General features: G+C 43.1%; 4 protein-coding genes and 2 long non-coding RNA genes across 6 annotated transcripts in view; 5 read left to right on the forward strand and 1 right to left on the reverse strand.

Annotated features, from left to right (window-relative positions):
* The first annotated feature begins 2,401 nt into the window (after positions 1-2,401).
* LOC146520902 (uncharacterized) lies at positions 2,402-4,787 on the forward strand. The gene is made up of 3 exons (XR_014873242.1): positions 2,402-3,554; positions 3,590-3,641; positions 4,098-4,787. It is a non-coding gene; the product is annotated as an uncharacterized LOC146520902 (long non-coding RNA).
* An 8,162-nt stretch (positions 4,788-12,949) lies between these two features.
* On the forward strand, positions 12,950-14,904 carry LOC146520903 (H-2 class II histocompatibility antigen, A-R alpha chain-like). Its single transcript, XM_085154539.1, has 4 exons — positions 12,950-13,086; positions 13,165-13,413; positions 13,866-14,147; positions 14,329-14,904. Exons 1-4 carry the CDS (start codon positions 13,029-13,031, stop codon positions 14,457-14,459), a joined length of 720 nt encoding a protein of 239 aa, XP_085010665.1. The 5' UTR covers positions 12,950-13,028; the 3' UTR covers positions 14,460-14,904.
* A 1,996-nt stretch (positions 14,905-16,900) lies between these two features.
* On the forward strand, positions 16,901-20,865 carry LOC146520904 (H-2 class II histocompatibility antigen, E-S beta chain-like). The gene is made up of 6 exons (XM_085154530.1): positions 16,901-17,035; positions 17,318-17,590; positions 19,499-19,712; positions 19,840-19,907; positions 19,986-20,105; positions 20,496-20,865. The coding sequence occupies exons 1-6, from the start codon at positions 16,981-16,983 to the stop codon at positions 20,519-20,521; spliced, it is 756 nt and encodes a 251-aa protein (XP_085010656.1). The 5' UTR covers positions 16,901-16,980; the 3' UTR covers positions 20,522-20,865.
* Positions 20,866-23,629: 2,764 nt separating this feature from the next.
* Positions 23,630-33,231, reverse strand: LOC146520905 (uncharacterized). The gene is made up of 2 exons (XR_014873251.1): positions 31,375-33,231; positions 23,630-29,755 (listed from the first exon to the last, which is right to left on the reverse strand). It is a non-coding gene; the product is annotated as an uncharacterized LOC146520905 (long non-coding RNA).
* Positions 33,232-60,291: 27,060 nt separating this feature from the next.
* LOC146520906 (HLA class II histocompatibility antigen, DR alpha chain-like) lies at positions 60,292-62,245 on the forward strand. The gene is made up of 4 exons (XM_085154540.1): positions 60,292-60,425; positions 60,504-60,749; positions 61,199-61,480; positions 61,672-62,245. Exons 1-4 carry the CDS (start codon positions 60,368-60,370, stop codon positions 61,800-61,802), a joined length of 717 nt encoding a protein of 238 aa, XP_085010666.1. The 5' UTR covers positions 60,292-60,367; the 3' UTR covers positions 61,803-62,245.
* Positions 62,246-64,119: 1,874 nt separating this feature from the next.
* Positions 64,120-71,566, forward strand: part of LOC146520907 (H-2 class II histocompatibility antigen, E-S beta chain-like) — a 10,309-nt gene continuing 2,862 nt past the window's right edge. Inside the window, exons 1-2 of the mRNA XM_085154531.1 lie at positions 64,120-64,257; positions 64,423-64,695. Of these exons, the coding sequence (XP_085010657.1) occupies positions 64,203-64,257; positions 64,423-64,695 (328 nt within the window). The 5' untranslated portion in view covers positions 64,120-64,202. The remainder of the gene's footprint in view (positions 64,258-64,422; positions 64,696-71,566) is intronic.

A 71,566-nucleotide genomic window follows, 5' to 3' on the forward strand; every position in this document is an offset into this window, starting at 1 on the left:
ATGATATAATATCATAACTTATAAGATACTCCTTCAGTTGCTCACTTACAAGATTTTCACAAGCACAGATGATTTTAATATAGGGCTGGAACTGTTTAGGTCACTGGATCACATCTTATAAATAACAGCAGCAAATTGTCCGGACCAGCAGATTAGACAAAAGGAAACAATTTTAGAGCTTCATGTACCTGTGAATCTAAACTAAAACCGAAAGATGAACTTGAAACATCACAGAACTTATGGGCATGTTGTCATCAGGGATATTAAGAGAAAAATAGTAGGTATGCTATAAAGTGAGCAGGAGTGTTTTAACAAAGGTAGTGGACTCAGCACCTGGATTAGGTTGTACATTGCCAGAAATTAAAAGCAACAACACAACTAAACACCAACACTTGTAAGAATCATGTCGGAAATAAGTCATGCTTCCTAAAAATGTTGTCACTAAATGAACATAACTGTTTTGTAAAACCATTACACTAGAAAAAGTAGTGATTAAGACTGGGTTAGACTGATGAACCTTTACAAAATCCAAAGCATATGAACCGTTATGGTTACTCTACAAGATGATGTCACATTGTGATCCCTCTCAGTTTGGCCGTTGTTCAGGGCGGTGCAGAGTTTGAGAAGCTGACACGCTGTCATGCTGTCAAACTCATACTGACTGTGAACTGTTGGGTGGAGGAAGCTGGTTTAGCTGTAGGACAGGTGGTGGGCTATGACAGCCTGAAATCTGCCTCCCGTATGAACGGTGGGATTGTATTCTTTCTTGATATTGTGTCTAAGGTTAATTATTTGGTGGAAAGAGGTGTCGTTATTCATGACACCTTTGTGCCCGTTCTCCCGTTGGTCAGCCCTGCTAAAAAGGTTACCATCTCAAATGCACCTCCTTTTATTAAAAATGAAGCCAAGGAGGTATGGCCACCTCGTTTCTCCCATAAAGATAAAAGGTTTCTTTGGGGTGCAAATCTGCTCCTCAAACATGTTGTGTGTCACAGGAGGCAGGTTTTTATGATCCTCAAAGACACCGCTGGCGAGCTGAACCTGTCTTTCAAGATAGAGGGTTTCAACTGCACGTCTGAGAGCATGAAATGTTTTGGTTGTGGTGGAGAAGGGCATTTAATTTGATCCTGTCCAGAAAGCCTAAGAAACACGCAGCCAGCAGATGTGTCACGGGTTGCCAGGGCACGCCGTGTGAGGATGATTTAGGACCCAGGAAGCGGCAGCTCTGGTGCAAGTGAGTTTAATAAACAAAAATAGATACAAACAGAAATGGCGAGGGTGAACATGAAACTAAGAAATCCTAAACTGGGCAAAACTAACAAAACAACCCAGAAACGAAGATGCAGGGAGGCACAGAAAACTAAATGGGAAGCCGGACGGCGAGAAGCAGACGAACCCACGACAAGGACGAGGGAACACACACTATAAATACACACACCAGTAATCAGGGGATGGGAAACAGGAGGGAAACACACCTGGGAGACATAAGAGCTGACGAGGCCAGGGAAACGTAAACAGAACACACTGACATCAGACAGAGCCCTTCAAAGTAAAACAGGAAACACATACACGTAATGACACAGACTCAGAGAAGCGGACTAAACACAGAGACCTACTACACTAAAGGGGATACACAAGCAGGGAAGACACCAAACAGAGGGAACACAACTAAACCCTGGGAAACCCAAAACAACAGTCATAATACAAAACACTATCAAAAGTAAAAGTACACAACCAAAAGCATGACAAGATGATGTAGTTGGAGGGCAGGCGCCAGCCACCTGGTGGGGAATTGTTGTTCGCCAATGCGAAGCCTGCTGAGGCCACAGGCAGCCCTGCTGCCGAGGCACTAGCCTTTACTGTAATAAGTCTGATAGAAATGACCATTTGAGGTGCGCTGACAGCATGTAAACAGATCTGACTAATGACCAGCCTGCAGGTGTTTTAGACATAAGTCAGAAAGATGAAACAACTCTTGAGTCTGTGTGTGAGGATCTTTGTGAGGATGACAATAATAATGAGTCTGATGAGGATTTGTTGAAATTGTCGCAGAAGAGGAGGAGCTTTGAACCTGCCCACTGTAGTACAAAAATGTTAAAATTCTGGTTCCTGAGCCAGGAACACCAGAATCTGTACTCTCCTGCTGACATCAAGAGGTTCTTACAGAAAACCAAAGGCCTCAGGATGGTGAAAGTGGAGGACTATTCTCCAGACCTGGAGCTGTTTGTTGAATCGTCACGGGTCTCGACCCTATAATCTGATGTGTTGACAGACCAAGAGATTATCTTTTAAAGAAACTGATTTTGAAAGGGAGAGCTCAAGCATTTACTGGTGATGATGATGATGATGATGTTTAGGAACACACTCTATATGTCCCTGGGGGGGGGGGGGGGGGGGGGGGATAATCGAGGGCTGTTTACTGAAAGTTAAAGTCAAATATGAAAATGTGAATTTGTTTTTCTCAGTGTATATGCTCCGACTAAAGGAGTGGACAGAATGTCCTGTGTGATACTGTTAAGGATGTTAGTGATGGTGAGTGTTTGTTCTTATGTGGGGATTTCCCATTGTTGATACCACTCTTTAATGTCCGATACCGATATCATAAATTTGGATATCTGCTGATACCAATATGAATCTGATATAGCGTATTTTGTAATCAATAAAAAAGTTTTTTATAAATATCTTGCTGCATTTTGTATGAGTTCATACTCAAGTTTTAAAAAACAAGAGACTGAAGCTATTCTGTTATACCTGTATGCAAAAATACACTGCAGCCAAAACATTTTATAGTTCAGCAACACTGATCAATCTAATAAACTTAAACCTGCACCATCCTCCCTATTCTGGTATTTTAAAGAGTACTTACCTACCTAACTAATAGGGTTGCCAACTCCCAGCAAAAACATTAGGGAACCACCCCCGCCTTAATCAATGTAAACTTTAATTTAATGACAGTGTAAAACAAATGCACAGAAATCAATTATTTTTCAAGAATAATTAAATAGATTCAACATCTTTCTTCAACAGAATTGCAGACTGCACAGATGGTATCTTCCCAAAGGAAAAAGTACTACAGCTTACTAGGGTATATTAGACTTAACAGTTACTATATACAATAATGGACTTCTACACATTTAATCAGATGACCACTTTTGTTGTAAGATTCAGATAATTATTTATTCAAAGTTTTTAAATTACATATAAAAGAAAAGTATTTGTGCCCCTCTCCCTGTTAATGCCTGTCCCTGTTTCTCCCTGTCTTTTGTATCTCTGTTCCCACCTTTGGCTGAACATACCTGCAGAAATCAACCACCTGTCCCAGATGATCTGATCAGGAACCCACCACATAGGGTGGTGCCTGAGGCTCATTCTTTGTTAAACTTTGCAGTTAGTTCTTAAGCTTGGGTGTATGTCTTACCTTTTTCTCATGCAAGTAATCCCATTGTTCTTTTCCTCGGATACAGACCTCTGGATTTTTCCATGCTCTGGAGTGTTTGGAGAGACTGCCTGAGTTGAGTGAAGAGAATTGTATTGTTTGGACCCCTGCAGCACCTGTTTTCCCCATCACTACCTGTGCTAGGGGAAGCAGATGGAGGCCAATTGCAGCCAACAGTCAAAAACTGATTTTCAAAGGGACCAAAGTACAAGCATTTGTATGAAGTATGTTTCAATAAGGCAGTTTAAATATGATGTATGAGATACAGGCAGGGGCCCAGGGTTAGGCTGAATCCTAGACAAGGATAAAAGTGTCATTATTAGAACATTTTCTGGTAAACAAATACAAGAACTAGTGTTATAGCCAACAACACGAGTAGAGCTTAAGTGTCATGGTCTCTGCGTCTCCTCGGTGGATGGTTTCAGGCTACATGTTGTTTTTAGTTTGTGTTTCTCTCTCTCTCTCCTGTCTGCCTTGGCCCACGCACCTGCGGTGAATCCACCTGATCACCTGGACTCCTGGGATATTTAAGCTGAGGACTCAGAAGGCTTCTTTGCTGGATCGTTGAGTTACTCTCGTCAGTACAGCCCCGATAAACCCCGTTTGTCGTGTGATTACTCTGTTTAAGCTCACCGCAGTTCTCTTGTGCTCAGGTTCTCAGACTCGTCCGTAACCCCGATCTGTTTCCCTGGTGGCGTGGAGTGGAGTAGAGTGAGAGTGAGTGACAAAACAAACGTGTGGGATACAATACGAGAGGAGCGAGTGAGCGGAGCGTGTTTTGGACTTTCTCCCCTTTCCCCCCCGGACCGTTGCATACCCCCTGCCCTGTACACTGTACATACTTTCACGAGGTGTTTTGTAAATAAATTGACGACTGCTATTCCAGTTGCGCTGGTCTGCGCCTGAGTCCATTTCCGCCTGCGTGACATTAAGTTATCACAGAGAGAATGTGAACAATAAAACCTAAAAACAAAGATTCAGATTTAATCTGTTGGGGCAATCTGTGTGTTGATGGGTTCATGACCTTAAGTGGTGTGCAGTGTCTGTGCTGCATTCAGTTGTAATGCAGGGTCATCCTGGATGATTTTCCAGGAGGCTCATTATAACCCCATGACAGGGCATATGGGATGTGACATACCTCTGGAGCAATTAATGCCCTGATTTTATTGGCTGGGCATTCAGGCAGGATATGCACCAATGGTGCATGTGCATGTCCTGGGGGGGCTGAAACCTGCTAGCAAGGGCTCTCTGGTCAGTGTTTTTCATCTTTACCTGGCTAGTGGTCAAGGTATCCTTGGCTAAAGAGCAAGCTGATTTAAGGCAATTTCTCATTTTGGCAACATACTCATGTCCACACCTCATGTCCAAACACAGGTTCAGCAGGACTAAACCCAAATGATTCTTGCACTGCTTCATGCACAGCAAACTACAGAAATGGGATGCCTTCATTCCAGTTCCTGCCTGTATCCAGACAGTTTTTGTGGAGGATGGACTTTAACGTTTGGTGAAATCTTTCAAGTGCTCACTGACTTTCAGGGACTTGGCAACTTTATAAACATGACAGGTAGGACAGTATAGTGCTACATCAGATTTGAGTCCTGGCCAGAAAAGGTGCTTGAGGACTTTTTTAAATAAGTTTTTTTTTATGCCAAGTGCCCTGACAGTGGATGATCATCTGTTAAAGCTGCCAACAAAATGCCACCAAAGAAGGTCACAGTCTGAGGACTGGATAGAGGAGATTAAGAAATCTCTAAATGTTATGTCAGGAGAGCTTTCTAATATCTCCAAACAACAGAAGTTGCTATTGGATACGATGGGACAGATTAAAGAACTGCAGAAACTAAATGAATCAGAATCAGAATCAGAATCAGAATTTATTTGTCACATACAGGTTGCCCTGCAGTAAAATGAGACACCCCCCCCCCCCCCCTCCGACCTTACACATATAACACAGACATTACATTGGGGGTTACAAGTCGGAGATCGGCAGTTACGGAAAAAAACACTGAAATGTGCACACAATGGGAAGGTACAAGAGGAAAAAAAGAGACCCCTACTCATGCTGTGCTTCCATGGTAGGACAGCACGAGAACAGGAAACAAAAAAACTCCCTGCACAAAAAAAAGCACATGAATGTTCACAGCACAACATTATGAAGACGTAACAAGCCACGGGGTTGGGTAGGGGGTGAGGAGTTATCCCAGGCGACACAGCAGACATCCTGCCACTGCGCCGACTCGCCAGCGCGGGCCCAGACCCGCCTCGTGTTCCCAGGAGGTAACAAGCATCGAAGGCGTTGGAAAGGGAAGGGGAGATGAGTGAGTGCTTATCAGTGTAAGTGTGTGTGTGTGCGTGTCCATAGTTCAGCTGAGACAGTGTCCTTCGCCCTATCAGGCTAAGTAAACAGTCCTCCAGCCAATCCAGGTGGCCTTGCATGGGATGGGGAGAATAGTCATCACACAGTCGTTATCAGGGAGTGTTTGTCCGGCTTCAGCCTTGGGCCTGTGCAGCTGGCGCCGTGGTGGTGTCTGCATTTTGATCCCGAATTTGTTGATTTGTTGAGAATTTTCAAAGCTGATCTTTTAACACTCGGACACTGGTCTCTCGATCTCCCGTTGGAGAGCCGCGAGCCTCCCCACGATGGTATCAAACTTCTGATCCGTGGTGTTGTCATTATTTTGATTCTGAGACCCCACAACTGCAGTGATCCGTTCTGTGATGTGATCCAGCTTTCGCTCAAGGTTGTCATTTTGAGCAGGGCCCTCTCTGATGTATCCCACCATACGCTCAATGGTGTTGTTTTGAGCCTTCACAGAAGCCGTAAGCGTCTCCAAGGTGTTAACCATGCTGCGTTCGTTGTGGGAGGGGTCGCGACTCGTCCCGTCGCTTCGATTCCAGCGGGCAGCCTTGTGGGGGTTTGAACAGCCGGTTCCGCTCTCTCAATTCTCCGATAAGTCAGGGCCATGCCAGCTCCGATCAGCAAGAACCCTGTTATCATGGTTCCGAATAGGTAGATATCTTCAGCGTCCTCGATCGACAGTCCCGCCAGGCACACGAGCCTCCATTTCTGCCACCCGTCCATCGTGTATCCGGCAGGGAAAGTCCCTCCAGGGCACTCGGGCTCTCCCGAGCCCAGACTTCTCGTTGAGAAGAGGGTGTCAATAGCATTCAGAGACCAGTTGATCAAATCCATAATTCTCTTTTAGGTTTTAGAGAACGACAGTGAGAGACTGTTCCAGGGAAAAGAATAATGCACATGAGACAGACAAGGACACAGAGGCTAAGCAGGGAAGATAAGGGTAAGGAGGAGAGGAGAAAAATGCGACCGCCTCCGCTGAGAGCCAAACGAGAAATGAAGAAAAGGACAAAAAATAGCCTTACTTGAGTCCCGAGTGGCAGATCTAGAGCAGTACATCCGTATGAATGAGTTGATAGTAAGTGGATTGGAGACAAAAGAGAGATTGTATGCCAGAGCTGTAGTAGCAGAGGAAGGCAGTGAGCCTATAGAAGTTGACATTGACAAATTTTCTTTTTTTTCAGCTGCAAGGGAATAACTATTAATAGAAAAAACATTGAGACTTGCCATTCTCTGCCTTGAAAAAATAACAGTGGAAACCATCTATAATAATACACTTTGTGAATAGAAACTCAAAAATGGAGCTACTAAGACAGGCTAAGAAGCTGAGAGGAACCTGTGTCTACATAAACAAGGATCTGACAAAGAAAAATGCTGACATAGCACAACAAGCACGAATACTAAGACAAAACAAGATTCAGTCAACATGGACTGCAAACTGCAAGGTCTACATCAAACTCTGCCTTAAGGAAGATCTCAGAAACAGACTCCATGAGGGTGGCATGAGGGCCTGACGTCCACAGGTGGGGGTTGTGCTTACAGCCCAACACCGTGCAGGACGTTTAGCATTTGCCAGAGAACACCAAGATTGGTAACTTCACCACTGGCGCCCTGTGCTCCTCACAGATGAAAGTAGGTTCACACTGAGCACATGTGACAGACGTGACAGACGTGACAGAGTCTGGAGACGCCGTGGAGAACCTTCTGCTGCCTGCAACATCCTCCAGCATGATGGTTTAGCAGTGGGTCAGTAATGGTGTGGGGTGGCATTTCTTTGGGGGGCTGCACAGCCCTCCATGTGCTCGGCAGAGGTAGCCTGACTGCCATTAGGAATGAGATGAGATCCTCAGACCCCTTGTGAGACCACTGCTGGTGCGGGTGGCCCCGGGTCCCTCCTAATGCAAGACAACGCTAGACCTCATGTAGCTGGAGTGTGTCAGCAGTTCCTGCTAGACGAAGGCATTGATGCTGTGGACTGGCGTGCCCGTTCCCCAGACCTGAATCCAATTGAGCACATCTGGGACATCATGTCTCGCTCCATCTACCAACTGCACCACAGACTGTCCAGGAGTTGGTGCTTTAGTCCTGGTCTGGGAGGAGATCCCTCAGGAGACCATCCACCACCTCGTCAGGAGCATGCCCAGGTGTTGTAGGGAGATGGGCACGTGGAGGCCACACACACTACTGAGCCTCATTTTGATGTGTTTTAAGGACACGACATCAACGTTGGATCAGCCTGTTGTGTGTTTTTTCCACGTTAGTTTTGAGTGTTACTCCAAATCCAGACCTACATGGATTGATAAATTTAATTTCCATTGATAATTGTTGTGTGATTTTGTTGTCAGCACATTCAACTATGTAAAGAACAAAATATTTAATAAGAATATTTCATCCATTCAGATCTGGGATGTGTTATTGTTGTATTCCCTTTATTTCTTTGAGCAGTAATATAAAAACATATGGACAGTACCAAATGATATCATGAATAATGGATCTAAAGGATTGGAATAACCAAATAACTTCCAAATAAAAAATACAATGATCAGTGACATAAAACAAATTATCTATGATGAAAATTACAGGCCTCTCGTATCTTTTAAGTGGGAGAACAATTGGTGGCTGACTACATACTTTTTTGCCCATGTAAGCAGAACATCACTGACACTGAATCCAGCAGAGTGATGATGGTGGGACAGTTCAGAGGCATGCAGTGAGACAGCTAACTAACATGTAGGTATATCAATGGCCCCGCCCCTCCCTGAGCCTGGTTCAGGTGGAGGTTTCTTCCTTTTTAAAGGGAGTTCTTCTTTCCCCCTGTCACTGCTTCACAATAAGAAAATAAAGTAAGAATAGAAGTAGATTTGTTTCTAATGCAGGACTTCTGTTTGTAGTATTGTTGTACTGCAGTGAAGGATCAGAGTCCTTCTGCTGTTCAGCTTTACCTGGTAACTGATGACTCAGCTGCTTCTGATTGGCTGCTTGCTGCAATAATCAGCTCTAAATTTTATTTATGTATTTTTCAGACTGTGTGTGGACAGGTGATTATTATTAATGTGACTCAAACCTGCAGACTCCACTCAGACTGTCAGACTGGTTAAACTGGTTAAACTGGTTTGGGACATTCCAGCCTTAAACTCTGACTCTGACTGAGTGTGGATCCAGCAGGGGGCGTCTGAGTCTGTGTGCCTCTGTTGCTGTTCACATACAGTCTTCTGCCTGTAGTAACAGCTGACACAGCAGCAGCTGCTTTTCTGATTGGCTGCTGGCTGAACAGGAAGTGAAAGCCCAGAGAGAGCGGGGACTTTCTGACGCTGTGTCCCATTTCACAGTATGCACGCTTGAAGTACGCATTTTAAGTGCGGTTACGTCACCGCCACGCGACGACGGCTGTCCCAATTCGAAGTGTACTTGAAATGCATACTCCAAATGCGCCGTCGATTTCCCCAAATATCAAGCGTGGTCCGGTGCACGCTTCGTGGTCCCATATATCCCACAATTCATAGCGCGGCGGTGGGTGTGGATAATTTTGCCGCAAAATACGGCAGAAGGGAGCGGCCGAAAAGTGAACTGTCAAAAGTAAGTACTGAATATGACGTCACTTATTCATGTGCGAATGTTTAATAACGAAGAACATTAAAACATTGCTGTTGGCCACATGTAGGCAAAGTTGTGTGACACTAGTGATGTTTGTACTTTCAGCATTAACTTGGTTTTAAAGCCTCTACTTGTAAACATACATATAGTCGACCTTAATCTTACAGAGAATCTGATGATTTTATGGATAATTAAAGTCAGTCATATATCCACAAACACAACAAGCTGAAAGTCAGTGATATATATATATATATATATATATAATCTGACAATACTATAATATTGGCCATATTATATTTACATTACCATAGTGAGATGACTTTAGTCTCATGAACAACATTAACTAATTATTGTTTACTAGCTAATCTTAAATGACTGTTCAGTACAGAAATGAAGCCCTTGAATCATGTTTTACAGTCCTGTGGTTTCAGCCTCAGATACTCAACTAATCAAAGTGATGTCATGACAAAAATGATTGACCAACAAAACAGTTTTCTCCTTCATTTCTGTCAAACAAAGCTGTATGTAACGCGGTTAGTATCATGGTTGCTAGGCAACCTGAACAGCGCGACGAAGCATATACCGTCCCATTTCACAAGCCTCTCACTTCCGCACTTCCCGTACTTATAGTACGCACCGTCCGTAGTACGCGTAGTGTGCGTACTTCAAGCGTGCATACTGTGAAATGGGACACAGCCTCAGAGTTCAGGTGACCGATGGTAAACCTCAGAGACGCTGCTGCTGTTTACGTCATGTGACTCAGTTCTCAAACACAGACGCCTAAAAGTCTGAGCTTCATGAAGCTCGCTGTTGTGCAGCCAGTCTGACCTCCGAACCTTCAACAACTGTTGAACTCTTGGTCCTCACAATCAGTGACCAAAAAAAAAAGCAAAAAACTTCAACCAGAACTGAACCCAGAATCCAACACGTGTGATAGTCTCAGACTTTAATCATAGAGACACAAATAGTTAAATACTGTGACATCTCTGAACCTGCAGAGTCTGTAACTGGATCAAACAGAAGAGGATATAAAGCTGCTGCAGGACCTCTGGAAACAAGAAAAACTTGAAACAAGGACCTGAAAAGAGAGTCGTCAGTGGAAAGAGGCTAAAGTTGGCTCCATTTTCACTTCTCCATCCACCCAAACATCCATAAATTCACCGTTTTGCTGTCTGATTAAAAGCCTTTTATGATCATTAGTCACAATAAAACCATGACGTTTTACATTGAAAGTGATCAGAAAGAAACATCCAGCCTCTGATGATTCATCTTTATCTACAGTTTGCACTTTGTGTTGTTTCTTGTTTGAAGGCAGGATCCAAACATCGAGCTTCATATAATTCATACTTCCATCTTTACTGGCTGCTGCTGTTTGCTCATTAATCATTGATTATGTACAAATGTGCTTGAAATAAATGATTGATTAATTGTAAATGTTGTCAGTCCTGTGTGAAGCCTCATGAAGGTGCAGCATGTTTCCTGACCCATTTCTTTATAAGGTTACATGTGTGGGTTTAGTTTGTATTTAGTTATTAGTTAAACTTATTTGAACACAAATGGAGGAACAATAACACATAAATACAGCTGTTTAATTCATATCAGTGTTTATCACACATGATTGATATGAAGACGTAGAGATGAGACACAAACATTAACAGGCACTAGTACAAATATATTATTTAACTATTATGTTCATACAGCACCAGGTTCACTCAGCTTTGATAGAAACGTCCTTCAAAGAGCTGCTTGTTGCTGCTCTACAGAGTATTTCAACACAAGCATGTGTACTTGTACGTGAGTGAAGTATGTGTGGACTTTTCCTACTTGTTTTAAGAGGAATATTTATAAATCTAGAGTTCACATTTATGTGTTTACAGTTGATATGATTTTGATTCATCTTCGAGCAGTTAAAGTGAACCTGAATTACTTCACTGATAAACTAAGAACATCATATAAAGTGAAAATAAACGTGTGTCACAGGCTCAGCTGGTTGGACTGAACGACTGCTGTCTGTAGCTGCAGCACTGACCCTGCAGCAGTGGGTCCCTCAGTCTGTCCTCACTCTGGACACTTGCAGTCGTCACACATGGAAATCAAATGTGTGATAAGCTGCAGGATTCAAACACAAGTGTAACTTATAAACACATGTTCATCCTTTTATTCCACAATCAGAGAGAAAGAAACAGAGAGAGAGTGCAGGACAGACAGGTGACAGTCTCAGGTGTACACACTGCTACAAACAGGAGGATTTAGTGTTTGTGTTATTACGAGTGCTGAACAAGAAGAGTTCCCAGATGGTACAGTGGACACATGTGTGACTGCTGTGATTAAAGCATCTTTCTTTCAGCTTAACGAGTGAACCGTCAGCTCGTTCAAACACACGTTAAAGTCCGTTTGGCTCGACACCACCGAACAGAGGCAGCAATATAACAGAGCTAACATTAACAGTGCAGTGAATCCTGCTTGTGCCGTGATATTCAGGACTGCAAACCGTGCAGCATCACTGACTTTCAGCTTGTTGTGTTTGTGGATATATGACTGACTTTAATTATCCACAAAATCATCACATTCTCTGTAGGATTAAAGTCGACTATTGTATTATTATATTTTAAAGGCTTCAAAACCAAGTAAAAGCTGAACGTACAAACATCACTAATGTCACATAACTTTGCCGACATGTGGCCAACAGTAATGTTTTAATGTTATTAAAGTTCACCACTGCGCTATGAATTGTGGGATATATGGGACCACGAAGCGTGCACCGGACCACGCTTGATATTTGGGGAAATCGACGGCGCGTTTGGAGTACACTTCGGATTGGGACAGCCATCGTCGCGTCGCTGTGACGTAATAGGTCTCAAAATGCATACTCGAAGCATGCGGTCGCTAAATTGGGACACAGCCAATGCTTTCAGATGGAATGACTCACCTGTCACACCTGCACAGGTGAGCTGTGTGACAGCAAAGAGCTGATTGGCTGATAAACAGCAGAGGAAACAGGAAACACTCTAAACTCAGCTCTAACTCAGCTGCTCCTCTGACAGCAGGTTAACTACTGAACCATCTGATCAATAATCACTCTCTGAAAGCTGATCAGGTTATTGTAGAGGTGTCAAACATAAGGCCCGGGGCCAGAATCGGCCCAGTAAAGACTCTGATGGACCTGCTGGATGGATCTACAACATATGATGGAGGCGTAAAGTTTTTGTGTTTCCTGCTGACAAACACAGCTGTGACTCTCACTGTCACAGTAACACACATGAACTCAGGTGTGTTTTAAACTGGAAACTATTTAAATAAGAAATAAAGTCATATTTCACAGTGTTTTTAAACAAACTGAATCATTTTATTAAAATAAAGTTGGTTTTATTTTGAAAATCCTCAAAATGGAAACTGATCAGGCTGAACTTTATTTTGAAGAGTCTATAAATATTGATTATTGATCGTGCTGTCTGTGTCAGACCGTGTTCTCCTCCAGCTGCTGTCTGCCTGGACACTGATGACATCATGAGCTGTGAGCTCTGTGATTGGCTGCTGTGTGTTAGAGCTCAGCTGCACTTTCAGTCACTCAGAGACTCTCACACACTGTGAGGTTCACACACACAGACACACACTCAGAGTTTAACTGTCAGAGAGCTGCTGATGAAGATGAAGGAGCTGCTCCTCTTCCTCTCCTGTGTCCTCTGTGTCTCTGCTGACCGTGAGTTTGTCTCTATAAACAGCAGGTTATTGATCAGGTTATTGATCAGGTCACTGATCAGTGTTTGATGTGTTTCAGCTCTGCACAGTGACATTGCTATCACTGGCTGTTCAGACTCTGATGGAGAGTTCATGTATGGACTGGATGGTGAAGAGAAATGGTACGCAGACTTCAACAAACATACAGGAGTGGACGCTCCGCCAGACTTCATAGGAAGTTTTAATTACCAGGAAGGAGCTTATGAAGGCGCTGTGGCTGATCAACAAACCTGCAGACAGAACCTGAAGATTGTTCGTGTGGGGATGAAGGACTTCCCTCCCAAACACAGTAAATACAAACATGTAACACCTGTCTCACCTCGCCTGTGTTTACCTGCACGCTCTGTAGAGTAACACACTGATGACATCATCAGCACTGATTTACTTTGTCCAATCAAACACAGCCAGCTTCAATCTGATTATATATATGAAATCATTCCACCTTAAACACGTTCAGACTGATCGTGTGTACAGAAACACTGACATGTTTATATTTGTGTTTATATTAAAGATGACAGTTTATTTTGTTTTTCCTCCTTTTAGTTCCTCTAAAGCTGAACTGAGTCTGTCTGTAGTTTAACTTCATGATTCTGACCTCACACTAGTTTCTCTCACACAGACAGTGATGACATCATCTGAGTGAACACCTGAACTTTTTATTGATGTTTATTATCATCATGATCACCTGCTGATGGGAACCAGCTGAAGCTCTGATCCTCTGCCTGATGTGTTTGTGCACAGTTGCTCCTTCAGCTGTGATGATCTACACCAGAGATGAGGTGGAGTTTGGAGAGGAGAACACTCTGATCTGTCACGTGACTGGTTTCTATCCTGCTCCTGTCAACGTCTCCTGGACCAAGAACGAGCAGAAGGTCACAGGATCCAGCATCAACGTTCCCTATCTAAACAAAGATGGTTCCTTCAGACAGACGTCCAGACTGGACTTCACCCCACAGCTGGGAGACATCTACAGATGTGCAGTGGAACATCTGTCCCTGACTGAACCGCTGACCAAGATCTATGGTGAGAAAACTTTATTTAAATGTCTCTGTGTGTTTCTGTCTCCAGAGGTGAAGTCTGAGCCCAGTGTTCATCAGAACAGCTGGATCTGATCTGAGCTGACAGTTTGAGACAGATGTGTGTGTTTCCTGTTTGTCTCCAGATGTGGAAGTTCATGTTTCACTCTCTGTGCTTGTGTCTCCAGATGTGCAGGCGTCTGCTCGCTCTGATCCAGGTGTTGGACCCTCTGTGTTCTGTGGAGTGGGTCTGACTCTCGGTCTGGTCGGTGTGGCTGTTGGAACCTTCTTCCTCATCAAAGGAAACGAGTGCAGCTGATTGGCTCACAGTGATGATGTCATCAGTGTTATATAATGAGCTCATAATCAGTGTGACTGTCGTGTATGTAAGTGTGCAGAGTTCACCTGTAATGAACATCTGATTCCTGTCTGCTTCCTGTTTACCTGCTTTAAGTTAATCACCTGTATGAGCTGTTCTGTCTGTGATCATGTGTGTCAATAAAGTTTACCTATGAATTCAAACTAAAGCTACTTTCAGCCGCTCTCCTCCCACAGCTCCACATGTTTGATCCATCAGATGTTACCTGGACTCTGTTCCTGCCACAAAAAAGAAGATAAAAGTCAAATTAATGTTGCTGAAATCAGTTTTATCTGAACTCAGGTGATCTCAGTGTGTTCATAAACTGCTGTAATGACTCAATGTTTATCAAACTGTGTTTCAGATTGTTGTGTATCAATAAAAACATCTGAGTGATAAATACAAATCTGTGAATGGGTTATTTGTGTGTTGTTACAAATGTTCATGGATGCATTTCACTCTCTGTGGTTTGAGTCAGTGCAGAGCTGAGTCAGGAGTGTCTCAGTCATTGGTCACTGATGACGTTTCTGAAGTTCAGGTTTTGAGGAAGATTTCAGGTCAAACATACAGTTCAATGAAAAAATCCCTGTGTGTTTGTTTTTAAAATTAAAGATATCTGATTTTATCTTAATGCCACACAAAGATATAAAACTACATTTCTGATTATGTGTATGCTGATACAAACAGGTGAGAGAAAAATCAATTAATAGATTATAGGAGTGAATCAAACATGTTTAATACTTCTGTTGTAACGTGTTAATATATCATTTTTAAATTGATCCTGAATGCTGTTAAAATCTCAACATAATTCAAATTCAATTCAGTTTTCTTTATATACCAGTGATCCCAACATTAGTCACCTGGAGGAGTTTTATATTGTAAGGTGAAGATGCTACAGTAACACAGCACAATAATCATTTTATATGAGCTGATGTTTATCTGCTGCAGTCTGACTGTTAATGACTTTACGTTTGAATCCAAATTTGTCTGCTTTAGTATTTAAATGGAAAATTCTAATTATTATTTAACTTAATCACAGTAAAATGAGATTCAGCTGCTCTGAACATTGAAATGTGAACATATATCTCTACATCACACTTCACATTAATTTAAATTTAATAATCGAAATTTTAATCATATATGTAATAATTTAAATATGAATGTTGCAAAAACTTATTTTTACTCAATGATCGTCTCTCATATGGACTATTGTTTGACGTCCTGGTCACTTGCTTGTCCAACAACACTTAAAACTATTGAAAACATTTATAAAAGAAGTTTAAAACTACTTGACAAAAAAACGATTTCCCACCACCACCGTCATGTGTTAAAAAAACATAAATTACTGAACTTCAATAACTTAGTGAAACTTAAAAGAGTGTGTTTAATATATAAAGTCTTACACTCCCTTGCTCCACCACCTCTAAAGCAGTTCATTAGGCATAAAGAAAGCTCAGACAGGACCACTCGAGCTACAATCCGAGGAGACTTGTTTATACCCCACAGACGGACAGCATTTGGGCAGAACGTCCTCTCTGTTAAGGGCCATCTGTGGAACAGTCTTCCTCCATTAGAGATGCTCGACATTAAATTTGTTTAAGGCAAAGGTTAAAAACTGGTTATGGACAAATCAAGTGTGTGATCATGTATGAGTTGTATAGTTTTAATGTTTTATTTGGGAACAGAATGGTGTGTATGTGTGAGTTTGGTGATGGAGTTTTTATTATGAATGAATTATGAATTTTTATGAATTATTATGTCTATTTTTTATGCTTAAGGACAACAGATGGAAATTAGCCCTTGGCTATAATCTGGTATGTTTACATTCATGTAATTTTTTTTTTACATTTATGTTCATTAACATGCACTGTCAAAAATAAATTAATTAAAATAAATTAAAAAGAAGCCTGTTTTCATTTTTGAGACAATTCCATCGCATCCATAAGGCCTGTGTTGTCCACACAGAAGAACATCAGCCAGCTGTATGGAAATGTTTCACAATAAAAGGATTTCTGTCCTTTTAAAGACAAACAGGAAGTGATAATATACCAGTGTGAGGCAGTTCAAGTCATCAAAAGTGCTCTAAAGATGCTGGATTGTTTTATTCATTATTAAACAGGAGGAAGAAGAGAGACGTGTAAAGATGACAGTTTATAATATTAAAGGTTCTGGTTAATATTACAGCAGTGCTGATGTCAGCGGCCAGTTCAAACTGTTTGGTGCAGATAAATATTAAAGATGAATAATTTCTCCATCTCAACAGCTCTGACTGTGGGATATAAATGAAAACAGAAGATTCTGAGTGCTCTCTGTTTTTAAAGCTTTAATGGACTTTAACAAACACATACAGTGTTGAACAGTGTGAGCTGGTGTCACAGAGTTCTTCCTGGTAACAGATGACGCTGTGGTCATGTGACCTGTCCTCTGTTTTTAGAGCAGCTCTCAGTCAGACTGAGTCAGTTTGTCAGGAGAACTCAGGAACATGGCTTCATCCTTCCTCTGCCTCAGCCTCCTCTTCATCAGCCTCAGCACAGCAGGTACCATCGATATACTCATCACCGATCAATACACTCATCAATACACTCATCAATACACTGCACAGATACACTGATCACCAATCAATGTACTGATCACTCATCAATACACTCCTTAATATACTGCAGAGATACACTGATTACCAATCAATGTACTGATCACTGGTCAATATACTCATCACTGATCAGTATAGTGATCAATACAGACAAATCCACTCATCAGCACACATACACTCTCTCACTGATCAATACAGTGATCAGTCCTGATGTTCTGTTTGTTCTCAGATGGATTCATGAATTATGCGGTGACTCGCTGTGACTTTAACTCCACTGAGCTGAAGGACATCACGTACATCGACTCTTACTATTACAACATGATGGAGGTCGTCAGGTTTGACAGCAATGTGGGAGAGTTTGTTGGATACACTGACTTTGGAGTGAAGCAGGCAAAGTACTTTAACAGTCTACCAGGATACCTGGCTTCAGAGAGAGCTCAGAAGGAGACGTACTGCCATAACAACATTGGTGTTGACTACCAGGTTGCTCTGTCTAAATCAGGTGAGTGTGCTGGTCTGTGTGACATCATCAGGTGTTCATGTTGACCTCACTCTGAATCATTTATGATGGACTCACAGCTGCAGGTCAGACTGATGATCAATAACTGTAATAAATCACTGACTGTGAACACTAACCTCAGTCTGTGGCGCTCCCTGCTGGTGAAACAGGCAAACTGCAGCTGTTCATCATACACACTGATGATATTAAAGTATTTATTTAACCTGTTCGAGCTGAAATATCGATCACATTAATTTTATTAATATTTCCACATAAATCTTTCTAACAGCATGAAGCAGGCTGACAGGTTATTGAACACTTTTTACTTCTTTATTTATTTAAAGCAGATAAATCTTATAAACACTGATGTTTGTTTAAAGTTGGATATTCACACTAATGTGTGTCTGCAGTTTGTTTCTTTGTTGTTTGTTGGTTTCTATAACAGCTTCACACCTGCACACATTTACAGCTCAGATCTATGAGTCAGTGTAACAGTGGAGCCATTAAATATGAGGAAACAATTATAAAGTTATCATCATAACACACACATATAAATGTGACTACTGTTATTTAATCTGTGTGTGTGAAGTGTCTCACTCTTTGCAGCATCTCTGCAGTAAAGTGAGCTAAAGTGCTGAAACAGCAGATCAGACAGAGCTGATGAATTCATGAATCAGCTGCTGTGCTGACAGGCTGACCTGACTGATGGGTTTAAATGTATTCAGAGTGTAAACACACACAACCTGTGAGCTGTGTAACATGAGCTTAATAATTCATGTGTTCCAGTGTGACAGAAGTTCATGTTATGGACTGAAATCAGCTGACAGCAGCAGCAGCTCAGAGAAACATGAGAACCAGCTCAGACTTCCTGTGGAGGGGAAGCTGTCTGATAGTGCGAAGTCATCCTGTGTGTTCTGCTTTGGGGCTATAGATGGTTAGAAGTGCACCTAAACACAACATGAATGTTGAACCACACGAGCAGGCTGTTTACAGGAGGAATTTCCTCTCTGGAGTGAGATGGTGCGACCTCAGAGAAAAAAATTTGTGAGAAGTTTCTTCCATCAGGCTGAAGCTCTTATCTGACCCATCTGTGTGTGACTGGTTAGAAATATGATCTAATAAACAGGCAAAGCGCCCCCTGCAGGGCCTAGATGGTACAGTCTGATCACAGTGACCCTTGGCCTCACTCACCACCATGATCACCATCTCCTCCACCGTTGTTGTTCAGCCTACAGCTGAGCCTACAGTTGTTTATGCCTACACCCAAGCGCATTGAAACAGCAACCAGTGTAAAACATTCATTAATCAGCTGCTGCGAGTCTTTAGCTGTAAAAAACAAACAACACAAACATACTGTGAAAAGAAACAAGTGTATCAAACAAAAATAAATCATTTGTACTTCATAATTTCTGCTCAAGAATTAAACAGCTGGATGAGCATAAATTCAAACTGGGACCATCTGTGGATTCAGTCCTTTAGTTTGATGTTGATATTAAACTGAGTGAAAGCAGGCTGGGTTCATCTATGTGTGGGTGAGTTAAGGTGTTAGTTTATCATCTAGTCTCTATACGTCAGATTTTACTTTCAAACCACAGCAGCTGATCTGCAGGAGGAACATTTCACCGATGGTTCAAACTGGTTTCACTCTGAGCCAGCACTTTGCTGGATATTAGTAAAAACTGATCCAGGTTCAAGTCTGGTAGATTTCCAGCACATACAGCTCTGCACGTCTTACTTTATAATAATGATGTTTACAGCTGCTGGTGTTTCTCCTCACAGCTGATTCATGATCTGATGTCAGACTGGTTATATGTAACTCTACTGTTGACAGTATATTTATTAATACTCATGTATACAATCATCCCTGATGATATGACGTTAACAATAACAGAAACTCATAATATCATCTAGTTAAGCCGTACGTCAAACTTCACTCCACAACGCCCCCTTCCAGTCACCATCCTGCCATGTTGGTCTGCAGCGTCTATGACTTCTACCCCAAATACATCAAAGTGAGCTGGCTGAGAGATGGACAGGAAGTCAGCTCTGATGTCACTTCCACTGAGGAGATGGAGGATGGTGATTGGTACTACCAGACCCACTCCCACCTGGAGTACACACCCAGGTGAGCATCATGATCAGGTCCAGGAGCGTCATTTCTAATAATGAAACCAGAACAAATGTTAATATGAGGTCTGCAAGTTTAAATGTTTAAAGTCCAAATCTGAGAGTCACCGATGTTTGTGTTGAAGGTCTGGGGAGAAGATCTCCTGTAAGGTGGAGCACGCCAGCCTGGAGAAACCTCTGATCACTGACTGGGGTAAATACCTGTCTGTATCTACACACCTGTACACACCTGTACATACCTACCTGTCTGACTCTCACCTGTGTGACTCAGATCCCTCCTCGTCCATGCCTGAGTCAGAGAGGAACAAGCTTGCCATCGGAGCCTCAGGACTGATCCTGGGTCTGATCTTATCTCTGGCTGGATTCATCTACTACAGGAGGAAGGCCCGAGGTCAGAACTCCCACTCACAGACCAGTTCATACCTGAAACCAGTTTAGAACCAGACTTAATTTAAAACCACATTACATGAGTCTAAAACTGGTTTGGATCTGGTTTACATCAGTATTTTTTTATATTTTGATTTTTTAAAATTCATATTCAGGCTGTTTTTAAACCAGTTTCACACAGTTGTAGACCAGTACAGTTTATTTCAGACCACATTAGAGTCAGGCTGCATTCAAACCCAGTTTGTTTTAAAGCATTTTTTTAGAGAACTCTCAGACCTGGTCCAAGCCCTGAAACATTAAACTGAATCACTGTTACTGAGCAGTTTGAAACCAGTGTCCATGAAGTGTTTTCAGAGTGTGTTGCTGACTGTGTCCTCGTCTCTTCTTCTTTCAGGTCGTATCCTGGTTCCCACTAACTGAGCCGGGATCCTGGTCCTGGTTCTGTCTGATGTTATAAAAGCTGCTGCTTCCTGTGTTCAGACTGATGATGATGATGATGATGATGATCTCTGTCTGGACTCTGAACCTGATCCAGGATCATCTCACAGCTGTTGGTGATTGTTGTGGTTTCACTGGGATGGTCCTGGATCAGGTCTAATGTAAACTCTGCTGTTTGATGCTTTACTTCTGCTGTTTAATCCATGTGATGTAATCCCTGTAATCTATGTGTCTGAATGATTTGGGTGTTTCTGCTGTTCAGATTACCATAGATCACACATTTTTACTGGAGGGCATTGTTCCAGAATAAATGACTCTCAGCTGTGTGTTTGTTTACCTGCATCCTGTTAATGTCAACCTGAGGATTTGATCGAGCTCCACTGTCCTGCAGGAAGGCTCAAGATCATATAGAGAGTTTTTGGAGGTGACTGATATGAAAAATATACAAGCAGTATATAAATCACATGCTGTGACAGTATATATGTCACAGCATATATACAATTTCAATTTCCTGAGAAAATGGGGTCTGAATGCAAAAACCAGCAGAACAATAAAGATTTAGCAGAAACATTGAAGAAGCTGAACAAGCTGAAGTTCCCTCAGAACTACTTGTTGTTGTGCAGAAACTTTACAAAAGCAAGAAAGAACAGCCAGCAGGTACACAAAATAAGGTAATAATGACACGACTAACAGTGTTTACAAATATGGACACACACATTTAAATCAATAACAGTTTAAGTGTCGATGTTCTAGAAGGAGTCGTCTGAGCGCGCTCATTAAATCACGTGATGAGAGCGTGACAGAAGCTGCTAGTGTGCACACGCGTGTCTGCACGTGAGACAGTCAGGAGCTTCCACCATTGTTCACCAGCAGCTCACAGTACTGACATCCAGAGCCACCATGAACTGTGTCCAGCAGGTGCCCAATGGAGACACACCTGTGGGGCTCTTCAGTCCCACAGAGCCTCCATTTGGAAACAACACCTGTCCTACACAAACATGGCAAACAGAGGTGCTGGTGGAGTTGCTGTTTGTGTGAAAAGTGACATTAAAGTACCTCCATAATGTAACTGAGTTTGTGGCTTTAAAAGTTGAAGCTCAGGTGACTGATTTCAGTCGTATACAGACCTCCAGATCATTCCTGAAAAACCTGGTAAGCCTGTCAGACTCATTAGAGGTCATGGATCATGGACCACATCATAGTGTGATTTTAATGAGAATGTTTTATCCAGGTGTTACGACCTGCCTAGGGCCCAGGTCATATCATGATTGAGCATTCAAGACATCATGTGTATGTCTGTGTCCTGTTGACCTGCTGAAACCACATGATCACCATAGTTTTTCTTTTTGGATGAAAGTTTGCAGGGCTAAATATGAGTTTATGCTGTGGGGACAGACAAAAGTAGAGGACAGATCCGAGGTCCACATCATCGGTGTGACATGCAGAACCAGCTGCAGGTACTCCTGGAAACCTGACAGAGCGTCTATAGCGAGATGAGGAACTGGAGAAGGACGAGGTCACCGTTAACAAGAAAATCAAAGGGAAACAAATCAGATAGAAAAATATCTGTGTCAATAATTTAAAGAAAACTATTTATGGTTCCTTTATTTTGTTCAGGCTGTTCAGACAAATATGCAAAATGATATTTTATAAATTATAAAGAATGAGGTTCATTGTTTTTTATGCTTATTCATATTTTAATGGCACCTTATTATGAGCAGTACAGTATTTAACAGTTATAGTTTTAAGTGCTGTACATTAAAGATTCTAATAAAGAGTTGGAAATGCATGAAACAGTCTGCAGCTTTGATACGACACACTTTTCATCTGCTGTTTAAGCATAAAAATGATCTAAAGCAACAGAACGTTCCTCCACAAGGACAACAAGTGCCCATCTGTCTGGTCAACACCATTAGTGTTTGGTTTTTTGGGAGGAGGAGGAGATTAAAAATGTTGTTAAAAAGAAGAATAACACAACTAAAAATAAAGATCAAAGCTTAACGTTGTATTTGTAGGTATTGAAGGGGGTGGGCCCATCAACTCTGTACCTTTAAAGAACCCAATAAATTCCTCTCATTATTCATTTGAACATTGCTGCTGTTTTAATGTTCAGATAATGATGTGAGGGCAAAATGGTGAAGTCCAGATTTCTGGATGGACTTGATATCAATGAAACCAGGCGTGAACATTTTATTAAGAGGTTTATCCAACAACACTGAATTACAGGATTAAAGCAGAGATAAATCACAGGATATCAGTTTGTTTACAACCATGAATGTCACCTGACACACTGAAACAACAAAACGTTTAACACTGAGGTGTTTGAAACATGCATTCAGTGATTTGTAAAACAAAAAGTCTTTAATGTGGAACTATTGAACCTAAACGTACATTTGTTACGATCCAGCTCAAAAGCCTCAACATAAATATAGAGACTGAAATAAGTTAGTGGTACCATCTATTTCAGCTAAGACAAAGACTGTTTACCAATTTAGTTTCTGCAGCCTTAACAGTCCTCAAGGGCCGCGAAGACCACTAAGACCGGAAGTGCGAGGCTTGTAGGCTCGTGAAATGGGACGGTCTAGCCTCCGTCGCGCTGCCCAGGTTGCCTAGCAACCATGATACTAACAGATGGAAACGTTTCATACAACTTTGTTTGACAGAAATGAAGGAGAACATATTTTGTTCATTTGTTTCTATGAGCTTTGTGTGATTTAATAAGTATCTGAGGCTGAAACCACAGGACTGTAAAACATGATTGTTGGGCTTCATTTCTGTACTGAACAGTCATTTAATTATCTTAACCATTATCAGTTATTACAGCAGTGAACATGAACTCTGTGTCAAACACTGAGCTTCAGTAAAGATTCAAGTTGCAGTTATTTATATTTCCTGTCACCTTAAATCTTCACTCAAAGACAAGTATCTGTGACAGTGTATATACAGATGTATTATATATAAGAGACAAATATTGTTCGTTTAATATGTTGGCATCATTACTAAATTTGGCTCAATGCTTACATACATGTGTAAAAAGCAAATGTACGAGCTGTGATAACTGTGTCTGATAGAATGAAGAGTAGACTGATATATGAAATATTCCTTTATTGGGTGAGAAAATCAGACCATGTCATAACTGCTTTAAGTCACACAGAATAGATATCAGAGCCTTAAACAGGCTGACTTCTGCTAAATGGGTCAAACTGGGCAGAAAGTCTACAAACACATAACATCCTTATAGAATATGATGTAACACTATAGATCAACTTACCTCAGAATATATAAAGCATATAAACAATTACAGCGATATGATGCAACAAACACAGCAGTGCTACTGATCCATTTTAATCCAAATTTATTTGCATTTGTTTAATCCAAACAAGGAAAATAAGAATCAAAATCCGATTCACAAACACTTGCAATCGCCCCCAGCATAAGCTCACCGCAGCTCCCACCCAACCCAAACTCTCCGGCTTCTCCCGAACTCACACAGTTAAACCCCATACGATAACTTGTTAGGGAGTCCCCCCCCCCACAAACCTTGTGTGCGGTAACAGGGCAAACCCTTAAAAAACCCTTAGTCTTTTTTCTTCAAACGATCCCTCTTTCTCTAGTTCAGCGCACAGCCTTAAATGTCCGTCCCTCTTACTCGCGCCCTCTCACATCCAGCGCACAGCCTAAATGTTTCCCGTGTTACTCGTTCTGTCTCAACTCCCGAATGCTGCTTACCTCTTTGAAATTTTGCGCCTGAGACCAACTCCGCCTCCGAGGCGTGCCTAACTTCCCCTGCTGCCAATCACATATCAAATTGGCGGCTCCCGCAATACCCGGGTTAGCCAATCGGCTACAGGGCCAATTTTTATGATCTGAGGTTAAGACCTGCTAGGTCAGGGGTGTCAAACTCAAATACACAGTGGGCCAAAATTCAAAACTGGAACAAAGTCGCGGGCTAACATTAATATTTATTGAAATATATTTATTCCTCCAGATATAAGAATGAATCTTTCCTTATGGACTCAAAGAAGTTTTGCTGAAAAACTGAATATGGAACAAGCAAAGCTTAACACTAAACAATATATATATTAGCTGTATAATACCAGTAGGCCAGCTCTGATAGTAATTTGGTATGGCTCCGCGAGTTTGACACCTATGGTCTAGAGCAGGGGTCGGCAACCTGCGGCTCCGGAGCTGCATGCAGCTCTTTAGTCCTTATACTGCGGCTCCGGGTGGTTTGGGAAAAATTTTTTTTAAAGTATTTAGTTGAAGTGTATTTTATTTATGTTAGTTCTTTTTTTAACTTGTAGTTCTAAATTGGAAGATTATTGTGATATTGAAATATAAAAATAAAATTATATTATATTATTTTTTCACCGCTCAAAATAAGCGTCACACTTGCGGAAGCCGGTGTAGCCGCCGAAACGCCGTGCATTTATCGAGACTTTCAACCCCAGGTAGGCCAGTTATGGATGTTTGGATCCACATTATGTCAGCAGCTCCACCGTGAACTATGTTAAAAACGAACACGCTTACGCCTGACAGACGACAGCTTACAGTCCTGCATAAAGATGAAGTGACTTTGTACAGCCCCGACCTGCAGACGCTGTGCGCAGAGGTTCAGGAGCAGAAGTCTTATTGTAAACGTATCACGGCAGGCCGACGATGTTTCCATGAACACGCTTTTCACACACGGTTGCTGTGCGCACACAGCCGGCTGTAGCTTTGCAGCTCACAGAACGACACACCAACACAACAGCAGAGAGAGCACAGACGTTAAGGCGGCGAGGCGTGATTGCGGGTGCCGGTCAGGTGCGTCGCCTCCCCTGCAGTGCAGCCCACGCCCCGCCACACACATTAACCAGGTAAAATACATATTTAGACAGAATTTTGCAAATATCTATTTTTCATTTTTCAGCAGCATAGTGCTTTTTTTCCAGTTATTTTTTAAAAGTCAGGTCAAGGCTCCAAAAGCCCAAAGGTGATATAACAGTTTTTGTTTGCTGGATCATTTTAGTTCAGCTGGGTGTCTTTGCTTTTGTTATATCTCTTTAAGAGTTCAAAACGTGTTAATTACATAAATAACATGTAATTTTCTCTGTAGCACTTCATGGAGTTCATAAGCAACACACCTTAGTTGTTCACACAAAGGTAAAAAACAATATATACAGTGTTATCTTCATTTTAGATGTCAAAGTATTTGTGGCTCCCAGAGTTTTCTTCTGCGTGGAAATCGGGTCCAAATGGCTCTTTGGGGGTTAAAGGTTGCAGACCCCCGCCCTAGATAATAAGTATCTTCAATATTCATGCAGATTCTGCTGGAAGACCCGCCTCTGCTAACAATAGGTTTTGAAATAGTAGCGTTGTGTTGTCTGAATTTACTTCATTCTGGGCCATTTTTATGGAACGATGATAACTAGTGTTATAGCTGTGTAATAAATCTTGTAACACTTCGACATATCTACGTGTATTTGCAGCTGTGAAGTATCTATACATTTTACTTTTAAGAGTTATATTAAACCTTTCGCAGACTGAGGCTTTTACATTGCTCCCTTTAGCAAAATGATTTATACCATGCTTTTTCATTACAGATTGAAAACTGGAATTAAAAAATTCCTTACCACTATCTGTTTGTAGCTTTTCAGGAATTTGGCTATCTTTTAAGACAGAGTCAAAAGCCTTGGTGACTTGAACGCCTGTTTTGTTTTTCAAGACTCATGCATAAGCTTTTTTAGAGAAAACATCAATAACAGTAAGTAAATATTTATTGCCATCGTTATGCTCGGATAACGCCTGCATATCGCACAGGTCTGCTTGGAACTGATTAAGAGGTCTCGGGACAAACACACGATTTCTCCGAAAGCGCAGGCACGCAGCTCTGTGCAAGATGTAAGCGTCCTGCTCTGACAGGAACTCTCGAGCTGTTCGCATGTTAATCTTTGTACCAGTTTCATCCTGCACGCTTTTAATCCATTTTTGCACACTGCCAAAACCGGGCTCTAGAGTGCGACCAATTTGGTTGCAAATGTGACCAAATTTTTCAATTGTGCGACTAAAAAAAAAAAAAAAATCTCTGCAACTCTCCGTGTGGTCAACAACAGACACATTATGCCCCTATCGTGGACTAAACCAATCAGATATAGTCAGGGGCGGACCTCTCTGATTGGCCGTGGTCCAGTTGAAAGTGCAGGTGGAAGAGAGAGGTGAGTAGTCTGAATAAGGCGATATCGATTCATTAACGGATTCCACACAAAGACGTAAACACAGACCCGACGCATCAGAATCAGCTTTGTCTTTCTCGGCTTTCTCACCTGACGGCCCGTAGACGGACACGCTGTCGGAGCTCAGCGATTCTGATGCGTCCGCTCTGTGTTTGCGTCTTTTTGCGCTGATTCTGAGCTGCAGGTTTTGTCTCTCCAACCAAAATTCGCCGAGCCAGCAGCAAAAGAAGCAGCAAACTACGCTTCACATGTAATCAACGTCGTCATGAATTCCCTCTGACGTTTGCTGTTTTGCTTCCACCACGATAAAATCACACTTCCTGCACAGCTCTCTCTCTCTCTCTCTCTCTGTGTACTTCAGGAACAGTTTCCCTTCTCAAATCTGTTTTCTGCATTATTCATTCACTTATTACCCACCAGTCTACCGTTGTTTACAGCGCTGTCTTTTTCTTTTTTCACTTAAATGACCTCCGACAAGAAAACCTCATTTCTGCTGTTCAATACTGAAGAAATTAAAACTTTTTAAAATTATGCAAAATTGCAGAACATTTTAAGGTTATCTGCTATAAAAAGCCAGACCAGGAAAATCTCCTTCATGTTTTTCTGTTTTATTCTCAGTTACTTTCACACAAAGTCTGCTGTGATGTTCACAATTCCGATGAAGTCTCACATGTATCAGTGAGTAAATGATCAGAATTATAATATTTCTGACTGTCTGAGGCTAAATTGAATCATATCAGGACTTTGAAAACCAGAATCGAATGGATGATAGAAATCAGTGATGATACCCAGCCCTAGTGAGCAGCCTAGGCCTGACAGAAGTGGATGTAGCTGCAGGTAATAAATGCCCGAGTGTCCCCACTGCCTTTAAGCAGCAGACAGCAGCAAACAGGTCGTCAGAGGAGCCGAGATGATGATTAAGTTTAACATTTTCTACAATATTGACAAAGCACTTTAAGCACAAGTTTGTTAGTTAATAATTTACAAATGAATATTGTCTGTATGGACTCCCCCCAAAGAAAGTGCACATGTAAAACTGTGGTGTTAAGCGATGCGGTTGAAAAGTGAGCGCCTAACTTTTGTGCCGGTACGCCTAAATTTTTAAAGTTAGGCGTACCGGTGCGCCCATGTCAAAAAGTTAGTCTAGAGCCCTGCATGATGCACCTGTGATTGGTTGAAGTGGTTCAGTGCCACCAAAGTGGAGGGTGGTGGTCGTCCTCCACCTGCTGACTGACCTGGGTGGGGTTCTTACATAGATGCTGTGTCTTTGCTGGACAGCATACGTCTGGTGCTTCCAGATTTACTCATCCCAGGATGTGCTGGTGATCAGGTTGAGAGTACTGGGGAGAGAAAAGAGAGGAGAGGGATATTTAAGGTGGCCTAGCTGATAGAAAATTATATAGTTTCAATCTGTCTATACTTCTTCTTGAATCTACAAGTGTTTGTATTGAATGTCGTGATTGAATTACATGAACACGGTAGGAAGCAACTTTGTTACGTTAAGCCTCAGAAAGACAACCTGTTAGTGTAAATCGATATTTCAGATTTCTATAACAGCTCCTGTAACATTTTGGGGAATTTCATTTGACAAGTCCCAGAATTAATCTTTACAGCTTAATAGATTCAGTTCATCCAGTCAGAAAATATCATTGGAAAAGTCATCAGCTGACTCCAACTGCCCAGATCTGGACCAACTGTGCGCTGAAGAGAAATCCCCCAATGGAAAACAAGCCTGAGTTTACTGGGCCAATCAGAATGCTCTATCATTCCCATACATTTACCATCATCAAAATCAGGTAAAAATGAATGAATGTTTAAATAACTTTTAGAAATATAAATAAATAATTGTGCTGAATTTAAGATGAACAAAGCATAATGTGTTTAAGCCACAGACAGGGTCAAGTTCAAGCACTTTCAAGGTCCATTTTCAAGCTTTTCCAGCACCATATAAAAAAAGACCAGTACCTCACCTCAGTAAGACCATGTGAAAATAAAACAAAACAGTGTGAGTTGTTTAGTGTGTAGTTGCTCACAATAAACACATGAATGACAGCCAGGGAAATACAGTACAACAAAAAAGTGTCTAGTCTTTGTGCACATGTGGATCAGTCCTTCTTATTACCATTATTTCCCCCTAAGGTGTTGCCAAACGCACCAAGTTAAAGCTGCAGCAACACACAAAGAAATTTAGCTTTTACACTTTGCGACTCATTTTATTTCACCGATAAGAAAACTTTTAGTTAGATATTTGTTGTGAATGAAATACAGTTTCAAGCAGTTTTAAGCACCACATCTGAAATTTGAGCACTTTTCAAACCTTGAAAAGACAATATTAAAATCCAAGCATTTTCAACGATTCAAGGACCTGTACGAACCGTGTATAATGTGTGAATATTTATAACAGTCTCAAATATTCTCAAATGTGAGAAGAGCTTTTTCTTTTAGCCAAGTTGACCCTAAGGCTAGGGTCAACTTCAGCACCTGAAAACCATCAAATTTACAAAAAAAAAATCCCATGCAGCTGAATTTTGTTTTTGCAGACCTTTGTAATTTAAATAAAATATAAATATGTTAAATAATCCCCAAAAGGTTGATTCTGTTCATCTGGACGAAATGTTTTCAGAAACTTTTCCTCAGTCATGTGACTTCTTCAGTCATCCTGCACTGATAATGTTAATTTACACTCTCGTTCAGGGAGGATCGTGACCATGCACAGAGGAGGCACGGTCAGTCTGTCAGTGATGTTTTCCTGCCAACTGTGATCCAGAGCAGAACACAAAGGTGGATATAAGGTGGTGTGCAACTAGAGCTCGTCCCAAGAAACAAACACATGTTGTAATAAAGTGCAGAAAACTTAAAGACAGCATGATTCACACAAAAACACTGAATACCTTTAATAGTGCTGCTACCGATATATCAGCCTTCTGTCATGTGTGCTGTAAATGAAGATGTTTGTGAGGCTGAGCAGTTGTGAGTGTCTCAGCTCACAGAGGAAGGACACCTGAGTTCAGACAGTAACACACACTGTAACACTCCTGAAGTCACATGAAAACACTTTACAAAGAATTAATACATGTTTCCATGAAAATAATGTCTTTAACCCTTCTTGCTGTGAGGAAATCTCACCCCGACTGCTTTGGGACAAGCTCGAAGGAAGACTCATCACAGAAGCTCTCCTGTGCTCCAGATGTGAAGTCTCACACTCTGACTCTGTCTCAACCATGACAAATTAAGCGCAGCTTCAGGGTTAGTGATATGAGCAGCACGGATCCTTTTTACATGTTCTGATGATTCCTTGCCAAGCCATTTTACTTCTAACTCTTCACTGGCTGTCAGCTCCAAATCCTGAATGGTGCTGAGGAAGGATGACTGCCAAGCTCTGTGGCCTTCTGGCTGATCATCAAATTTAGTGAGACCTGCGGTTACTAATTCCCTGCGTGCCAGATACTTTGCAAAGTCTAACATGCCTGTAGATGGGGTCTGAGAGTTTTGCTGTATGCTGATCCTTTGAGAAGTATCTGAATGCCTTATGTGTGGACTGCATTCTGAAGATGCCTTACAAAAATAGCGAGGGCTCAATGGAGTGGACTGAGGCGAGAATGGCTGCTGTCCTGTAGTTGGCTGATGCTCACTTAGCTGTGAGTAACCAGGGTTTGTGGATGAAGTGATATTTTATGTTGGATTCTGGGAGTTCTTGTTTTGTTGACAGCGATGCTTTCTTAACATAGATGGGACTCAGTGTGGCTTGAGAATCTATGGCAGGTTTAAAACTGATTCGAGCTTGATCTTCGAGGTATGCCTCGGTTTGCTGCTTTATGGACAAAGGTGAGATGCCACTTCTGTTGCTGTGTATATCATCACAGTCTATGGCTGCTGCTGCTTCTAAAACCTCAGCCTCAGCAACAGCAACGGCAGCTGCTTTTTCAACTTCCAATGCTTCTAGATCTGCCTCAAGAGTAGCCTTTTCTAAATCCAACTTGGCCTTTTGTTTTTTTATTACGAGCTCCCTCTGTGCAAATGTGGCCCTGGTGCGTGCAGCTTCAGCGATAGCTCTGGCTTTTGCAGCGGCGCTGGCTACTGAATGCTTTGAAGAAGAGGTGCGCTTGGAGCTGGAGACCGATGACACTTTGTCGTCCATTTTGGCATCCATAACTATGCTGGAGAATCCCTCTGACAAATATAGTCTTTCACTGTACTGTTCTCTCTATGTGTTAAACTCCCTGAGTGTGAACATAGATAAACAGCCAGCCAAACTCCTTTTCAAGAGCCAGGAAGGTGAGCGTACTTGCTCCTTTAATGACTCCAAACATAGCAATCATCTTCAACTGACATCATTGAACTGGAGTGAAACTAGAAAAACACATAATACAAAACTCTTAATCGATTGTCATATAAGCAGCAGGTAAATATATTCAGACACTTACACAGGAGACTATGAAATAAGTATACTGTAGATATGCAAACTGATATTACTACAAAGAAAAACAAGCAGTGAGCGTACACTTGTATCATTAGCTCAGAAGCTACACCCTATAACTGCACTTCAAAGAAGGTACAAAATAATGTCTCAAAACACCCTATTATTAATTGCTTAATATACAAAGAACTGACAGAACTTACGACTATTGCTTTCTGAAGGACTCCTTTGAAGGATTGCTTTGGATTCCACATGAATGATTACAAAGGTGTAGCCATGCTTTTCCCACTGTTCTCTGCATTTCCTGCTTCCTGTCTATGCACATGTCAAAATAAAAGCCTTCCTGTCTATCCAGATGTCAAAATAAAAGATTCACAATTTTCCGATGTATAACAATAGAAATACACTTTACACTTATTTGTGTCATTAGCATACGAACATATTGAAAACAGAACAGTGGTAGTCAATGACCACTAAATATTCTTTGCCTTTAACATGACATAAATCAATCCCTACTTTGTACCAGGGTGCTGTTGGTGTTTCATCAACAACCATAGATTCTTTGGTCTGTTTGTTGCGGTACTTCTGACATGTCTCACACCTTCTTATCATGTTCTCAATGTCTTTGTTCATCCCAGGCCAAATGACTGTCTCTCTAGCCCTTCTTTTGCATTTCTCAATTCCGAGATGCTCTTCGTGTATTCTGGTAAGCATCTCTGGCCTCATTTTCTGTGGAATGACGATGTTGTCTTGTTTCAATAGCATGCCCCTGACTACACTCAGTTCCCCTCTAATGTGGTAAAAGAGTGGACACGAACCAATAGACCATCCACTTGACATGCTTTTTTATAACATGTTGCAGTTCTATGTCTTGTGCATAGAACAAGATATAGAATTGGGTGGCTGTAGCTCAGGTGGTAGAGCAGGTCATCCAATGATTGGAAGGGTGGTGGTTCGATTCCTGGCCTCCCCTAGTCTGCATGCCAAATATCCTTGGGCAAGATACTAACCCCAAATTGCTTTCTGATGCATCCATTGGAGTGTGAATGTTAGCTATGAAGCAAAATGTGCTTGTGAGAATGGGTGTGCATGGGTGAATGCACAAGTTGTGTAAAGTGCTTTAAGGGCTCAGATGAATAGAAAAGCGCTATATAAGAACCAGTCCATTTACCATTCGTCAGCTATTTGCTTGGATTTCATGTCTGACACAGGCAGTGTGGTAAAGATCATGTTTATGTGAGTTTGAATGTCTTCTTCTGTTGTACTCACTATGCCCCCTGTGGGTGCTCTTGAGAGTGCATCTGCAATTATCAGGTGTTTTCCTGGTGTGTAAACTAGCTGACAGTCATATCTCTGCATTCTCACGCTGAATTCTGAGCGCCATTTGATTTAGGTTTTTCATGATGATGGACACTAGTGGGCGATGATCTGTTTCTGCAGTGAAAGAGGGTAAGCCATACACGAAGCTGTGGAACCTCTCTAGGCCAAAAACCAATCCCAGGCATTCCTTCTCTATTTGAGCGTAGCGACACTCACTCTCCGTCATGGACCTGGATGCGTAGGCTATAGGTTTGCCGTGCTCACCTTCAGCTTGCAGAAGTACTGCACCAATTCCATCTTTTGAGGCATCAGTTGACAGTTTGATCCTCTTTGAAGAGTCATAGAATGCCAATACAGGTGCAGTTGTCAGCGTTCTTTTGAGATGTGCACACTCACTTTCATGATTGGCTGTCCACTTTATGGAGGAGCTCACGAATACAGGATGTGTTTGCTGCCAGGTTAGGAATGAATGGGGTGGCTGTACCTCAGGTGGAAGAGCAGGTCAGCCACTAATCAAAAGGTCGGTGGTTTGATCCCACGCTGCCTCCTGGCTGTGTGCCAAATATCCGTGGGAAAGATACTAACCCCATGTTTGCCTGCTGGCGGTGGTCAGAGGGCCCGGTGGCGCCAGTGTCCGGCAGCCTCGCCTCTGTCAGTGCGCCCCAGGGCAGCTGTGGCTACAATGTAGCTTGCCATTGCCAGTGTGTGAATGACTGAATGTAGTGTAAAGCGCTTTGGGGTCCTGACTGACTGACTGAGTAAAGTGCTAAACAAATGCAGGCCATTTGCCAATGAAGTTCACCATTCCCATTATGTGTAGCACTCCTGTCTTGTCAGTGGGTGTTGGCATGTCCAGTATTGCCTTGACTTTATCTAGGTCCGGCTGAACACCTTGTGCAGAGAGCTTGTCTTCAAGAAACATAATTTATGTGTTTCTCATGACCCCAGAATAATACACAATTTCTTGCACTCCGAACTGGCATTTGCTCTTGTTGAGCTTAAGTCCATACTTTCGTACTCACTCAAACACTCTGATTAGTCGTTCTTTGTGCTCTTGCATTGTCGAGCCCCAGATGATTATGTCAGCCACATAAACTCGGACACCTTCCAGTCCTTCTATTATGTGCTCCATTGCCCTGTGGAATATTTCAGAGCCAGATATTATTCCAAAAGGTAGTCTCAGGAAGCAGTATCTGCCAAATAATGTGTTAAAGGTGCAGTATTTGGTGCTGCTTTCATCCAGCTTTAACTGCCAGAAACCTTGTGAAGCATCAAGTTTCGTGAAATACCTGGCGCCCGCCATTTCACAAGTAATCTCCTCCCGTATTTGGTGATGCTCCCTGTAAGGTTTATATTGTTGGATTGTCATTTATGCTTAGAAATATATACTCATATATGCTTAGAGTTTTATAATCGATTGCATATTGATAGGATGTCTGATCCTTAGCATTCTGCAAAGACTGTGTGCCTCCCAGAGCGCTCTGGCATACATACACATATCCTGGGGTCATGAGAGAGGCCGTACCTTCTTTTATTGTTTTATGGTAGGATAAACATATCTATGTCTGTTTAAGTATAAGTGCCTTTTGTTTAGATGAACTGCTGGACTTCCAGGCCAGCAGGTTTAGGGAAGTCGTTCATGAGGTCACATCTCATGCACAGCTGGCTTTGCATTTTCCTTCAGTGCAATTTTGTATGTGAAAGGTAAGGTGCCCAGTCCTTTAAAAACATCTGCACAGCTCTGAACTATGTCGTCTATAGAGTCATTTGGTGATTCCACATCTGTGTTGATGTAATACACGCGTCTCACCAATCCAAGATCTTCACAGGCTTTGTCGCCAGGCAGTGACTCATGTGCTTCAGCAACGACAGAGAAGCATAGGTGGTGCACTTCATCTTTTACAGTTACTTTTAGTCTGCATGTGCCAAAACTCTCAATCTGTTGTCCATTGTAGTCTTTCAGGGCCAATTTTGTTTTTTGTATTTTGGGCTTTTCTTTCATTTCTTTGATGTCAGATAAACTGATCAGATTGGCTTTAGCACCAGTGTCTAGTGTGACAAGCGTCCCATTAGGCAGGGGCAGGGATAGCTCAGTAGGTAGAGTGGTTGCCTCATGATCGGAAGGGCGGGGGTTCGCATCCACTGAATGGCTACCCTCAGGTACCGTCCCTACACACTGCTGCCCGGGTGCCTGCTTAGTGGTTGCCCACTGCTTCACTGAGTGAATGGGTCAAATGCAGAAAAAAACAAGTAATTTCCCCATGGGGATCAATAAAGTATACATTATTATTAATTGTCAGTGGCTCTGTCCACTTGTCTTCCACTGTTTATCTCTGTATCTACCTCATTTTCACTGTTAACCAAACCAACAGAGAAGCATAGCTTGGCAAAGTGGTTCTTTCTGTGGCAGGCGGAGCATATTTTACCATAGGCTGGTTCTCTAAAGAAGAACAGCTGGGATTGATTTGGAGCAGATAATGGTTTAACTACAGCAAGCTTGAAGACCTGTGGTACATAGGTTGATCATATTTAAGACTGAAGCATTCATTTATGGTGGAACTTCTTTGAGCAGTTTTGTAGATATGCCTTTCACCAATCGTTTTAACAAAAGCGATTTATTTATTTGCCCTTGAGGACATTTGCTAATAATGTTGTTAAGAGCTAAGAGAACCAGTCAACAAAAAAAAATAATAGCGCTGTTTTAACAGCACAAACAAATGCACCCTCTCAGAGTGCGCCCATATGCAGAGATTCCTATCGTTAATTACTGGACTGATGAATGTCGGTTGGAAAAAATATACGTATTGCCCAACCTTAGTCTAAAAGACACATTGATGGTTTGGAGGAAGTAATTACTGAAGTTAACTCAGAAAGATAATAATAATAATAATAATAATAATAAGCTTCTCGGATGAGGGGTGAAACGTCTTCAAGTAACTTAAAGAAGTCCAGACGCTTTTCTTTGCAAGCTCCTTTGACTACGATGACCTGGATGACTGAGAACCTTCACAGACATAATGATAATAATACATTTTATTTGAAAGCGCCTTTCAAAACACTCAAGGTCGCTGTACACAGTAGAATAAAAGCAACATAAAAGCAAGCAGTTTACAGAATCATAAAAGCATAAGACATAAACAAATAAAATAGCAGAGGTTCAAGGTTCAAGGTTTTTATTTGTCACATGCATAGTTATACAAGTATAACACACAGTGAAATGTAACCTGACATGCTCCTCGACATGTGCAAAAATGTGGGGGGGGAGGGGGGGGTAAAATATTCTGACTATTTTACAGAATAGACAATATAAACATATTTAAAATTAAAGGAATATGAAATGTACATTGTGCTGATGGGTTTAGAGTGTCTGGAAGAGAGTCCTGTCTCAGTCAATTATAGATGATGTGAGAGGGTGTGTGTGTTTAGGGCCCGGATGGCTCGGGGATAGAAGCTCCTCTTGAGTCTCTCTGTCCTTGCCCGGATGATGTGAACCTTCTACCAGATTGCAGAAGTTGGAACAGTTTGTTGCCAGGATGAGATGGGTCCTTCAGTATCTGCTCTAGTCCGGCATCTCCTGGTGTAGGTGTCCTGAAGCGGGGGGAGAGCAATCCTGCAGCAGCGTTCTGCTGTACGGATCACTCTCTGGAGAGCTTTTTGGTCCTTCACACAGCTGTTCCCAAACCAGGATGTGATGTTCTGTGTGAGGATGCTCTCCACAGCGCCTGTATAGAAATCCTGAGGATCTCTGGAGAGACCCTGAACTTCCTCAGTTGTTGTAGGTGGTACAGGCGCTGCCTAGACTTTTTGGTCTGGACCTGAATGTGGGCAGACCATGTCAGGTCTGAGGAGATGTGGACACCAAGATACTTGAAGGACTGCACCCTCTCCAGTGGAGCTCCATTGATGATAATGGGCTTGTAGTCTCTGTGCTGACTCCTTCTGAAGTCCACCACCAGCGCCTTGGTCTTGCCGACGTTCAGCTGGAGGTGGTTGTCCTGGCACCACGATGCCAGATTCTTCACTTCGTCCATGTAGGCCGCCTCATCGTTGTTGGAGATGGCGCCCAACACCACTGTGTCGTCAGCAAACTTCACAATGGTGTTGGAGCCGTGGGCGGCCACACAGTCTGAAGTGTAGAGGGAGTAGAGCAGTGGCGAGAGGACACATCCCTGAGGTGCTCCTGTGTTGATGGTGATGCTTTTAGAGAGGCATCTACCCACCCTCACCACCTGAGTTCTGCCAGTGAGGAAGTCCAACACCCACGCACACAGCTGTTAAGTCCCAGATCCCTCAGCTTTGTGAACAGTCTGCAGGGCACTATTGTGTTAAACGCTGAACTGTAATCAACAAACAGCATTCTCACATAGTTACCCTGTTTCTTGTCCACGTGGCTAAGGGTGGTGTGCAGGACGTGGGCGATGGCGTCCTCTGTGGATCTGTTTGGTCGGTAGGCAAACTGGAGCGGATCTGTGGTGTCTGGGATGGAGGAGGAGATGATGTTCTTCAGCAGCCTCTCAAACACCTTCATTACTACCGAGGTCAGTGCAACTGGCCGGTAATCGTTCAGGGATGAGGGTTTGCTGTTCTTGGGCACAGGGATGATGGTGGATCTTTTGAAGCATGTGGGGACCACAGACTTCGCCAGGGACTCGTTGAAGATGGAAGTGAACACACCTGCTAGCTGGTCAGCACAGCAGTGCAGCAGACGGCCGGTGATGCTGTCTGGCCCCGCCGCGTTCCTTGTGTTCACTCTCCTCAATGCCGCTCGGACGTCATGCTCCGCGATGCTGGTCACCGGTCTCTCACTGATGACGTCACTGTCCTCGGTAGTCAGGCGGTAGATAGCATTAGCCGCCTGGCTAACCTCGAAACGGCGTAGAACTGATTCAGCTCGTTGGTGAATGCAGAGTTGGCGAGTGTAGAGGTTTTGTGGGATGAGCTATTTTGTACAAGTGGGTTTTGAGTTTGGACTTAAAGAGTGAGAAGGAAGAGATGTTTCTTAAATCAGGAGGTCAGGAATTCCAGAGTCATGGAGCAGAGCAGCTGAAAGCCCTGCTCCCCATGGTTGCAAGACGGGGGGAAGGGAGAGAGAGAGAAAGGGAAGAAGAAGCTCTGAGACAACGAGATGGGGCGGTGATCTTAACCAGGTCAGAGAGATATGGAGGAGAATGGTAAATGGCCTGCATTTGTATAGCGCTTTTCTAGTCCTTAAGGACCCCAAAGCGCTTTACACTACATTCAGTCATTCACCCATTCACACACACATTCACACACTGGCGATGGCAAGCTACATTGTAGCCACAGCTGCCCTGGGGCGCACTGACAGAGGCGAGGCTGCCTGACACAGGCGCCACCGGGCCCTCTGACCACCACCAGTAGGCAAATATTAGTATCTTGCCCAAGGATATTTGGCATGCAGCCAGGAGGCAGCCTGGGATCGAACCACCGACCTTCTGATTAGTGGCTGACCTGCTCTGCCACCTGAGCTACAGCCACCCAGAGAGATGATGAAAATGTGTACAAGAGTATTTTGAAATTGATGCGATATTTGAACGGGAGCCAATGAAGCTGCTGCAGGACAGGAGTGATGTGGTGGACAGAAGGGGTCCTGGAGATGATACGGGCAGCAGAGTTCTGGACGCTGTAGAAATGTTTAGCTGATTTAGAGTTTAGAAATGTGTTAACATAGAATCTAGAATTATTGTAGAGACACTGACACTGCCCTCAATGTAATAAAGGCCTGATGGTGTCCTGAATTTAGGAGCAGAGTATAGGAGACCCTCCCCAGTTGAACTGTGAAAGTAAAACAGAGAGGAGTTAATCCTGAGAGGAAATTCCCCAGAGAATGTTTGGGTGGGGGTCTCAACATTTGTAACTGGATAACTGTGGTCTGGAAGGGAAATGGGTTTTTTTATGACCTCTAGGGAGTCACCTACACCCACAGTGTTTTAACTGTCACGCACACTCACTTACGTGCACACACATACACACAGGTATGCTACACAGTCACACACGAACACTCACATAGACACAGACACAGAGTTTGCAGCACACCGTAGGGGGGTTTTATGATGGGGACACCTCTATTGTCAGGGTTCCTGGGTCGGTGACCCAGTGCTTTCCGTTTTGTTCACGTTCAGTTTATTTCGTCACTTCCTGCTTGTTCCTGTGTTAGCTCGTCTCGTGCCGTTAGCCAGATTATGTTCAGCTGTGTACTCACCGGTCTCTCATTACCATCCTCATCAGTCTGCGTATTTAAGTCTTCTGTTTCTATTCGTTCTTGGTCGTGTCATTGATGATGTTCGTGTGATGTTGTCCTCCCCGTGTTCTCTCCGTCAGTCAGCCATTCAGTGTTCCAGCCAGTCAGTGTCCGTTCACCCTCTGTTCCTCCGCTCCTTATAATAAACATCCACCAGTCTTCACCTACCTGTGAGTCCTGCGTTTGGGTTCCTTCTTCCTCGCCTCCACACAACGCCTGACAGAATGACACGACCCGTGCCACGAAGACACGATTGGGACCCAGCGAACTCGGACCTCAACGAGCGGCAGGTGGCAGCGCTTTTCCGTTGGGCAGAGTTGGTCAGGGGAAAACAGCGGCTCTTCGCGGAGCGAGAGCACGTCTTCGAGGGGACTCGCCTGGCTCTGGGCGGGCCTCGGAGACGCCGCGTTCCCCCACCTGCTGCCACACCTGCCTCGGAGCATTTGCCGCGGAGAGCAGACGTTTCGTGCCGCGTTTCGGCCGCTCCCTCTCTCGCCGCTCCGCTCCTCGTTCGCACACCCGCCGCCTCATTCGCCGGACCTCCACCTTCACCACGGCACCGCGGCTACGCCTCCCACCTCGACTCAATGGAGGCTACCGCGCCAGAGGCTCAGCTGTTTACCCCGGCCGCTTCCTCTTCCCGAAGAAAGCGGCGCACACGCCGCCATAATATGGACTATTTTCAACAACTCCCGGTGGTGAGTTCCACTAACTGTTTTCCACATCCATCATCTGATTATTCACATACAACACATAACAGATCCACCACCGATCCATGGGGAGTTTCCCTCCTGGAGGATGATGTAGACTGGGAAGAGTTTTTCTGCTGTGCTCCCGCAAAGACTGTAAATCGTGGTGGCAGGAGAAACAGACCGAACTCTGATAAACCTGCCAGTAGCACAAACCCGGTCACCATTTCCACACCCGTCACTCAGCCATTCCCCACCAGCACGGCAGCCCAGATTTGGCCTTCTTCTTCAGCCATTTCACCCCCTCAGATGTCTAGGGCCCGGCCTACACCCACACCGGTGCCAGCTCCCAGGAGGAAGGCAGCTGCGACGCAGTCTACCTCCACATCCACTCTTGTTTCCCGGATGGGGGTGACTGGTGTCCAGCCACCTCCCGTGCCTGTCCCAGCGCCCAGGCTGAGGGCAGCCTCAACCCAGCCTGACCTCCCTGGAGGCTTGGAAGAGCTAACCGGCCCACCTACTACTTCACCTCTTCATCCACCTCCTGATCCAACCTTTCACGCCCTCGCACTGTCCCTAGTTAGGCTAGCTGAAGTTTCCCCTGCTCAGGCACCAGCCTTATTAGCCCAGGCCGCAATCTTATCCCCCTCGGTAACTCTGTCATTAGCTCAGCCATTAGCATCGCAAACCTCTGTTCATCCCTTAGCTTCCCCACTCCAGTCAGTTCACTCACCTGCTCTTCAGCCTTCACACCAGTCCCCTGTAGTCCAGTCTCCTCCCGTCCTCCAGTCCCCTGTAGTCCAGTCTCCTCCCGTCCTCCAGTCCCCTGTAGTCCAGTCTCCTCCCGTCCTCCAGTCCCCTGTAGTCCAGTCTGTAGTCCAGACGCCTCCCGTCCTCCAGTCTGTCCAGTCTGTAGTCCAGTCAGTCCACTCGCCTCCCGTCCAGTTTATTCAGTCCCCGGACCTGCAGCCACAGCACCCAGAGCCAGCTGTGAGCCCTCCTGCTCTCCCGCCAGGGGCCTCCGCGCCCGCTGGCCCGGCCGCTCTCCCGCCAGGGGCCTCCGCGCCCGCTGGCCCGGCCGCTCTCCCGGCCGCTCTCCCGCCAGGGGCCTCCGCGCCCGCTGGCCCTGCCTGTCTCCAGCCAGGGGCCTCCGCGCCCGCTGGCCCTAAAGCTGTGGCTCCGTCACCCCCGGCTCCCGTGCCGTCGCCAGCTGCAGCTTTGCCTGGTCCGGACTCAGCCTCGTTGCCAGCTGCAGCTTCGCCTGGTCCGGCCTCAGCTTCAGCTTCTGCTTCGCCTGGTCCGGCTTCAGCTTCGGCTTCTGCTTCGCCTGGTCCGGCTTCAGCTTCAGCTTCTGCTTCGCCTGGTCCGGCTTCAGCTTCAGCTTCTGCTTCGCCTGGTCCGGCTTCAGCTTCAGCTTCTGCTTCGCCTGGTCCTGCGGCTGCCGCACCGTCGCCCCAGCCACGTTCTGGACGTCATCGCCGGCGCGGCCGCCCACCGGACCGGCTCAGCGGCCGCCCACCGGACCGGCTCAGCGGCCGCCCACCGGACCGGCTCAGCGGCCGCCCACCGGACCGGCTCAGCGGCCGCCGCCGTCTTCCTCGCGGCCACCCACCTGAACTGTGTCATCTCGGCCGCCGGCCACGCGGCCACCCACCTGAACTGTGTCGTCTCGGCCGCCGGCCACGCGGCCGCCCGCCTGAACGGTCTCGTCTCGGCCGCCGGCCACGCAGCCGCCCGCCTGAACGGTCTCGTCTCGGCCGCCGGCCACGCGGCCGCCCGCCTGAACTGTCTCGTCTCGGCCGCCGGCCACGCGGCCGCCCGCCTGAACTGTCTCGTCTCGGCCGCCGGCCACGCGGCCGCCCGCCTGAACTGTCCCGTCTCGGCCGCCGGCCACGCAGCCGCCCGCCTGAACTGTTTGTCTCTCTGTGGACTCAGAGGGACACACCGGCCTCGTCTTCCCTTCTAGAAGTGCATGCTTAAATGAAGATGAATAAAGATAAATAAAAGTTTTGTGAAAATGACTACTGAGTTCCGGTGCAGTCTCTGGAAGTTTCGACGAATAAAAGAACAGGGGTAAAACTGATTTCGTAACAGTTTTGGTGCCAAAACCCGGGATTCGCTCGAGGCCCAGAGAGGATGAATTGGCAGAGCTGAGATTGTGAAACGAGGCGAACAGAGAGCTAGCTCACGTGATTAAAAGGTAAGCACGACCTGTTTATTTTCGAACCGTGCATATTGTTTAAAGCCTAAATTATCTGTTCGCTAAGTTGAACGTATCTCAGTGTAAAATCACTCAGTATGTTAAAGAAACGGTGTGTGATCCGTCTTAGTTAGTAATTAATAGAATCGGTGTTTCATCCATGGCGGTGTGTGATCCGTCTTTAGTTATTAGGAAAAAAAGTGGCGGTGTGTGATCCGTCCTCCGTGCGTTAAAGCAGGAAACGTGTGTTACTATTAGTTAGAAAGCGGGGTTTAAGGCCTCGTCGCCAGCTGAGAGCTGTGTGTGTCACGGGTTTGGTTACCCCACCTAGTCTCGGACACGGGGCTAGGACCTGTGAGGGCAGGAGATCCAGGGTGGTGACCTGGGGATTTGTGGCTCCTTAAATAACTAAGTCGGGGAGAGGTCCCTGTCACAGTCTGAAGTATGCATAAAAGCAGGATCGGTTGCTTTCGCCGGTTAGATTCCGAGCTGAGTTGAACCAGTGCCTGATGCAGAAGGAGGACGGTGTAGTGTGTGTGAAAGCGCCGTTAGAGTCGGCGTCTCGTCTGAAGTACGGGAGTCAATTAAAGTAACAAAAATAATTTGTGTCTAAAAGTGTGTGTTTGTGGTGTGCAGAAATTGCGGCAGGAGGCCGTGTCGCGAATTGTTGCAAACTGTGAAGTCAATTGGGGGGTTTAATTTGGTTTTATTTTTTATGGGGAAGAGAAACTGCGGTATCCAGTCCGTGGCGCAGTTTGAATAAATCGTGAGGCAAATGTGGCGCGATCTGAAGATCGTGAGCCTAATTGTCCTAGTTAGGTTGAGGTGTATAAGAGCGGACGGCACCCGCTCTTTGTTCTGATCAGGGCGTTGTCCTGAATCAGCAGAAGTGCCTCGCAGAAAGTTTGTATGGGACTGCGAGAAGTATGAAGTGTGTGTGAGCCAGCCTCGAGGGGCGGGTTCACAGCTGGAACGGACGAAGAGTAAAATGTGCGTGTGTGAGAGAGAAAGAAAGGTGGGGGCGAGTGACCAGCCTGTGAATGTGTGTGTGCATTCCTTGTCAAAGGAGCTTGCAAAGAAAAGCGTCTGGACTTCTTTAAGTTACTTGAAGACGTTTCACCTCTCATCCGAGAGGCTTCTTCAGTTCTAAGGTCAAATGGTGGAGAGTCCCAGATATAACCCTAGTGGGAGTGTCCCCCCACAGAGGGACAAAAGGACCCCCTGATGATCCTCTAATCGCCTGAGCCAAGGTGTAGAACTGGGTGTGGGTCCCAATCAGCCAGAGTTTCGGGTGAGTTCATTGTGAAACCTGGCCCCACCTTATCATGCGAATTCCTGAGGTCAGATGGCCCAGGGTGTGAGTGGGCGTTAAGGCGTCTGGGAAGGGATCTCAAAACTGGATTATAGATGGCAGAGAGTTGGTGTCGTAAACCACCGCCTCTGTTCAAAGATGGTCACTCACAGTGGACATAGATGGCTTCTTTCACTCCTCTTTCAAACCATCTGTCCTCTCTGTCCAAAATGTGAACATTGGCATCCTACTGAAGAAGCCTCTCGGATGAGAGGTGAAATGTCTTCAAGTAACTTAAAGAAGTCCAGACGCTTTTCTTTGCAAGCTCCTTTGACTACGATGACCTGGATGACTGAGAACCTTCACAGACATATTGCCGTACATTTTGGGAGGAACACCCTTCAACTGGTGCGGGAGTATGAAAGGGAATCAAGGAAACTAGCGGATTATAGGAACCATCTCCGTTTCAACCTAAGATGCAGACAAACCAGAGTTGTTCCCAAGAGCCTGCGCCTTGGATCCACTGTCAGGGGATACAGAGCAGACTTGATTCTACAGAGAGCGCAAAATCACCTTTTAAGTGAAAGGATAAGACAGGTCCATTTCACTATAGATGCCCTCCAAATCAAGATCAGCCAGACTCTGCAGGAACTGGAAACACTTCTACCCTCTCCAATCTTAGAAGAGGTTTACAAGTTTGTGGACAAGGCTCAGCGGGCCCAACACTCGAAAGGAAAAGAAAGACAACGCAGGAAATTTCACACCTTGCTTTCAAAAACACACACCCATAGTGGACCTCATCACAGCCACAGAATCTGCCATTCGGATTAATAAATTATCACAGACAGAAGCAGAGCAAATCAGGATGAAAGTCTCAGCCACCCTCTCCAGTGCCAAAGTCCCTCCGTCCAACCTCACAATACAGGAAAAGAAGGCCGTCGCTTCCCTGAGCAAAGACCATAACATCACTGTTTTACCAGCGGATAAGGGAAGATGCACCGTGGTCCTAAACACTACAGATTACCATACAAAGATCACTACTCTCCTCAGTGACAACAATACCTACGAAGCCTTAAAGCGAGACCCCACAAGCAGCTACAAAAAGAAAGTTATAGCTTTCCTTCAAGACTTGGAAAAGGACAAAATCATTGACCGCCTTACTTATCACCACCTTTACCCAGGGGATGCCATACCCTGCATTTACGGACTTCCAAAAATCCACAAGGAAGCTGTCCCACTCAGACCCATAGTCAGTAGCATAAACTCAGCCACTTATAACATTGCAAAACACCTTGCTACCATCCTTGCTCCTCTCGTGGGGAACACCCCACACCACATCAAGAACTCCACCGATTTCACTGACAAGGTCCAGAAACTTACCCTGGATCCAGATGAAACCATAGTGTCCTTTGATGTAGTCTCTCTCTTCACTTGCATACCCACCACGGAGGCAGTGGAGACTGTCAGAAAACGACTACAAGAAGACAACTTCTTGGAGGACAGGACCAACTTCACACCCGATCAGATTTGCACACTGTTAGACCTCTGCCTCACCACTACATATTTCAAATACAACGAAGGCTATTACAGACAAAAACATGGCTGTGCTATGGGCTCCCCCGTGTCACCTATTGTAGCCAACCTTTACATGGAGGAAGTGGAAAGGAAGGCGCTTGGCTCTTTCAAAGGAAGAGTACCCAGCCACTGGTACAGATATGTAGACGACACCTGGGTCAAAATCAAGACACAAGAAGTGGAATCCTTCACTGCGCACATCAACGCTGTGGATAAAAACATCAAGTTCACCAGGGAAGACATGAAGGATGACTGTTTGCCTTTCCTGGACTGCGCTGTGCACATTGAAGAGAACGGCAACCTCAACATCGAAGTTTACCGGAAGCCCACACACACGGACCAGTACCTCCTGTTTGACTCCCATCACCCTCTGGAACACAAACTTGGAGTAATTAGGACCCTACACCACCGGGCAGAACATGTTCCCTCTAAGCCTGAAGGGAAAAGAAGGAACACACACATGTAAAGGAAGCACTCAAAACGTGCGGCTATCCTAAATGGGCGTTTTTAAAGTCAGCAAAGAGGCACAGAAAAGAAGATCAGACACCAGCGAGGGAGGATAAGAAGGACAGACGCAACAACATTGTCATCCCCTATGTAGCCGGTGTATCAGAGAAACTCAGGAGGGTTTTCTCCAAGCATGACATCCCGGTGTACTTCAGACCCAGCAACACGCTCAGACAAAAACTGGTTCACCCGAAAGACAAAACGCCAAAACACAGACTTAACAATGTGGTGTATGCCGTACAGTGCAGCGAGGAATGCCCAGACCTCTACATTGGAGAGACCAAACAGCCACTTCACAAGCGCATGGCACAACACAGAAGAGCCACCTCCACAGGACAAGATTCAGCTGTCCATCTGCATCTAAAGGATAAAGGACACTCTTTCGAGGATGCCAATGTTCACATTTTGGACAGAGAGGACAGATGGTTTGAAAGAGGAGTGAAAGAAGCCATCTATGTCCACTGTGAGCGACCATCTTTGAACAGAGGCGGTGGTTTACGACACCAACTCTCTGCCATCTATAATCCAGTTTTGAGATCCCTTCCCAGACGCCTTAACGCCCACTCACACCCTGGGCCATCTGACCTCAGGAATTCGCATGATAAGGTGGGGCCAGGTTTCACAATGAACTCACCCGAAACTCTGGCTGATTGGGACCCACACCCAGTTCCACACCTTGGCTCAGGCGATTAGAGGATCATCAGGGGGTCCTTTTGTCCCTCTGTGGGGGGACACTCCCACTAGGGTTATATCTGGGACTCTCCACCATTTGACCTTAGAACTGAAGAAGCCTCTCGGATGAGAGGTGAAACGTCTTCAAGTAACTTAAAGAAGTCCAGACGCTTTTCTTTGCAGCTCCTTTGACTACGATGACCTGGATGACTGAGAACCTTCACAGACGTGTGCATTCCTTAATGATAAATAGGGAGACAAAGTAGATTAGTTGATTTTCTGTGAAATAGTAATAGTCAAGAAGTCGTAGTTATCAAATAGGAGAAAATGAACTAAAGTAAATAAAGCAAATTAAAAGTGGATTAGCGTTAAAGTAATGATAAATAAATTGATAAAACTAATGGTGACATTTAAAGGTGACCAAGTATTCAAGGATGAATGGAGAATTTAATTGCTGACTGTATGAGAGCTGTTGGGGTCAAAGGAAAATGAGGTTGGAGGAGTGAGTTAACAGGTTAATGTGTGGGTATAAAGCAATGGGGTAAAAAAAAAAAAAAAAATGATGAAAACAAAGAAAATAAAAAGTGTGGAAGTGTGAGTGGGAAATTGTCTCCAACTGGGGGAAGCAGTGACACTACAGGTCACCTTCTTCCCCTGCTGGACACAAAACAAAAACATAATTTGGAGTGTCGTGGATGAAAAGAATTAATAAAAACATCAAGAAGATTTTTTTGTGTTTGTGGTTAAGATCAAATAAAAATTTCATTTTTGGGGTTTAAAGTCAGTAGAGTTCAAAACAAAATAAGTAGACATGTGTTGCTTTAGGAGTGATTAAAACATCTGGAGTCACACTGAATAATGAAAGTCTCTCAGTCTGTCGATTACAGGTGGGGAACGGACCTGGATCAATTCTCCACGGGCAGCAGTCGGAAGAAAATTATAGGTTAAAATCATTAGAAAAATAAAATAAAATAGAAACACCCAGCCAGAATTTTTGGCTGAATTGTTTTGCAGCTTCCCATCCTCATCCTGAACAAGCAAGCTCCAAGGAAGCTAATCTCTCCCTGAAGACACCGAGTGCAGTTCCAGAAAGCACGAGCATGAACATCAACAGTGGACAGAAGTCCAAGAGACAATACCAGAGTTCTGAGCAGAGAGGTCCAGCAGCACTGTGGGCAAACGGCATCAGAAAGAGAAGATCCACCATCTAGATTGGATGGATGGAGATGCGTTTCCAGCAAGCTGCAACCTCACTGTGGGTGAAGGACTTTTGAGAGGACTGTCTGAGTTTGACATTTGCCATGTTTGGAGCGAGATGGCAATGAGAGAGACAGTGGGACAAAGAGATACACGAGACAAAGCTGAAAAGAACTGACTGCCATTGGACAGAAAAGTGGGAGAGAAGAACGGAGAGAAAGGAGCAGAAGAGGACTGAGGCTGCTGCTTTAGTTTGGGGAATCAAATTGGGTTAAGGAATCCAGGGAGACAAACGACTGCCTGGAAGTGGAGGATTGACACAGTGTCCAGACCACCACAAAAGGGGGAGGAAGACAAGCACTGAGGTATGCAAGAGTACTGTTAGAAAAAATGGAAAGGTGACACCACACATGCACATAATATGCACCAGAGATAACACAAAATCATACACAAAGTGGCACACATCAAAAGAGGGTATTTTTAGAAGGGGTTAACAACACACAGCGTGGTTGCCGATGGTAACCTGCAAGCATTTGGGGTTTAGCTGTGCCTGACTATGACAGAGTTTTCATTTAGATGTTTCTGAAACAAACTTAGGAGTGAACGGAGTGTTTTTGTTTCAGAAAAAAGGGAGAAGGTATATAAAAGGATACATAGAACTAGAAAATGTATTAACCCGACTAACACACACACACACACACACACACACACACACACACACGTAATGAAGCTCATTAGGATCAAAAACAATTTTAAGTAGGTAATACTGTTACCATCATCCTGTCTGGTTTATTGAGTGGGTTGAGAAGTGATACATAGACGACTGAATAAGTATTATTTTGGGGAACATGATAGCAGGGGTGAACAGAATCCTGCAGCCAGAGTTTAAATGAGTGAAACTAGCAGATTTTTTGTTTTTGTTTTGTTTTGTTTTTGTTTCTGAACTATGGGGAAAGTTTTACCATGGCACCAAGTTTTAGATTTGGTGTTTTCTCACCTATAAGAGAAAGAATATTCTGTGACAAGTCCTAAGACCGGGCTTCTGTATTTTTATTTACTTTTGTTTTTCAGTTTTATCTTTTATTTTTCATTTTATTTTTATTTTTTTGAACAGTGCACTGATTTCTATTTGTGAATTTTTTTTTTTTCTTTAAGCAGATCTGCACGTCGGGAATTAAAAGCGCTACACGTCGTCGAGAAAATTGTTGCAAGTGAGTTTCTCCACATTAAAATGGGCTCTGGAGAAAGCCACTTATTTGGGACAATTAGAAAATGAGAGTCCCTGCCTAAAAAGGATTCAGCTTCTTTTTCTTTTTGAAATGACGTCATTTTGCTGAGGGTGGAAATCAAATGCGGCGATGGTTTCCACTATCAGCAAAGAAAGAGAGAATGGATGAATGGAAATAAAAACAAACTGACTGACTGGTAAAAGTGACAAGACTTGACCACGACTCAAGGTTTACCTCCACCTAGACAGGACAAAAGGGTGGATGAATTTATGTGTTTCTTTTACAGGAGCAGAAAGATGACAGCAACATTCGAGGTTGTGTGAGCTTTGGCCATACCGATTTAACTTGTAGATGCCACTTTCTGTGTTTGTGAATCGACCAGGGGTGTGTTATTCACTACCTTGTGTTGCTCACAGAGATTACTGTGAGAAAGTGTGTACACACCTGCGCAGCGCTAACATTTACATTCTCTTTTCTACAGCATTACAGTTCTTCATGTGATTTGATGATGTGATTTATAACAGAACAATTGGTTGATGTTTGTTTCTCTACTACAGGATTGATGATGCTGTTACACTGTGTTGTTGGGAAAATGTTGAAGGTTACTTTGACGATGTGAATAACGTGAGAAATTTCCTGTGTTGAAACCAGTGTCATTCCTTTTACAGCAGGCTTAATTTTATGGCCTTTTACGGCACCTCTGGAACCTATCGACCTGCGCCTGACCACCAGGATTGTCTATGTGTGCTCCTAATGTTTGTTTTTCTTCAAGAGTGGATGTAGAGGGTTCAGCAGAAAACAGACAAGTGACATGAGGAAACAAATAAGAGATGCAGTGTTTATGGAATAGTTGAAAATGAGCTCATTAGCTGGCCACTACTGAGCTCATAGTGATAAAATGGGTGGAGTGACTTTGTTTAAGGGAAGTCACAGATTAAATTGTGGAATAAATTGGGATGATTCATGATTTGGGACAAATTATGGTAATAATAGTGATTTAATGATTGGAGAAAACCTGCACATGATACTTGTCTTTTATGCTGAATACTTTATCACTCTTATGATCTACAGTTGGTTGCAAATGTGAAGTTTGATTTAACAGATTTTTCTTCCAGGATACAGGCTCCAGGTGGAGCTGGGAGTTAAATAAGCTGAACATGTAACTGCTGATTAATGTTTTTACGCAGGGTTACAGGTTGGAGTATGGCTGCTCCAAGTGGGAAACCCTGGAGATTGTTTTAGAGAGAATGTGCAACATTCTTGTACATGTCTCATTGGGGAGTTGACACATGGTGGAAGCCATGTGGGGAGAGGAGTGTTATTTTTTAATCTGTAGATGTCGTGAGGTGCCATGACGAGAAGGAGTGGCTGAGAGGATCGTCCACAAGATGGGAGCTGAGGCCAGGAGAGAGGCTTCAGGAGGATCAGAGATCATCTTCAGCACAGCAGACATCACACAGAGAGCTGTGCTACTGAGCTTCCAGGAGATTGAGAGGAGACTTCCCACAGCAAGATTTTAAATAAAATGAGAGATTCATCGTTGACATTGAGGAAGACAACTAAGGTGTACGACGTGCTCTGCCTTAAATCTTCAGCAGCGTTGGACGTGACAACTCGAGGGATGGAGAGAGCGTGCCAAGCTCCAAAAGTGACAGCGCAGAAGTCCAGCGATGGAATTGTGTTTCTGTGTGAAGCACAAATACTAGGAGACTGGGAAAGAGTTTACACCACTTTTCCCAAGGATGAAGATCACCTAAAGTGTGTCACTTTGCCATGTAGATCTGATGCTCTGCAGAGAAGCCTTCTGTGAGGGAGAGATGTAAACAGATGAGCCTTTCATCTACATTTAATTCATGTCACCTTCTCTAGGCTGGTTGAGGGGGAATTGGAGAGAAACGGTAGTGTCAGGTGTGACTGTTGTAATTGTATCTGTGATTTTTTAAAAGTGAATTTCCCAGAGACAGATCTGAGTCCACTCCGGGGATACCACCATCACAGGCCACGGTGAAGCGAACCAAATGTAGTGAAACAGGTCAATCAGATGAGTGTTTTGATTATTATGGCGGTATAGAGTTGGACTACGTTAAAGGGTCCACAATCTCGTATATATTTGATCTTTGCGCTGTCATTAAATGCAAGGGCTTGCTGCACAGTTGGGTCCAACATCTTTAATGGCAGTACAAAATTGGATGGCATTAGATATGTTGTTGGGAGAAAAAGGGGGCGTTTGCGCGATGTTTGGGGATATATATTGTACTTGTATTCCAAATAATACAGCTCCCGATGGCTTTGTGACCCGAGCCCTGGAAGGTCTGACAACGTTGTCCATCACAATGTATGAGCATTCGGGAGTGGATAACCCGCTGGAAGCGTGGAGGACCTCTGTCTTTGGGCAATGAAAAGGTTTCATTATGTCAATTATGGTTTCTTTGTTTGTTTTTATTGCAGTGTTAGTGACATGTGGGTGTTGTTGTGTGCCTTGTATCAGAGCCTTGTTCGTAAGACTCATCAATCGTGCCGTGGGAGAATCTGATACAAAGGCAGACATCATGATGCCACTTTTGGGAAATGGGGAGTCACAGTATGAAAACATTATGGTGAAAGATTTAGTGTAGTTTTATCTGCCATAGGGCAGATAAAAAGGGGGATTTGTAGAAATGTTTAGCTGATTTAGAGTTTAGAAATGTGTTAACATAGAATCTAGGATTATTGTAGAGACACTGACACTGCCCTGAATGTAATAAAGGCCTGATGGTGTCCTGAATTTAGGTGCAGAGTATAGGAGACCCTCCCCAGTTGAACTGTGAAAGTAAAACAGAGAGGAGTTAATCCTGAGAGGAAATTCCCCAGAGAATGTTTGGGTGGGGGTCTCAACATTTGACCTGGATAACTGTGGTCTGGAAGGGAAATGGTTTTTTTTTATGACCTCTAGGGAGTCACCTACACCCACAGTGTTTTAACTGTCACGCACACTCACTTACGTGCACACACATACACACAGGTATGCTACACAGTCACTCACGAGCACTCACATAGACACAGACACAGAGTTTGCAGCACACCGTAGGGGGGTTTTATGATGGGGACACCTCTATAAAGCTGGCTGTAACTAACAAAGGGGTGAAGATTTTGCAGAGGGACACACCGGCCTCGTCTTCCCTTCTAGAAGTGCATGCTTAAATGAAGATGAATAAAGATAAATAAAAGTTTTGTGAAAATGACTACTGAGTTCCGGTGCCGTCTCTGGAAGTTTCGACGAATAAAAGAACAGGGGCAAAACTGATTTCGTAACAACGCGTTGGAGCTTGTGGGTGGATTTTTGAGTAAGACCAAAAAGACCAAAAATAAGTGAATTACAATAATCAATCCGGGAAGTATCAAGGATGTAGACAAGAATTGCAGCAGCATGTGGGGAGAGAAAAGGACGACGACGATTAATGTTGCGCAATTGAAAATATGCAGACTGAGTAATATTATTAATATGTGAATTGAAAGATAGAGTACTGTCGAGGATGACACCCAAACTTTTCACAGAGGAAGAAACAAAGACCGGTGAGTTATCGATAGCAATAGAGAAACTGTTGGTTCTGGATAATGTAGATTTAGTGCCGACCAAGAGGAGCTCGGATTTATTACTATTGAGTTTGAGAAAATTAGAAGAGAACCATGAATTTAGTTTGGCTATGCAGAGGGTGAGGGAGGATGGGGGAAGAGCAGAATCAGGTTTAGTGGACAGATAAAGCTGGGTGTCATCGGCATAACAGTGAAACTGAATATTGTATTTACAGAAAATGTGTCCAAGTGGAAGAAGGTAGATAATGAAAAGAAGGGGGCCCAGGACAGATCTCTGGGGCACGCCAGTGGTCAGAGGAAAGGGCTGAGAAGTAAAGGATTTGGGTTGAATAAACTGAGTGCAATCAGACAGGTATGATTTAAACCAGGCTAGTGGAGTATGGGAGAGACCGATGGAGGCTAGCCTACTGTGAGAAATAGTGTCAAAAGCAGCGCTCAGATCGAGGAGAATAAGAATGGAAAGTAAACCGGAGTCAGCTGCCATAAGAAGATCATTGGTTATTTTTATAAGTGCTGTTTCAGTGCTATGGGAGGGGCGAAAACCAGACTGGAACTGTTCATACAGATTATTATTAGTTAAATGTGAGTGGAGTTGTGTGGCAACTATTTTCTCAAGAAGTTTTGAAAAGAGTGGTAGATTGGAAATAGGCCGAAAATTCTCAAAATTATTGGGATCTAGACCAGTTTTTTCCAATATTGGGGTGATGGCAGCAATTTTGAGGGAAGCAGGAACAGTTCCAGTGGTAAATGAAGAGCAGATGATGGCAGATATGAGGGGAAGCAAAGAGGGTAGACATGCCTTAACCAAAACTGTAGGAATGGGGTCTCGCTGACAAGTAGAAGGTTTTCACTGACTTTCAACTGACAGGACTAAACCCAAATGATTCTTGCACTGCTTCATGCACAGCAAACAACAGAAATGGGATGCCTTCATTCCAGTTCCTGCCTGTATCCAGACAGTTTTTGTGGAGCATGGACTTTAACGTTTGATGAAATCTTTCAAGTGCTCGCTGACTTTCAGGGACTTGGCAACTTTATAAACATGACAGGTAGGACAGTATAGTGCTACATCAGATTTGAGTCCTGGCCAGAAAAGGTGCTTGTGGACTTTTTTTAAATAAGTTTTTTTTATGCCAAGTGCCCTGACAGTGGATGATCATCTGTTAAAGCTGCCAACAAAATGCCACCAAAGAAGGTCACAGTCTGAGGACTGGATAGAGGAGATAAGAAATCTCTAAATTTTATGTCAGGAGAGCTTTCTAATATCTCCAAACAACAGAAGTTGCTATTGGATACGATGGGACAGATTAAAGAACTGCAGAAACTAAATGAAGAAAAGGACAAAAAATAGCCTTACTTGAGTCCCGAGTGGCAGATCTAGAGCAGTACATCCGTATGAATGAGTTGATAGTAAGTGGATTGGAGACAAAAGAGAGATTGTATGCCAGAGCTGTAGTAGCAGAGGAAGGCAGTGAGCCTATAGAAGTTGACATTGACAAATTTTCTTTTTTTTCAGCTGCAAGGGAATAACTATTAATAGTAAAAACATTGCGACTTGCCATTCTCTCCCTTGAAAAAATAACAGTGGAAACCATCTATAATAATACACTTTGTGAATAGGGATGGGTATCGAAAACCGGTTCTTGTTGAGAACCGGTTCCCACTGTTTCAATTCCTTGGAATCGTTTGCCATTTTTGCAAACGATTCCCTTATCGATTCCAGTCGCCCCGAATGACGTCACCACGTTGCGGAGCGTCATTTACCTGGCAGGAAACATGGCGGCTCAAACGCTAAAAAGTTTGGTTATACTTTACAAGAACGGATGACAACAGGGCAACTTGCAATACTTGCACAGTAGATATTTCATTTAAGGGAGGAAACACTATGAATATGCAAAAGCATTTGCTCACAAAACACGCGATAACCTTAAATAAATGTCGTGTTTTTAATTCCGCTCCGGACTCGTGAATGTCAACCCAGCAGCAGCGGTAACGTTTGCACGTCCTCTCCCGTTAATGCGGCAGGTAAATAATCAACTAACGGTGCATATTATGTTAGCGCGATCTGCCTTATTACAAAACCTGCCATTACTGTGCATTTAGGTGACCATGATGAGACAGACAGAGTCTGGCTCAGATGCTGGCAGTTCTCGCTGCAGTCTACCGGTAGCGTCTCCTTTCAGGCCAGGATAGACGAATGTCACGGAGCAGTGACTAAGTTTGTGGTAAAAGGCTTGCACCCATTTGCCACAGCAGATGCCCCCGATTTTCGGTAAGTGAATGTGTTTAATTGTAGGCAGGGACATTATTGGATATTCTTGTGTAATTGCTACAGAAGAATATTTATTTTATTATTTTACATTCACAATTTTTTTTCCTGGGGACCCTGTGACACCCCATTGAAGAGCGTTAGGTTGGATCTGTTAAGATCTCACTGTTGGGTTTGTAAGGCCATGTTACTCCTAAATTTCTATCTTGTTCAAAGAGAAGATATAAAACAAAGATCTAAGCTAATTGACCTTATTTTTTTTTAAAAAAAGGAGAACACTAATCGATAAGAGAATCGATAAAGAATCGAATCGTTAAACAGAATCGAAAATGGAATCGGAATCGTGAAAATCTTATCAATACCCATCCCTATTTGTGAATAGAAACTCAAAAATGGACCTACTAAGACAGGCTAAGAAGCTGAGAGGAACCTGTGTCTACATAAACGAGGATCTGACAAAGAAAAATGCTGACATAGCACAACAAGCACGAATACTAAGACAAAACAAGATTCAGTCAACATGGACTGCGAACTGCAAAGTCTACATCAAACTCTGCCTTAAGGAAGATCTCAGAAACAGACTCCATGAGGGTGGCATGAGGGCCCGACATCCACAGGTGGGGGTTGTGCAGCCCAACATCGTGCAGGAAGTTTAGCATTTGCCAGAGATCACCAAGATTGGTAACTTCGCCACTGGTGCCCTGTGCTCTTCACAGATGAAAGTAGGTTCACACTGAGCACATGTGACAGACGTGACAGAGTCTGGAGACGCCGTGGAGAACCTTCTGCTGCCTGCAACATCCTCCAGCATGACTGGTTTGGCAGTGGGTCAGTAATGGTGTGGTGGCATTTCTTTGGGGGGCTGCACAGCCCTCCATGTGCTCGGCAGAGGTAGCCTGACTGCCATTAGGAATGAGATGAGATCCTCAGACCCCTTGTGAGACCACTGCTGGTGCGGTTGGCCCCGGGTCCCTCCTAATGCAAGACAATGCTAGACCTCATGTAGCTGGAGTGTGTCAGCAGTTCCTGCAAGATGAAGGCATTGATGCTGTGGACTGGCCTGCCCGTTCCCCAGACCTGAATCCAATTGAGCACATCTGGGACATCATGTCTCGCTCCATCCACCAACTGCACCACAGACTGTCCAGGAGTTGGTGCTTTAGTCCTGGTCTGGGAGGAGATCCCTCAGGAGACCATCCACCACCTTGTCAGGAGCATGCCCAGGTGTTGTAGGGAGATGGGCACGTGGAGGCCACACACACTACTGAGCCTCATTTTGATGTGTTTTAAGGACACGACATCAACGTTGGATCAGCCTGTCGTGTGTCTTTTCCACGTTAGTTTTGAGTGTTACTTCAAATCCAGACCTACATGGATTGATAAATTTAATTTCCATTGATAATTGTTGTGTGATTTTGTTGTCAGCACATTCAACTATGTAAAGAACAAAATATTTAATAAGAATATTTCACCCATTCAGATCTGGGATGTCTTATTGTTGTATTCCCTTTATTTCTTTGAGCAGTAATATAAAAACATATGGACAGTACCAAATAATATCATGAATAATGGATCTAAAGGATTGGAATAACCAAATAACTTCCAAATAAAAAATACAATGATCAGTGACTTAAAACAAATTGCAAATGGTTCTAATGAATTATTTTGCAGGGGGACACGTCTGGCACTGCAGGATGTGAGTCCCTGGCGGTGTAGTGTGTTACTGATGGTGGCCTTTGTTACTTTGGTCCCAGCTCTCTGCAGGTCATTCACGAGTCTCCCCCGTGTGGTTCTGGGATATTTGCTCACCGTTCTTGTGATCATTTTGACCCCACGTGGTGAGATCTTGTGTGCAGTCCAAGATGGAGGGAGACAATGTGATTTTTCTGGATATTTTCCCTATTTTGTCTCTTATAGTTGAGGTATATCTATGATGAAAATTACAGGCCTCTCTTATCTTTTAAGTGGGAGTACTTGCACAATTGGTGGCTGACTACATACTTTTTTGCCTATGTAAGCAGAACATCACTGACACTGAATCCAGCAGAGTGATGATGGTGGGACAGTTCAGAGGTAGAAATAAATCCACTATAAGACACGCAGTGAGACAGCTAACTAACATGTAGGTATATCAATGTACCCCTCCCTGAGCCTGGTTCAGGTGGAGGTTTCTTCCTGTTTAAAGGGAGTTCTTCTTTCCCCCTGTCACTGCTTCACAATAAGAAAATAAAGTAAGAATAGAAGTAGATTTGTTTCTAATGCAGGACTTTGTGTCTGTTTGTAGTATTGTTGTACTGCAGTGAAGGATCAGAGTCCTTCTGCTGTTCAGCTTTACCTGGTAACTGATGACTCAGCTGCTTCTGATTGGCTGCTTGCTGCAATAATCAGCTCTAAATTTTTATTTATGTATTTTTTCAGACTTTGTGTGTGGACAGGTGATTATTATTGATGTGACTCAAACCTGCAGACTCCACTCAGACTGTCAGACTGGTTAAACTGGTTAAACTGGTTTGGGACATTCCAGCCTTAAACTCTGACTCTGACTGAGTGTGGATCCAGCAGGGGGCGTCTGAGTCTGTGTGCCTCTGTTGCTGTTCACATACAGTCTTCTTCCTGTAGTAACAGCTGACACAGCAGCAGCTGCTTTTCTGATTGGCTGCTGGCTGAACAGGAAGTGAAAGCCCAGAGAGAGCGGGGACTTTCTGAGAGTTCAGGTGACCGATGGTAAACCTCAGAGACGCTGCTGCTGTTTACGTCATGTGACTCAGTTCTCAAACACAGACGCCTAAAAGTCTGAGCTTCATGAAGCTCGCTGTTGTGCAGCCAGTCTGACCTCCGAACTTTCAACAACTGTTGAACTCTTGGTCCTCAAAATCAGTGACCAAAAAAAAAAGCAAAATGCTTCAGCCAGAACTGAACCCAGAATCCAACACGTGTGATAACCTCAGACTTTAATCATAGAGACACAAATAGTTAAATACTGTGACATCTCTGAACCTGCAGAGTCTGTAACTGGATCAAACAGAAGAGGATATAAAGCTGCTGCAGGACCTCTGGAAACAAGAAAAACTTGAAACAAGGAGCTGAAAAGAGAGTCGTCAGTGGAAAGAGGCTAAAGTTGGCTCCACTTCCACGTCTCCATCCACCCAAACATCCATCTATCATCTGTGTATCCATCCTTTTGCTGTCTGATTGAAAGCCTTTTATGTTCTTTAGTCGCAATAAAATCATGATGTTTTACATTGAAAGAAACATCCAGCCTCTGATGATTCATCTTTATCTACAGTTTGCACTTTGTTCTTTCTTGTTTGAAGGCAGGATCCAAACATCGAGCTTCATATAATTCATATTTCCATCTTTACTGGCTGCTGCTGTTTGCTCATTAATCATTAGTTATGTACAAATGTGCTTGAAATAAATGATTGATTAATTGTAAATGTTGTCAGTCCTGTGCTCAGCCTCATGAAGGTGCAGCATGTTTCCTGACCCATCTCTTTATAAGGTTACATGTGTGGGGTCTAGTTTGATACGTTATGTATTTAGTTATCAGTTAAACTCATTTGAACACAAATGGAGGAACAATAACACATAAATACAGCAGTTTAATTCATATCAGTGTTTATCACACATGATTGATATGAAGACGTAGAGATGAGACACAAACATTAACAGGAACTAGTACAAATATATTATTTAACTATTATGTTCATACAGCACCAGGTTCAGTGAGCTTTGATAGAAACGTCCTTCAAAGAGCTGCTTGTTGCTGCTCTACAGAGTATTTCAACACAAGCATGTGTACTTGTACCTGAGTGAAGTATGTGTGGACTTTTCCTACTTGTTTTAAGAGGAATATTTATAAATCTAGAGTTCACATTTATGTGTTTACAGTTGATATGATTTTGATTCATCTTCGAGCAGTTAAAGTGAACCTGAATTACTTCACTGATAAACTAAGAACATCATATAAAGTGAAAATAAACGTGTGTCACAGGCTCAGCTGGTTGGACTGAACGACTGCTGTCTGTAGCTGCAGCACTGACCCTCCTCACATCACAAACAGAGTATGAAGAACAATCACATTTACCTTTCTGGAAATATCAAAAACCAGTCACTGCACATGTTGGTCTGACTCCTGTAGTTACTGTAAAAAACTTTTCTGGATGACTTAATTAGCATTTGTTTTAGGTCTTTGTTTCTCATTAAAGTGTTAAAATGATGTGATATTTTTCGACTGCTGCTGTTTTGTGTTTTCAGATGATGAGGCTGACTGTTTGTTCCTGTCAGACAGATGTCTGTCTAAGCTGAAAAATCCATGAATGAACCAAGGACCACCACCCTGCACCAGACTGAAGAAGGACACAGCTCCTGGAGTCCTCAGTGAAGCTAGAAAGATCTGAACTCTAACTGTGCCATGGTCAGGACCAGCCCAGGCTTCAGATGCATGGAGCACACTGAGCACCAAACCAAAGGCTCCAGTGAGCTTCAGTCCACCAGGATCTAAACCCAGGACCACAGCATGAAGCACTGGCAGACGGTCCTGACTCCACCCCTCGCTGTCAGGAGTTCATCCACTATTTCAGCCTCCAGGATGAACTAAGTGTCCTTGGTGGAGGACAGCCTATGGTCTCCATCTCCAGGGAGTTCACATGGATCAGCCTCCTGAAGGAAAACTACACCTCTCCAGATGACACCTCAAGAATATCACAGCCTCAGCTCCTCCACAGCATCCTGCAGCACCTCGCCCTCCATCTACATGACACCACAGCTGATCCCAGCCTGGTCTTCACTCCATCCTGCTTCACCCTAATGTGATGACTTCATCCTCAGGAACAACAGGATGAAGACAAAAAAAACTGCTTGATAATTTCCTAAATCCACAGTCTGACCTGTTTAAACCAGATGCTCTGCATCTGTTTGGGGTCCTGGAGTCTCTGAACCACACTCTCATCTCAGTGCAGTTTCTCAGCTTTGTGGTGGGTTGTTTCAGTCTGCTGGTCTCACACCTGTCTGTGATCAGTCTGTGGTGACTGTGATGTGACTGTTATAGATAACTTTAGCCTGCTGTGGGAGCACAGAGGACTCTAACAGAGCTGCTTCTCACATGATGTCTGCAAACATGTTCTGTATAGTTTACAGTGCTCACATTTTCCATCAAACCCCCACATTCACCAACCGAGCACCACGTCCAGCAGGATCTGTGTCAGACTCCTCCAGGTCAGCAGGTCCAGGAATGATCTGCAGAGATGGTGTCAAAGATGAAAAATATTCTCACACTGAACTAAACAATCCATCTGAGCAGCAGATCTTTGTTCTCTGTGGATCAGAGTATCTATTTTTGTGAAACAGCCTGTCATATTTAATCAGCAAGAAAACTGAATTAAAATGACCTTTCTTCCTTTGAGTGTTCAAACATGAGACTTTACAGCACAGCTTGATTCTTTTATTGAAACTAGCCCTTACAGTTTGATGTTACAGATCCTGATTCTTTTAGATGGTGAGAATGATGAAAGTTTGAGGCTTTTATCTTCAATGATCTCAGTGAAATTCATGTTCAAACATGGAGTCAGTGTGTGAACAATAAACATACTTATTTAAACATATAAGATATATATCTTATCTTTAAACATGTATCTTACATGACCATCACATTTTTATGAAATCAGAGATGAACATATAGAAGACCCACAATGATGACTCACCTGCACAGGTAAGCTGTGTGACAGCAAAGAGCTGATTGGCTGATAAACAGCAGAGGAAACAGGAAACGCTTTGAACTCCTCCTCAGCTGTAACTCAGCTGCTCCTCTGACAGTACGTTAACTATTGATCCTGAACCTATGATCAATAATCACTCTCTGAAAGCTGATCAGGTTATTGTAGAGGTGTCAAACATAAGGCCCGGGGCCAGAATCGGCCCAGTAAAGACTCTGATGGACCTGCTGGATGGATCTACAACATATGATGGAGGCGTAAAGTTTTTGTTTCCTGCTGACAAACACAGCTGTGACTCTCACTGTCACAGTAACACACATGACCTCAGGTGTGTTTTAAACTGGAAACTATTTAAATAACACATAAAGTCATATTTCACAGTGTTTTTAAACAAACTGAATCATTTTATTAAAATAAAGTTGGGTTTATTTTGAAAATCTTCAGAATGGAAACTGATCAGGCTGAACTTTATTTTGAAGAGTCTATAAATATTGATTATTGATCGTGCTGTCTGTGTCAGATCATGTTCACCTCCAGCTGCTGTCTGCCTGGACACTGATGACATCATGAGCTGTGAGCTCTGTGATTGGCTGCTGTGTGTTAGAGCTCAGCTGCACTTTCAGTCACTCAGAGACTCTCACACACTGTGAGGTTCACACACACAGACACACACTCAGAGTTTAACTGTCAGAGAGCTGCTGATGAAGATGAAGGAGCTGCTCCTCTTCCTCTCCTGTGTCCTCTGTGTCTCTGCTGACGGTGAGTTTGTCTCTGTAAACAGCAGGTTATTGATCAGGTTATTGATCAGGTCACTGATCAGTGTTTGATGTGTTTCAGATCAACACAGCGACATTAGTATCGTTGGCTGTTCAGACTCTGATGGAGAGAAGATGTATGGACTGGATGGTGAAGAGCTTGCCTACGCAGACTTCAACAAACAGGAGGAAATCTACCCTCAGCCTCCTTTTGTTGATCCTATCACTTACCAAGGAGAGTATGAACACGCTGTGGCTAATCAACAGATCTGCAGAGAGAACATAAAGCGTTTTGGTAAAGGCATGAAGGACTACCCTCCAGAACAGGGTAAATATGACATGTAACACCTGTCTCACCTCACCTGTGTGTACCTGCACACTCTGTAGAGTAACACACTGATGACATCATCAGCACTGATTTACTTTGTCCAATCAAACACAGCCAGCTTCAAACTGATTATATATATGAAATCATTCCACCTTAAACACATTCAGACTGATCGTGTGTACAGAAACACTGACATGTTTATATTTGTGTTTATATTAAAGATGACAGTTTATTTTGTTTTTCCTCCTTTTAGTTCCTCTAAAGCTGAACTGTCTGTCTGTAGTTTAACTTCATGATTCTGACCTCACACTAGTTTCTCTCACACAGACAGTGATGACATCATCTGAGTGAACACCTGAACTTTTTATTGATGTTTATTATCATCATGATCACCTGCTGATGGGAACCAGCTGAAGCTCTGATCCTCTGCCTGATGTGTTTGTGCACAGACGCTCCTTCAGCTGTGATGATCTACACCAGAGATGAGGTGGAGTTTGGAGAGGAGAACACTCTGATCTGTCACGTGACTGGTTTCTATCCTGCTCCTGTCAACGTCTCCTGGACCAAGAATCAGCAGAAGGTCACAGGATCCAGCATCAACGTTCCCTATCCCAACAAAGATGGTTCCTTCAGACAGACATCCAGACTGGACTTCACCCCACAGCTGGGAGACGTGTACAGCTGTGCAGTGCAACATCTGGCCCTGACTGAACCACTGACCAAGATGTATGGTGAGAAAACTTTTTTTAAACACAGGTCACTGACAGAGATACAGAGGTGTCTGTCTCCAGCTGTGAAGACTGAGCCCAGTGTTCATCAGAACAGCTGGATCTGATCTGAGCTGAGAGGTTGACACAGATGTGTGTTTTTCCTCTTTGCCTCCAGATGTGAAGGTTCATGTTCTCTGTGTTTGTGTCTCCAGATGTGGAGGCATCCGCTCGCTCTGATCCAGGTGTTGGACCCTCTGTGTTCTGTGGAGTGGGTCTGACTCTCGGTCTGGTCGGTGTGGCTGCTGGAACCTTCTTCCTCGTCAAAGGAAACGAGTGCAGCTGATTGGCTCACGGTGATGATGTCATCATAGTTCTACAATGAGCTCATAATGAGTGTGTGTTATTGTTGTGTGTGCAGAGTTCACCTGTAATGAACATCTGCTTCCTGTGTACCTGTCTCACCTGCTTTAAGTTAATCTCCTGTATGAGCTGTCCTGTGATCATCTGTGTCAATAAGGTTTAACTCTGGGATTCAAAGCAAACTAAAGCTCCCTCGTCACAGTGAGTATCTCCACCATCCATCCAGCAGATTCTACCTGGAACCTTTTCCTGCCACAAAAACAAAGGAGACAAAAGTCAAATCAATGAGACTGAGATCAGTTTAATCTGAACTCAGTGTCAGGTGACCTCAGTGTGTTCATAAACTTCTATAATGAGTCCTTGTTTATCAAACTGTTTCAGATTTCCATGTATCAATAAAAAACATCTGAGTAATAAACCCACAAATCTGTCTGAGTGTTCTTCCTGTGTCTTTACAAATATTCATGGATCCATTTCGCTCTCTGTGGTTTGTTTCTGAGTCAGGAGTGTCTGAGCAGGTTCATGTTTCCTGTTTATTATCATGTGACTTCATTGGTCACAGATGACATTACTTTTTTTTTTTTTTTGCCTGTCCCGTTTGGTTCATTTGCCATCAGAATTATTGTCTAAAGGCGAAGAAAGATGCCCAACGGATTTACTTTACCAAATTGACCATCCCAGCTTTGCCGTAATGGTCTATTTGATTCACCTTTTATTGTTTATTTTATTTTTACTTGCTGAATACGGGACAGACTTGACTGGGGGAAAGAAAGGGGAGAAAGAAAAACAGCGGAGAAGAGGGACGGGGGAGAAGGGCAAAAAACAAAAACCAACAAAATAAGCAGACAAAAAATAAATAAATAAATACATATATCAATCACCTGGATCACCTGCTGAGAAAGAAAAAAGAAAACAAGCAGAAGAAAAAGAGAGCAATACAATAAACAACATCACGATGATATATGTGAATATAACAGTAAATACTAAATATTAAACATTAATGTGCAGCACGTAAGATCGACAGCACAGTGTGCTTTGAGGTAGGAGCCAAAAAGGGTGTAGTTTGTGTGTGTGATCACCCGTGTGTACACCTGTGAGCATGGACGCGCTTGTTTTTAAAAGGTTTCTTCATGTAATGATCTGCTAGAGGGTGTGGGGGGGGGCCACAGCCCCGTCCTCCAGGGCATGAAGCAGGTATGGAGGAGATCAAGGCTCCAGACATCCAGAGGCCCCAGAACACAAGAGACCAAGGAAGACCAACAGAGGGGCAGCTGCTGTCCCAGAAAGAGCTGAGGAGAGTCCCAGATGACATCACTGAATTCCAGTATTTGAAAGCAATTTCAGATTGAACACACAGGCCCTTTAACTCTAATAAAAGAGTCTGTGTGTGTGTGAGTCTGCTGACAACAGCAGTTTAAATAAAAATCAGTGAGTGTTTATAGAAGTGAATCTAACATGTTTATAATGCTGCTGTAACATGTTTTAATATCTGACATTTCAGTGACTGAAGCAGCATTTCCACTTACTCTGAAACTGTTTTTGAGATGAACTCTTTTCCTCGTCAACAATCTGATCACTGACACATCTATGAGCTGAAACGTGCTGTTAGACTCTGACTGAATGTTTCCATTGAATATGATTTAGTCTGCGTGAAAAGCTAAACAGAAAATGTGAATTACAAATATTTAAAGTTCATCTGAACCTTTACTCTAAATGTAGCACAGTGAAATGTGATTCAGCTGCTCTGGAGCCTGAAACTGAAAAATAAATCTCTGTGATGACATCCCATTAACAATAAACTGATTTCATGTTTGAGACTTATTTTCAGTCCAATATCCATGAGATCTGTGCCATCCACACAGAGGAACATCAGAGCTCCACATGAATGTTTCACAATAAGAGTGTTTCTGTCCTTTTAAGTTGAAAGAGACAGGAAGTGTGAGTGTAAACAGTGTGATGCAGTGAATTCAATTGATCAAAAGTACTGAGAAAGAGCGGATTACTTATTATTAATGAAGAAGAGGACAGGTGTGTAAATATGATCAATGTTAATATGAGAGGTTATTATTATTATTACAGAAGTACATTAGTGGTTGATTTAATGTGTTTGCAGATAATTAGATTCCTCCATGAGCTCTGACTGTGGAATATAAATGAAAACAGGAGATTTTGAGTGAAGAGGAAATGTGCTGATGACATCACAGAGTGCTTGTCTCTGCTTTTAAAGCTTTATTGGACTAACACACACACACACACACGGTGATGAAGAGTGTGAGCTGAGTTCTTCCTGGTAACAGCTGACGCTGTGGTCATGTGACCTGTCCTCTGTTTTTAGAGCAGCTCTCAGTCAGACTGAGTCAGTTTGTCACTAGAACTCAGGAACATGGCTTCATCCTTCCTCTGCCTCAGCCTCCTCTTCATCAGCCTCAGCACAGCAGGTACCATCAATATACACTCATTAATACACTGATCAATACACTGCAGAGATACACTGATCACTTAACAGTATACAGATCAATAAATGCATCACTGATCAAGTTATTTGTACATCTGTACACAGCAGGTGTGATCAGCTCACAGTCTGATGTTCTGTTTGTTCTCAGATGGATTTAAGATGTATGTGACGCAACGCTGTGACTTTAACTCCACTGAGCTGAAGGACATCAAGTACATCATCTCTTACTATTACAACAAGATCGAGGTCAACAGGTTTGACAGCGATGTGGGGAAGTATGTTGGATACACTGAGTACGGAGTGAAGAACGCAGAGCTGTGGAACAATGATCCTGCAATCCTGGCTGAATCGAGAACTGCGAAGGAGAGGTACTGCCAACACAACATTGGTATCTGGTACAGCAACTTTCTGTCTAAATCAGGTGAGTGTGCTGGTCTGTGTGACATCATCAGGTGTTCATGTTGACCTCACTCTGAATTATTTATGATGGACTCACAGCTGCAGGTCAGACTCTGATGATCAATAACTGTAATAAATCACTGATCACAGCTCTGACTGTGACTCCACAGAGCTAACCTCAGTCTGTGGTGCTCCCTGGTGGTGAAACAGGCAAACTACAGCTGTTCATTATAACACACTGATGATTCATTTAACCTCTTTAAGCTGAAATATTGCTCACATTTATTTTTTAAATATTTCCATATAAATATTTCTAACAGCATGAAGCAGCCTGACATGTTGATAAAACACTTTTCCCTCTTATCTTCTAATTAATTTATTTTAACTCCGATAAAAATGAGAAACACTGATGTTTGTTTAAAGGCCGTCTGCAGTTTATTTATTGATTCTGATTTTCAGAGCTTGTGTAGCAGCTTCACACCTGCACACATTTACAGCTCAGATCTATGAGTCAGTGTAACAGTGGAGCTATTAAATATACTGAAACAATTATAAAGTTCCCATTACAACTCAGAGGAAACACATTTCATTGGCTATTTTGGCATTTAATGTTTATATTTATTTCAGCCTATTGTGTGCAGCGGTTTGTGACTGTTTGTCTGTGAAAAGCACTCAACGAATAAACTTGACTGACTTGAATGAAATGAGGTCCCAACAGCAGCAGCTCAGAGGAACATGAGGAGAACCAGCTCAGACCTCCTGTGGAGAGGAAGCTGTCTGAGAGTGGAAACTGATTCGTCGTCTTCTGCTTTTGGATTATAGATGGCTAGATCTATGAGTGTATGGAGCGCCAGGACTGCCATAATGAATTAATTAAATACACCATTAAATAATTAATTAAATGTGGCAATAATTAATTAAAATCAGAAATAATTAATTAAATAAATATTTACGACACATTTAATTAATTAATAACACATTTAAATAATTATTGACAGTTTTAATTAATTATTTGATGTATTTATTTAATTCATTTTGGCACTATTGTCCCCTTCATCTCTCTCCTTGAAATAACTTTATCTGTCAGCCTCACCATCAAACTAAGTGGGCGGGGTTAACGCTGCAATGCAGCTTCTCTAACATTTGATTGGTTGCCGTGCAAAGTAAGTCAAAACAGGTCAATCCTAGATAATCGATTGCTTATGTGGACTTGGGGCAGCCAGGTACCCCAGAATGAACAGGCAGCAATGGTGGTGGTGTAGTTTTAATACCCCGTTTTTCTGTCACCAACTTTTAACAGTGTTTTAGCTGCGAATGTCGCGCTGTAATCTTCACATGTCTGGTCAGGTTGTCAACATAGAACATGTTTGCAAAGGTGCTCAGATGTTTTCAGAGATTTCAGTAGCTCTGCTAACAGTCAGCATGCAGAGAGCACCGAGCTCACAGCCCCGGTGTTCCAGCTTAACTGTTTGTTTGGTTTTTTTAAGTTTTTTTTTTTAAAGTTTTTTATTGTTTGTTTGTTTTGGGGTTTTTTGTTTGTTTTTTTTTTTGGGGGGGGGGGGGGGGGGCTACGTTAACCACCTGGTCTTGTGTCTCTGTGCTTCTGTAACATAAAGAACGAGCTGACATTTTTCTCACGACACCAGCGATCAGCTCAACAGGCCCTCAGTTTACCTGCATGCATCCTCCTCCTCACCTGTCAGCTGTTTAACACCTGCTGCTAATTCAAGAAACACGCCCACGTTACCTGGTGATAGTCACAGTTTAACTGGGCAGCCGGTGCTCGATATTACGCAACCTCAGCACATTTTTCTGCACAAGATAAGTAAATATAGTTTTTCCCGAGCGCAGAGCTGCTGGAGCTTGTTTCCCAACAGAGCACTTTATAGGCGAACCCACTTCATCAGCGGCTGACGTCCAATCACCGGCACACAGCTTTGAAACCTCACCTGAGTTTTAGCTCTCAGTGTTAAACGCTGGACTTAATTCACTCAGGTTCTGTCTGTCGGGTCACGTTTACTCGCTGTTTTATTTACAACTGAGCAAATCGGTTTGGCTGAGGTTAAAGTTACGTTTCAGAACTGCACAGTTTTACAGACATTTAATGGTTCACTGGCACATGTGTTACACTGAACTATTTATCTGGTGTGTTTTGGATTTAACAGTGAAGTTTGAGATTAAACTGACTTTTAAAATGTTTTTATACAAAGAGGAAAGAGAAGGCGCATTTCCACCGAGAGGAGCAGAGTTTCCAACTACATGTTCATAATGCAGATGCAACCTGGACAGAAATATTATATCATCTGTTTTTTAATAGGTATTCAACTGTATTCTAAGCACCAGCGATCTGTTAGAATGTTTAGAGTTTACTTAACTAAAAATAAATGAGGTTAACATGTAATTTATGTGATTTTTTTTTCTTTTTTGTTTCCTTTGCTTTTTCGGTCATGTTATGTTTCAACACGTTCTCACTCCCAAAGCGTAACATTTTACGCTAGATGACAAATCGTCAACATATTACGTTTTCGGCTACCCACCACGTTCCTAAATGACGACCTCGGAAAAAATGAGGAAATATGAGAACCGTATGGACTCAATCTACACATGTTCGCTCTTTTTCTTCAAATCGCTTATTTAACATCATTAAAGTCCTGGTTAACCTCAGGAAAAAGGTTATGGTTAGGGCTGGAATACAGGGCTGGAACGTCTATTACCGTGGGAGCGTCATTGCACTGGATTTCAGCCATAACCCGCCGCGTACCATAAGAACGCCGAAGGTCTCCTTTCGCGTTCCTCAGGAACGCTGCGGGACGTGACAAAACGTCGGCATGTTACGCCTCGGGAGTGAGAACGGGCTATATGTTTACCTGTCAAAGGCTTGTTAGAAACTATGAAACACATGGTGCAGACTTCTGGATGTTAGAAGAAAACTAATACTGCTCATGAATGAGACTAAAGACAGGAAGGTGTCCTTTAAAACTAAACATGTTAGTAGGACCTCCCTATTTATATCATAGTTTATGAAATAGCACGAGTATTTCAGTAATAGCCTACTGATTTCAGTGTAGTGGTGAACAGTCACACAGCTCACGTGGGTGTTATCTGTGATACTCCTTAACTATAATTTATCCAAGTTAACTTCAGTTAACCATTCAGACAGTTCTTTTGCAATGACAAACATAAACACCCATGCTCCCGGTAGGTTTCCGCTGTGCCAGCTGTTTACATTATAGCTGCTTATGCAGTAGCCATGGTAACCACGGACTCTGAGCGGCTGGATCGATGCAGGTCAGACAACAATTTTACATGTATGATCTTAAAACAGGACACAGCCACTGTACGTGCTGGCCTCATATCAAATGTGAACGCAGACTGAGTCTATGTTTGACGTTTGCTTTATATCTAATCTTCCTCTCAAACATTTAAACAGCAGCGAGTCTGCAGCTGAGGGAACACAAACTCAAACTGTCCGAACAGGTTTGCTCGTTTCTTGCATTAGTAGCAGATTTCAAACGGCTGACTGCGTTGTGACGACAGACACAGACTGGCTGGAAACTGGATTTATTTTCTAAAAGACAAAGTGCAGCAACAAAATCAGTGTCACAGCGGGCCTCTCCTCATCCCAGTGTGGAGTCCATGCAGCTCTGCTTACAATATATAAAAGAAAATACAATCTATCAAAACAACAGTGTGGTTTCTCTCAACAGCCACTTTAAAATCAAATGTTATAATGGGGTAAAACAGAGACAAATATGATGCAAGGTGTAGTCAAAAATAAGCCACTATTAATAACTTGTAATATTTAAATCCCCACTAAGATGGATCAATTACACAATACATATTCAAACAACTTTAACTTTTCCCAACATGGCTGAAAATACTATTCAGTCTGCAGCCTCAGGTCATGAACTCATTATACACATAAAACAAAACCTATACATTTACACATACCTAAAAGACAAAGTGCAGCAGCAAAATCAGTGTCACACAGCAACAGCAGGCCTCTCCTCATCCCTGTTTAGCACAAGTATGGAACACATAAACGGATGGTGTAACAGATAAAAGGCAGTTCCAATTACTATTTTCCTCGTTCAAAGCAATCAAAAACACTTTGGGAGCTTTTAGCCATAAGAACTAATACTTAGCAAAGACAAATACACCAAATTTAAGCGTATAATTTAGTACAGGGAGAGGAGCTACAGAAAGTGTGCCTTACTAGTGTGGAGTCCATGCAGCTCTGACTGGGAACCCCCACACAGTAGTGATGGGTTGTTCGCGAACGAAATGGCTCTTAGAGCCGACTCTTTGAAGTGAACGACGCCAAACGGCTCCTTATTGGGAGCCGTGAGGTTTTTTTTTTTTCTTTCTCTCACCCTCTCTCTCGCCCTTTTTTCCGCTAAACTCCGCATGCGCGGCCTGTACTTTGCGCTGGGCAGAGGGGGGAGGGGCGTTAGTTACACTCACAGTAGCACAGGAACAGAGAGAGAGAAAGAGAGCGAGGGACAACAACGTCACATTAGAAAGGTATAGTAATCATCCGCTATTTTCAGTTGCAGATGATAAAGGATTCAGAAATAATGCAGGCCCATATGACAGAGAATGTGCATCTTCTTTTTGTTTTAATATTTTAATTTATATTTAATTGTGTTGTGGTTTGCAGTGTTTTGTGTTGTTTCACGTCAAATTTGTTTAAAAGGAAAAAGCTGAAAATTTAAATAGTTAAAAGTTTAAAATGTAAATAGTTGTTTTTTGTATTATATGATTTATTTATTACATTTTATGTGGAGTGAATAAATAAAGTATATTTATGGTGGACCTTAGAGACAAAGCATGTACAAACTCCAAAACACGTAAAAACTCAGAAGCACGTACAAACTCAGAAGCACGTAAAAACTCAGAAGCACGTACAAACTCCAAAACACGTAAAAACTCAGAAGCACGTACAAACTCCAAAACACGTAAAAACTCAGAAGCACGTACAAACTCCAAAACACGTACAAAAGACAACAGAAGTGCTCCAGGTTTCTAGGGCGCAGTGTTGAGTTTTTGTTACCTAGTGGCTACACAAGCCAGGTATCAACAACCGGATTTGGTGTGTGGTAGTAACAGGTAAATGAACTTTTTTTTTTTAATTATTTGAATAAATATGAGTGCTTGTCTATAAATACACAAACAATACACACGTTTTCAATTGTGTAATTTAAGTGATCTGGGTAGCTCTGTTTTGGAAGTTCAGTAAACGCTAGAAATGTGTTTTGGAGTTTGTATATGCTTTAGAGTTTGTACGTGCTTTGTCTCTAGGGGCCATATATAAACATATATAAATAAAACCACTTTTTTTACATTAGTAATTCCTTTTCTGCATAATTTTATATTATTGTTAATGATTAAATAATTAAAGCAACAAAACAACCTGAAGAGTCGGTTCGGAGCCGAAAGAGCCGGCTCTTTTTAGTGAGCCGAGCCGAAAGAGCCGGATCTCTAAAAAGAGCCGGAAATCCCATCACTACCACACAGTGTTGCCAACTCCTCAGTAAGGAAAATTGCTATTGGTTGTCCTAAAAGTCGCTAGAAGTCGCTAAATGACGTCATCACCTAATTTGCATAATTGGTCATGCTAATGTAATTGTAACCTACGCTGCTGGAGAGAGAAATAACATCGTGGAAGAGACATAAAGTGAGTAAAAAACGTCCTAAATGCATTTAGAATTTATTTAGAACTACAAATTAAATTTATTTTAGCAATTATTGTTTTTTGTAATGTCACAATTCCAACCCTGCTCCTTTACCCGGGCTTGGACCGGCAAAAGTGACCCAAAATAGGCACTCTGGTGGAGTTACTGTGTGTGTGTGTTTATAAGTAGTTTTAAACCTGATCCACAAAACAGCATAAGAGTAAAAGAAGAACTGACTGCGTTACAGCACCCGCTGCTTGTTGAGAGTAAAAGCGATATGCGCTTTCACGTCTTTTTTTAGCGACTTTTTTTTAGAAAAAAAGTCGCTAGGGGGTCTGAAAACTCGCTAAATATAGCGACAAAGTTGCTAAGTTGGCAACACTGCCCCTACACATGCAGCATGTTTACAAGTGGCGTCACACTGATTAATGCCCCACTTCAACAGTGACATGTGGAACCTTAGTTTTACAAAAATTATATTTACACAATTTAAAAAATAAACTATATACAATACAGTTTTGAGAATGTTCACACTCAGTATATTATATCTCAGCTACACATGTATTAATTTGGTGATTTATTAAATGTATAACTGTTATTATAATCTGCTGCTGAGTCTCTTACGCTGATGAAAATGCAGAAAACACAGATCACACCTGTTCAACCAATCGCTTTCATTCCACTTTGACAAACTGACGGTTCATCTCTGTTACAGTGTTGTTAGACTGCTATATGTTTTTGTTCTTTATGCTGTAGATTTTCACATCTCTGGAATAGTTGGCAGTATTAAGGATGCTTTTCTGTAAAATCATATTGATATGACCCGTGACATATTCGTAGATGACAGTTAGATTAGTCAGCTGGGAAACTCTGTGTTACCTGAGAGAGCTGAAGATATCGTGGACATGCTGACCTCGCTCTGTGGTGTACAGGTCCGTTTACCCTCATGATTAATATTCACAATAAAAATATTAGCATCATGAAGTCTGTATGTGTGTCATAGTGTCGAACAACCTTTGTACAGTTAAAGCCAGCAGTTACTACATGACGGAAACACCAACGTTATCTCTTTTATGCGTTTATCAGGTCACGCTGATTACTGAACAAAAACCCAAAGATCAGCTGTTAATCTGATTTATTTGCTCTCTCTCCTCCTTAAACATGTTTTTAATGTTGGTTATAATTCAGAATTGGCGACTGAAACAGTAGGACACATAA

Source organism: Neolamprologus multifasciatus, chromosome 3 (assembly GCF_963576455.1).
Source record: "Neolamprologus multifasciatus chromosome 3, fNeoMul1.2, whole genome shotgun sequence".
Taxonomy (NCBI): domain Eukaryota; kingdom Metazoa; phylum Chordata; class Actinopteri; order Cichliformes; family Cichlidae; genus Neolamprologus; species Neolamprologus multifasciatus.

Coding starts and splice junctions, on each gene's coding strand:
- LOC146520903 (XM_085154539.1), top strand. CDS start 13,029: ATGAAGATGAAGGAGCTGCTCCTCTTCCTCTCCTGTGTCCTCTGTGTC. Junction 13,087..13,164: donor CCTCTGTGTCTCTGCTGACC/GTGAGTTTGTCT, acceptor GATGTGTTTCAG/CTCTGCACAGTGACATTGCT. Junction 13,414..13,865: donor GGACTTCCCTCCCAAACACA/GTAAATACAAAC, acceptor GTTTGTGCACAG/TTGCTCCTTCAGCTGTGATG.
- LOC146520904 (XM_085154530.1), top strand. CDS start 16,981: ATGGCTTCATCCTTCCTCTGCCTCAGCCTCCTCTTCATCAGCCTCAGC. Junction 17,591..19,498: donor GGTTGCTCTGTCTAAATCAG/GTGAGTGTGCTG, acceptor AATATCATCTAG/TTAAGCCGTACGTCAAACTT. Junction 19,908..19,985: donor ACCTCTGATCACTGACTGGG/GTAAATACCTGT, acceptor TGTGTGACTCAG/ATCCCTCCTCGTCCATGCCT.
- LOC146520906 (XM_085154540.1), top strand. CDS start 60,368: ATGAAGATGAAGGAGCTGCTCCTCTTCCTCTCCTGTGTCCTCTGTGTC. Junction 60,426..60,503: donor CCTCTGTGTCTCTGCTGACG/GTGAGTTTGTCT, acceptor GATGTGTTTCAG/ATCAACACAGCGACATTAGT. Junction 60,750..61,198: donor GGACTACCCTCCAGAACAGG/GTAAATATGACA, acceptor GTTTGTGCACAG/ACGCTCCTTCAGCTGTGATG.